This window comes from Miscanthus floridulus, chromosome 1 (genome assembly GCF_019320115.1).
Source record: "Miscanthus floridulus cultivar M001 chromosome 1, ASM1932011v1, whole genome shotgun sequence".
Lineage (NCBI taxonomy): Eukaryota > Viridiplantae > Streptophyta > Magnoliopsida > Poales > Poaceae > Miscanthus > Miscanthus floridulus.
The window spans coordinates 52,257,759-52,329,847 of NC_089580.1; the positions used below are offsets into that span (position 1 = coordinate 52,257,759).

The 72,089-nt window shown below is 42.4% G+C and overlaps 2 protein-coding genes, 1 long non-coding RNA gene and 2 pseudogenes across 5 annotated transcripts in view; 1 reads left to right on the forward strand and 4 right to left on the reverse strand.

The window, feature by feature from the left end:
• Positions 1 to 18,570: 18,570 nt before the first annotated feature.
• On the reverse strand, positions 18,571 to 22,933 carry LOC136483750 (probable potassium transporter 16). The gene is made up of 9 exons (XM_066480910.1): positions 22,446 to 22,933; positions 22,063 to 22,314; positions 21,912 to 21,962; positions 21,175 to 21,435; positions 20,549 to 20,601; positions 20,286 to 20,403; positions 19,942 to 20,196; positions 19,003 to 19,793; positions 18,571 to 18,883 (listed from the first exon to the last, which is right to left on the reverse strand). The coding sequence occupies exons 1-9, from the start codon at positions 22,819 to 22,821 to the stop codon at positions 18,629 to 18,631; spliced, it is 2,412 nt and encodes an 803-aa protein (XP_066337007.1). The 5' UTR covers positions 22,822 to 22,933; the 3' UTR covers positions 18,571 to 18,628.
• A 9,721-nt stretch (positions 22,934 to 32,654) lies between these two features.
• LOC136456709 (uncharacterized) lies at positions 32,655 to 33,911 on the forward strand (annotated as a pseudogene).
• Positions 33,912 to 35,498: 1,587 nt separating this feature from the next.
• LOC136456719 (protein FAR1-RELATED SEQUENCE 5-like) lies at positions 35,499 to 38,999 on the reverse strand (annotated as a pseudogene).
• A 1,492-nt stretch (positions 39,000 to 40,491) lies between these two features.
• Positions 40,492 to 44,979, reverse strand: LOC136483755 (probable potassium transporter 16). 2 transcript variants are annotated; one of them, XM_066480925.1, is made up of 10 exons: positions 44,625 to 44,979; positions 44,203 to 44,425; positions 43,737 to 43,988; positions 43,526 to 43,576; positions 42,772 to 43,032; positions 42,633 to 42,685; positions 42,263 to 42,386; positions 41,911 to 42,165; positions 40,991 to 41,790; positions 40,492 to 40,873 (listed from the first exon to the last, which is right to left on the reverse strand). In XM_066480925.1, exons 1-10 carry the CDS (start codon positions 44,805 to 44,807, stop codon positions 40,619 to 40,621), a joined length of 2,457 nt encoding a protein of 818 aa, XP_066337022.1. In that variant the 5' UTR covers positions 44,808 to 44,979; the 3' UTR covers positions 40,492 to 40,618. The 2 variants fall into 2 exon arrangements, with proteins under 2 accessions (XP_066337022.1, XP_066337014.1); XM_066480917.1 differs by having other exon boundaries at positions 40,991 to 42,165.
• A 21,165-nt stretch (positions 44,980 to 66,144) lies between these two features.
• The window catches only part of LOC136483767 (uncharacterized), a 12,667-nt gene continuing 6,722 nt past the window's right edge, over positions 66,145 to 72,089 (reverse strand). For both annotated transcript variants that reach the window (XR_010765627.1, XR_010765628.1), the window contains 3 exons: positions 66,768 to 66,875; positions 66,515 to 66,674; positions 66,145 to 66,404 (listed from right to left, as the gene is read on the reverse strand). This is a non-coding gene — a long non-coding RNA (uncharacterized lncRNA). The remainder of the gene's footprint in view (positions 66,405 to 66,514; positions 66,675 to 66,767; positions 66,876 to 72,089) is intronic.

Here is a 72,089-nt window from a genome sequence, read left to right on the forward strand (position 1 = left end):
CTATCATTGTTCCTCCAACTAACCCTTCTTATAGCACTTCCACTTCTACCTCATCTAGTAGTGATGGTCACACTTGTGATACCTCACTAGTGGTTGAGAATGAGAACCTCAAGAAGGAGGTAACTAAGCTCACTCACACCTTGGCTAAGGCTTATGGTGGTGAGGACCGCTTGCTTATGGCCTTGGGTAGCCAAAGAGCTTCTCTCTACAAAGAGGGATTGGGCTATACCCCCAAGAAAGGCAAGGCGGCCTTTGCTCCTCACAAGACAAGTTTTGTGAAGAACAATGGTCGGTTTTGCACTAGTTGCAAGCAAGTTGGTCATAGAGAGCATGAATGCACCAACAAAAGCAAAAATGCTAATGTATCCTCCATTAAGCTTAATTCTTCCTATATGCTTGTTAAGGGTACAAATGGTGTGAAGGCTAAGTTCATTGGCAAACCATGGATGGGCTCAAAGAAGAAAGCCATTTGGGTGCCAAAGAGCTTGGTTACTAACCTTCAAGGACCCAAGCAAGTTTGGGTACCTAAAAAGAATTGATCTTCTTTTGTAGGTCAATTACAAAGCTGGAGGAAGGCATTGGGTTCTTGATAGTGGGTGCACTCAACACATGACCGGTGATGCAAGAATGTTCAACTCAATCAACACCAATGGCAATGATGGTTATGATAGTATCACATTTGGTGATCATGGCAAAGGAAAGGTCAAAGGGCTTGGTAAGATTGCTATATCCAATGACTTGAGCATATCCAATGTGTTGCTAGTAGAGAGCTTGAACTTCAATTTGCTATCCGTGGCTCAATTGTGTGATCTTGGATTCAAATGCATATTTGGAATAGATGATGTAGAGATCATAAGTGTAGATGGCTCTAACTTGATCTTCAAAGGCTTTAGATATGAGAATCTATACTTGGTTGATTTCAATGCTAGTGAAGCTAGATTGTCTACATGCTTGTTCACTAAGTCTAGCATGGGTTGGTTATGGCATAGAAGGCTTGGTCATGTTGGAATGAAACAATTGAATAGATTGATTAAGCATGACTTAGTTAAAGGCTTGAAAGCTGTTGTGTTTGAAAAGGATAAGCTTTGTAGTTCTTGTCAAGCCGGCAAACAAGTTGGAAACACCCATCCTAAGAAAAGCATGATGAGCACTAGTAAAGCATTTGAGTTATTGCACATGGACTTGTTTGGGCCAACACAATACACTAGTATCGGTGGAAATAAATATGGATTTGTGATAGTGGATGACTACACTAGATACACATGGGTATTCTTTCTAGTGGACAAAAGTGATGTGTTTGCAACATTCAAATCATTTGTTAAGGGCATTCACAATGAGTTTGAAACAACCATCAAGAGAGTTAGAAGTGATAATGGTAGTGAGTTCAAGAACACTAGAATTGATGAGTTGTGTGATGAATTTGGAATTAGACATCAATTCTCGGCCAAGTACACACCTCAATCAAATGGCCTTGTTGAGAGAAAGAATAGAACACTCATTGATATGGCAAGGTCTATGCTTAGTGAGTATAAAGTGAGTCAATCTTTTTGGGCCGAAGCTATCAACACGGCTTGCTATTGTAGCAACTGCCTCTATTGTCACCGATTGAAAGAGAAGACACCATATGAGCTCTTGAATGGTAGAAAGCCCAACATTGCATATTTTCGGGTCTTTGGTTACAAATACTATATCTTGAAGAAAGGCACAAGATTGGGCAAGTTTGACAAGAAATGTGATGAAGGATTCCTACTTGGCTATTCCACTACAAGCAAAGCATATAGAGTTTGGAATTTGGATAGTGGTACTCTTGAGGAAGTTCATGATGTTGAATTTGATGAAACCAAGGGTTCACAAGAAGAGAATGAGAACTTGGAAGATGTTAGAGGCATTCAACTTTCAAATGCCATGAAGAACATGGATGTTGGTGAATTGAGGCCTAGACAAGTGAATGATGATGAAGATGATCAAATGCAAGTGCTCTCCAACTCAAATGTGCAAGATGATACAAATCAAGCTAGTGCAAGTAACTCTCATGACATTGATCAAGATCAAGTGGCTAGTACATCATCTCAACCCAATGATCTAGCAAGTGCAAGCAATCAAGTTCCATTACTCCAACCAACAAGTATTGCAAGAGATCATCCTTTGGATACAATCATTGGAGATATCTCAAGAGGTGTACAAACAAGATCAAGATTGGCATCATTTTGTGAACACTTCTCTTTTGTGTCATCCATTGAACCAAAGAAGATAGATGAAGCTTTGAAGGATGTTGATTGGGTGAATGCTATGCATAAAGAATTGAATAACTTCACAAGAAATCAAGTATGGGAATTGGTAGAAAGACCAAAGGGACATAATGTGATTGGAACAAAATGGGTCTTTAGAAATAAGCAAGATCAAGATGGGATAGTTGTAAGGAACAAAGCAAGATTGGTAGCACAAGGCTATACACAAGTTGAAGGTCTTGACTTTGGAGAAACATATGCCCTGGTTGCTAGATTGGAAGCAATTAGAATCTTGCTAGCCTATGCTTGTGCTCACAACATAAAGCTCTATCAAATGGATGTTAAGAGTGCATTTCTCAATGGCTACATCAATGAAGAAGTATATGTTGAGCAACCTCCCGGTTTTGAAGATGATAAGAAGCCCAACCATGTGTACAAGTTGAAGAAAGCATTGTATGGTTTGAAGCAAGCACCTAGAGCATGGTATGAGAGATTAAGAGATTTCCTACTCTCTAAAGGGTTCACCATGGGCAAGGTTGACACCACTCTTTTCATCAAGAAGATTGGAAAAGATATATTTGTGTTGCAAATATATGTTGATGATATCATATTTGGATCAACCAATCAAGAATTTTGTGATGAGTTTGGAAAGATGATGGCTAATGAGTTTGAGATGTCCATGATTGGAGAGTTGAGTTACTTCCTTGGTCTTCAAATCAAGCAATTGAAGAATGGTACATTTGTGAGTCAAGGCAAGTATATCAAGGACATGATCAAGAAGTTTGGAATGATTGATAGCGAAGTCATTAGCAGACCAATGGGAACCAATGGCAACTTGGATAGTGATGCAAGTGGAAACATGGTGGATCAAAAGTTGTATCGGTCTATGATTGGAAGCCTACTCTATGTGACCGCATCAAGGCCAGATGTCATGTTTAGTGTATGCATGTGTGCAAGATTTCAAGCCTCACCAAGAGAAAGTCATTTGAAGGCTACAAAGAGGATATTGAGGTACTTGAAGCATATACAAAATGTTGGTTTGTGGTATCCCAAAGGAGCAAAGTTTGAGCTAGTTGGTTACTCCGACTCGGATTATGCGGGATGCAAGGTTGAAAGGAAGAGCACATCGGGCACATGTCAATTGTTGGGAAGATCACTTGTTTCATGGTCATCAAAGAAGCAAAATAGTGTTGCATTATCAACCGCCAAAGCCGAATACATATCCGCCGGTAGTTGTTGTGCACAAATACTTTGGATGAAGGCCACTTTCAGTGATTTTGGAATCAAGTTCAAGAAAGTGCCATTGCTATGTGACAATGAGAGTGCAATCAAGCTAACCAACAATCCGGTGCAACATGCAAGAACAAAGCACATTGATGTCCGCCATCATTTTATAAGAGATCACCAACAAAAAGGGGACATTTGCATTAAGAGTGTAGGCACCGAAGATCAACTTGCCGATATATTCACCAAGCCATTGGATGAGAAAAGGTTTTGCAAGCTAAGGAATGAGTTGAACATATTGGATTTCTCAAATATGTGTTGATGCACCCCCACTCATATGACATGCCTCTCCTTCGAGCAATCTAAGGTAAAAGTTGATTGGCATAACATACATCCTTGCTAAGGACATGTTTAGTGCATCTAGTCATATTTTCAATCTTAGTAGGATCTTGCATATGGTTCTATCTTATTAGGCTCATTCATGAAAATCAAATGAATTTTGATGTCAATATGGTATCACTATTGCTTCTATGCTTGACTTGATCTAGTGATGGCATATGACATGTTTATGGGCTTGTAAACCTAGTGTTTAATCTAGAAAATGAACTATAAGTGTTTAACTCAACATGGTATAAGATAACCCTTATTTGGAGGTGTGAAGAAGCTTGTCCTTGGATCAAACCGAGTTAAATATCTTTGGGAAATAATCTAAAATTGAACCAAATTTGGGAAAATGACCCTCACCCCATTGATTGACATTGATAATCTTGACCCTACAAGTAATTCTATTTAGAACCTTTATGGTCATTAATGACAAAGGGGGAGAGAAACAAAGATAAAGGGGATAAGGGGGAGAGAAACAAAGGAAAGGGATCAACTAAAATTTTGAGCACACAAGTAGGGGGAGCAAGCTCATGAACTTGTATGGTGCATTTGAACGTGCATTTCATATGTTTGCTTGCATGGCATAAGTTCCATATTTATAATATCCATGCTTGTGTGATGTATGCTAGTTGTAGATTTGAATGATGAAATGCAAACTAGCATGTATAGGATATCTAGTGATTTCACTTCCAAATGTTTCTAAGTGGTATTAAGCTAACCATGGTGCTAAGGATGGTATATTGGTGCACTCCGATTGGTATCACGCTTCAAAGGTCCATCTTTTATACCTTAGCATCATATGGTAGACATTGACTCCTACATTTCCTATCTAAGCATATGTGCAAGCTTCAATCCAAACTCTTAGCACATATGTAGGGGGAGCAATTGCTACCACTTAGGGTTCATGAAACTTGTCCATATCCTTTTACACATAGTAAATATGCTTGGGCAAGCAACATGGATTTAATTGAATTTCAATTCATATCTTTATATAAGGGTTGTCATCAATTACCAAAAAGGGGGAGATTGAAAGCTCTAGTTTGGTTTTGGTGAATTGATGAAACCCTAAGTGCTAACCTAGTTTATCAAGTGATCATGACATAGGTAGCACACTTCAAGTAGAAGAAGCTAATGAAGATCATAACATGACAATGGTGATAGCATGGAGATGATCAAGGGCTTAAACTTGAAGAGAAGAAAGAGAAAAACAAAAAGCTCAAGGCAAAGGTATAACTTGTAGGAGCTATTTTGTTTTGGTGATCAAGACACTTAGAGAGTGTGATCACATTTAGGTTTGATAGCCGTACTATTAAGAGGGGTGAAACTTGTATCGGAATGCGGTTATCAAAGTGCCACTAGATGCTCTAACTTATTGCATATGCATTTAGGATCTAGTGGAGTGCTAACACCCTTGATAATATTTGTGAAAATATGCTAACACATGTGCACAAGGTGGTTGTAGGGTTGAGATGGGATTTAGCGCTTTCGGGAAAATGAAATGTGTATTTTCTATTGCGCCGAATGCAAAATTCTTGGTGATTGGCACATTTGAGCAAGGGTGAAGAAGTTAGAGTTGAAATGGAGTTGGTCAAAATGATGCTGGCGTCGGTCTACTGACCGGACGCTGGGTCACTCAGCGACCGGACGCTGAAAGGCTGCGTCCGGTCGAGCTGTCAGACGGCACAGTAGGCTAGGGTTGAGCACCGGACGCTGGCTGCGTCCGGTCAAGGTGGACCGGACGCGTCCGGTCGAAAAAACATGCCTCGGGAAGCTTACTGGAAACGACCGGACGCTGGGCCTTCAGCGTCCGGTCAGTTTTGACCGGAGCGTCCGGTCAGCGTCATAACCGTTGGGATCTGACAAACAGCGTTTGAAGGAGATGACACGCGGCGTCCATCGGGCGACCGGACGCTGAGGGCCAGCGTCCGGTCAGTTTGACCGGAGCGTCCGGTCAGAACGCGTTTTGCCCAGTGAAGGGGTATAACGGCTCTATTTGATGGGGGCTCTATTTATAGCCCTATGGCCGGCTCAAGGGTAGCCTCTTGCACATTTTCATTGACATAGCAACCTTGTGAGCCTAGCCAAAGCCCTCCCACTCATCTACATCATTGATTCATCATCATAGTGAGATTGGGAGTGATCCAAGTGCATTGCTTGAGTGATTGCATCTAGAGGCACTTAGTGATCGTGTTTCACTGCGGATTTCGCTTGTTACTCTTGGTGGTTGCCGCCACCTAGACGGCTTGGAGCAGCGAGGATCGTCGAGCGGAGGTGGTGATTGTCTCTGGCTCCGATCGTGGTAATTGTGAGGGGTTCTTGACCTTTCCCCGGCGGAGCGCCAAAAGGTACTCTAGTGGATTGCTCGTGGCTTGTGTGATCCTCATCTTGTGTTGGTTGTGCGGCACCCTATTGAGGGTTTGGCGTGTGAAGCCAATTAGCGCGTAAACCTCCAAGTGAGTGAATCGCCACAACGAGGACTAGCTTGCCGGCAAGCAAGTGAACCTCGGTAAAAAATCATTGTCTTCATCATTGATTCCGAGGTGATTGGTCTTCATTGTTATTCATCTTTGTGATTGATTGGTTCTTCATCTACACGGCGGTATAACTATCCTAACCACTCTCTTTACTTTACCGCAAACTAGTTGACAAGCTCTTTAGTGTAGCTAGTTGTGAGAGCTTGCTTGCTTGGTTGGTGTGGCTCTTTAGTTAGTCTTTGAGAGCACACTAACATAGGATAGTGTCTTTGCTATTGTGTGAATAGACACTATCTAAACTAGAATTATGGTAGGTGGCTTGCATTTTAAGTAGGCTAGTGCAACACTCGCTTCGCCTCATAATTATCTAACCATTTGGTTAAGTGTTGTTGTAGAAATTTTTATTAGGCTATTCACCCCCCCTCTAGCCATTAGGACCTTTCAGCGGTGCGGCGGCGCGCCAGCACGACAGCGGTGGTCAGGGTGGCCTCAGGACACGGCTAGGACGTGGCTACGGCGCTGCTCGTCGTAGTTGGGCAGCCATGGCGCAGACCCTACCGCACGAGAAGCATGGAGAGAGAGAGTGGTGGAGGAGAGGAGTGAGGCAAGGACAGTAGTGGCTCGGCCATCTACTTCTTAAGCACGACGTGGGGGCAGGGTGGCCTGGCACAACGTGGTCAGCAGGGGCAACGCGGCGTGTGCGGCCATGGCAGGAAGGTCGCAAGGATAGAGCACGCCGTGGTAGGTGAAATGAATGGCTATGAGCGATGCTGAACGTTGGTTCGTGAACAAGCACCAGATTGAATTCGCAGCGCGTTCTAGTTATAAATAACACTCCCTAACACTTTTGGTTGAATTTTTAAATGGTAAAAAATTTACCAAATTTAACCAACCACTATTTCACGACATAGCACACACTTTATACCAAACAATAGAACCAAAATATCAGGGTGTTATTTAACTATTTTGCATTTTATAAATCGCTAAAAAGTGTACTTTCAACACAACTTCAAATTTTTGCCGATTCATGAAAAGGGCTAATTTTAATTTTTAATTTGATTTTTTGAGCTTCCAAGAACACTAATTAACAACATTTGCTTCCCAAACGTTAATGTTGCATTTCCATCTACAAAACTTGCGCTCTAAATTTTATTTAAGTACTAAATACAAGTTATATTTTATTTTATTTGTAAAAATTACTTCTCGTGCCAAACAATTAAAACTATTTTTCCTATTTTCTTGTTAAGATTTCATTAGCACATTTAAGTAACTAACTTACTATATTTATAGATCTATTTCTCCAGCCATAATCTCTATGCTAAGCGAGCTCGTAACATCAGAGGTGTTACACTCAAAACTCTAAATTGTGAAATAATGCTACTATTTGACTTTTTGTGTGGGATATAGACATATATTAATCTATGCCGTCACTTGTGATACAATTGTACTAGAATATATATCTTTATATGTATCACATGCTATGTGGTGTCTGTTTTGATCTGTGTTGTTACAGTAAGTGCGGTAGTGCCGCACCCAGCTGCAACAGCAAACCATGTTGTGCATAAACTATCATTTGCATCATATTTTACATACCTGACATAGTATGCAGCACCCCACAGGAGCATGGATGTAGGGGGAGCCCCATCACTTTCACTAAAATATAAATCTTGGCTTCTTATGCTAATTTGAGAATTCAATTCTCTATTCACATATTTATAGGGGGAGGCTCTACACCCATGGCTCGAAAGTCTCAGTATTTATTTCATATCTTTTGTAAGCTCTGATTGGGTTATCATCAATCACAAAAAATTGGGAGATTGAAAGAGCAATCAAGCCTTAATTATGGGTTTTAGTGATAATGACAACGCAATTAGAGAACTAATAAGATTTATCGAGATGACAAGCAGGAAATTTATATTCAAGGATGCTATACGAAATGAAGGAGCCTCCAATTATAAATGTAGATGGCTTCAAACTAAAAGAATGTCTAAATTCTTTTATATATTGAATTTGAGTATAGGAAAAGCCATACTATAAAGGGGGCACAATGCTTAAGCTAATATGTACTACTAAGTGCTCAAACAACCACATACATCCTCAAATTCATAGCCAAGACAGTCTACACTTCACTATTACCCTTGCTGTCTTACGTAGTGCAGCACAGCCACACTTGAAGAGCGTCTCGCCCGACCCCATGGTCACGGGCTCCGGTTCGCTCGACCTCTTGGTCGTAGGCTTCGGCTCGCCCGACCCCTTGGTCGTGGGCTCCGGCTCGCCTGAACCCTTGGTCGCAGGCTCCGGCTCGCCCAACCCCAAGGCCACGGGCTCTGTCTCGTCCAACCTTGAGGTTACGGTCTTCGTCTCGCCCGACCCCTTGGGTGCGGTGTCTGTTGTGGGCTGGGGGTATATATACCTTTTTCTTTCCTCTCCAATGGCTATCTATGATTTAAGTGACCATTGGGGGCTAAGGGTATATATACCTTCTCCTTCCTCCTGCAACGGTAATGAGCTCTCTTCTTCCTCACTTCAGCACGTCCAAAACAGAGCAGGAGCTCTCTCTCTCACTCCATTGTTGACCTAAAGCCTCCAAGAAAATCCATTGATTTCCCCATCAATCCTTGTGGGAAAAGGGTCTAAAACTTGATTAGAGAGCAACTCCATTGATTCCTAAATTCTAAAGAGCACTTGGTTCACGTTTTAGCCGACGGTTGTGTTTGTTACTCTTGGAGCTTGGCTCATAGCTGGCTAAAGCGTCGCCTGTGGAGCTTGCCAACTTATGTGGCAGCCCCGGGAGGTTTGTAACCACCTCTTGCAGCAAGTAAAATCACCCCCTCATCTCAAGAGTTCACTCTCTTGACTTGAGAACGAGGTAGGGTCGCAAAACCCTAAGCTTTAGTGGTATACCTCAACAATGTGGACTTAGGCAAGCTTTGGTGGCGAGCTAAACCACAGGATAATCCTTGTGTCATCTTGTGCTTGTGTTGCTACACTTGTGTTGTTGTTATTGTTGAGGTGATTTCTAGAGTTTGAGGCCGATCTACTTGTGTGTGGTGTTTTCATCTCTTTTAGCTATCGATCTGTGATCTACTACCCTGCAGGAAGTTAAGAAATTTACCTGATCTAAATTTTGTTGTGTAGATTTTGAATTATGAACTAATCTCTCCTGCAGGTGCGGTAGTGCCGCTGTTTGGAGCGGCAGTGCCGCGAGTGAATTTGACTTCGGTTTGAGTTGACTAGGAAGGATATCTTTTGATATTTAGGATCAATGCTCCAGAGAGACGGGGATATTGATGAAGATGTTAGCCATAGAATCAAAGCATGGTAGATGAAGTGGCGCCAAGCATCTAGTGTCCTATGTGACAAAAGGGTACCATAGAAGCTAAAAGGTAAGTTTTATAGAACAACGATTAGACCTGCTATGTTGTATGGTGCAGAATGTTGGCCTATGAAAAGACGACATATTCAACAGATAAGTGTCGCAGAAATGCGTATGTTGCGTTGGATTCGCGGTCATACAAGAAGGGATCGAATTTGGAACGATGATATACGTGATAGATTAGGGGTAGCACCAATTGAAGAAAAGCTTATCCAATACCGGTTGAGATGGTTTGGACATGTTCAACGGAGACCTCCAGAGACACCGGTGCGTAGTGGAATCCTAAGCTAGGATAGTAACGTGAAGAGAGACAGAGGAAGACCGAAGTTGACTTAGGTAGAGGCAATAAAAAGAGTCTTGAAAGGATAGAATATACCCAAAGACTTAGCATTAGATATGAGTGTTAGGAAAACAGCTATTCACGTGCTTGAACCTTGATTGCTTCTGTTGGGTTTCAACTCTAGTCTACCCTAATTTGTTTGGGACTTAAAAGCTTTGTTGTTGTTGTTGTTTGAGTTGAATTTTTACAGGCCTATTCACCCCCTCTAGGCGTATCAGAGATCCTACAATTACCATTTACCATGTTGAAACCAAACACCTTAATTAGTTGGAATGATCAGATTTTGAAATATCTTTTTTTTTTCAAGAAGCAACGGACAGAAACTTACCGCACATGTATAGCTATATATAGAATTTTTTTAATTAGATACATTAAGGAGTGTGGTTAAAGTGCTAATATGCCCTATTAAACATGCTCCGGCTGCTTTCATATGAGCTCGTTGTGTATGTAGCGATGGCTACCTTGCATGTCTCAATGCTAATTTCAATAAAAGTGTGCACAATGCCATTTTTCCCACAAATCATGCACACGCTTAATTTAGTTTTTCCGCACTTCCAATTTTTTCTGGGAACTTAAGGCCTTTTTTTTTTATGCATGTGTATCTCCTTCAATCCACATGTATTGAAGTAGATTAAAATGGAACTTAGTTTAATTTCACTTCCATCCACTTCAACACATATGGATTGAGATGAATACATACGCATCCAAACCAAGCCTAAAGTTAGTTGCATTGTATTGTCTGTCATGACCTTGGCCATGGGCCAGTAATGAGTAGTTAGTGGGTTGAGTGTTTTAGGCCTGCGAGCCTATTATGTGTTGGGCTTGGCCCATTAAGTGAACCTATATGTGCACTCCTGTGTTGTCGATTGACAAATTAATTATCCCCTATCTCTACCGTCTTCCTCCTCGCTGCTTGAGATAGCGCTGCCGTGCTCCTCGCCGTGCGTGTTCGCCGGCAAAACCCTCTAGTTATCCAGGACCGTGACATTTGGTACCAGAGCCATCGATCGAGGGAATCGCCGTGCTCATCGAGATCGTGTGGATCTGCGACTAGGTGTCTCGGTATGGCCGGATCTACACTGTCCGTCTCCGCCATCGTCGAGCTAGAGGCGAAGATGCATCGCCTGCTGCAGATGATGGAGGAAGCGAATGCGGGGATGTGCAACACCCTCAAGACCCTCGCATCTTTGACATGGTCATCCACGCCCTCGTTTTCGCCCACTTCACCGGCGTCCTCGACTCCGACTGCTGCGCCGGTAGTTGCGATGCCACCATCCACCCCCGCACGGACTGCAGCGCCTACACCCACCACCACCACCATGCTCGGTGCCATCGACACGCTGGCCGAACCTACCGCTACACCGACTGCTCTGCTTCCAGCGCCCAGATCCGCCACCACCTCGACGCTCCGTGCCATCAACGAGTGCGCGGTCACGTGGTCCTTCAGCAGCAGGCACGCTGCGGTCATCCCCACTGCTCATCCCCGAGCGACCACACCTTCGACCACTTCACCGACCGTGGCCGCCCTCGACGTTCACCGCTGGTCCTCCACACCAATGCACCAACATCCTCTGTCATGACCCCGACATCAACCATCGTGCAGCTGACAATGACAGTCATGCCACTGCCCACACCAGCATCAGCTATCTCAAACACAGAGGACGATGCCATCAACATGCGGATTTCTAGGAGCAGCGTCAACACCATCTCAACCGTGCCGCCATCCTCAGCGACGCACACGCTGGCAAGACAAGTTTCGGCTCTAGCAGTTGGCATGTTTCAGTATGCACACCAGGTGTTAAAAGGTGACATCCACCAGCTGTTATCCCTTTTTAGTTCATGATGGCAAGTGCTATGACTCAGTGTTGCTGTGGCCACCTCCTATGAATCACCGGGTATATTGTCCTGCTTCCTGCGTGTTTGATCGTGGAAAGAGTAGAATGAGACATCTCACAATCATAGGCACCACATATTGGCCATTACTGCAAGCAAGTACCTTAGTTTCTTGGTTGGGAGTTCACTCATTAGCATTGTTGATTGAGTTGAAACCATGGCCTAATTGGCACGGACATCAGGGCAGTCTCATAGTGGCACTTGCCTGGCCACATTCAAGCATAGTGATATGGGTTCAGTTTAGCTGCTCAGTGCGTAAGCTCCTAGTCTGGCCTCTCCATTGCAAGTAATAGTGGGAATGCTGTGCAGATTGTCTTCAGTTAATTGCACGTGCAGGGCAAGTTGATTCTATCAAAATGGAGGCCATTGGGTTGATTTAGTTGCATATTGCTATTACAGTCAGAGAGGTGTATTGTCTGTTTTTCACCTACTACCATCAGATATTGGAGTGGAAGCCCCCATGGATATCTCTGGTATATATCTTAGGTAATACACCCTATATTGCATACAGCCTCTGGATCAAGACACCCACAGTGCCTCAGTTGTTCTGGTGGCCAGTGCTTGCTGAGTTGAAATTTTGTGATGTTCAGAACAAGAAATTTTTGGGGGAGGTAATGGGTCAGTGCTTGTATGTCAGATATCTGTTGAATGTCTCTCAATTTAATTGCAAATGGTTATTGACAGGACTCCAATGGTTTCTGGGCATTTCCAGTATTATAGTCTCAACCACTATAATTGGAGGGCATATATTTTATGGACGGCGTTCAGAGTTCTATGGCCACCTTTGATTCAAACATTTCTGAGTTATGCAATGTGTGATACCGAATGGTGGCATTTTGGCAGCAAGCGATGGATCAGTTTTTGACTTTCTTAGTACTGGCGAGTCAGTTGGTGCATATGGTGGAGCAGAAGGCCTTACCTGGCCTATGGCCACTTGCTCAAGACAGTAACCTGAAGTTTCTCATCACTTCTGTTAGCATACTGCTCATCCATGTTACAGCAAGTGACTGGTTACAGATGTCTCGAAAAGCAGTACAAGCTATCTTGGGTGAAGTTGATCCTTTTGCGGTGTTCGAATTCACTATCAGTCAGAGGATTGTATTGTGTGCCAGGTATATGCACCATGTCACCTTCCTGGAACGGATCATTTGTTACATAATACTGCACAAGATACTCAATTTTGTATGTCCTATAATACGAGATGGTCAGACGGCTCGTGCATCATTACCACACAAAAATCTCATACAACTGGAGGATGGTGGATTATTTCATACTATAGGGCCAATTGAGAAGAAGCACCAATTGCTCAATCCTAATGCACTCCTAGCAGCACATCTGTTTAGTCTCAATGGGCATCTCATTTGGGTTCAGTACAGTAAGGAGGCCATTGTTCTTTCTCAAATTCAGCAGCCTCCTGGGGAAGTTTTCATCGGAAAGATACTTGTACTCAAATCTGCCACTACTATGTTTACAGTACAACTACGCAGTCCAAATGGGGCGATACTCCAGTGCTCATACACAAGGGGTTTGTTGCTCATTGGAACTGTGAGCATTAGGCAACTCATGAGCGTAGTTGGTCACCTACTCTATTCTGGAAGGCCAGTGCTGTTTCCACTTGCCTCATCAATTTTGCTTGCCTGGTGTGATAATGAGGAGTTCGAACATGACAGGATTATTTTGTCCAGTTCTCAAGTGACAATTTCTGGGGGCTGCAACTACATTTGATGGTCTTTGGTTTGACTGATTTTCATGCCAATGTAGCAGACCAATCTTATTTTCTCGGAGCATGGGAAGCTATATATAGTGAGTGGTTTGCTTCTACATTTGTTCTGTCAACAGTTCCTGTCATTCAGTTTCAAGCATCTCCAAGTCAAAACTCGAAAACGAGGGAAGTCATGTCAAAGGCATGATGGGTTCTACCCTGCTGGTGCTTCAATTCTATAATCTAGTGATTGAAGATCCTTGAAGGCTTGGATGAAAAAAGGGTGAACCAATGTCGCACATCTGTTGATTGAAGAATTCATAGCCCGAGGACAAGCTATGGCTTAAGGAGGGAAGAATGTCATGACCTTGGCCATGGGCCAGTAATGAGTAGTTAGTGGGTTGAGTGTTTTGGGCCTGTGAGCCTATTATGTGTTGGGCTTGGCCCATTAAGTGAACCTATATGTGCACTCCTGTGTTGTCGATTGAAGGCATCAAATATGAGCAAATCAATTATCCCCTATCTCTACCGTCTTCCTCCTCGTTGCTTGAGACAGCACCGCCATGCTCCTCACCGTGCGTGTTCGCCGGCAAAACCCTCTAGTTATCCCGGATCATGACATTGTCATTGGAAAAAATTCAACCCGCGCCCCCGCACACCGACATAACTGTCACGACGTAAGTGACCACGGATGGTTGACCCCACCACGGACGGTTGACCCACCAAACTGACCATGACCAGGCGAGACCAGCTACATACACTACGGGAATCAGGAGGTTTGCCGAGTGCCAGGGGCACTCGGCAAAGCCTAAAAAACCCTTGGTAAAAGGTTTGCCGAGTGTCGACACTCGGCAAACGACACTCGGCGAATTTTAGTCGGCAAACAGACTTTGCCGAGTGTTTTTTGTCGGGCACTCGGCAAAGACTTCGTCGAGTGCCGAAAAAACACTCGGCAAAGATTTACACTCGGCAAAATAAAAATGCGAAAAACCAAAAAATAATAGCAAAAAAAACCCGAATTTTTTTTTCGGTGGAGGCCACCACCAACCAGCGCGCGCCCGCCTCCATTGAAGTCGCTGCATTTTTTTGCACAAAATCCACAGCTAACGCGGCCGGTGGGATTCGAACTCACGACCTCTCCCTAGCGTCTTTGCTGCTCTACCACTACACTACACTGTCACTTGTGTCTAGATTCGTTATTTATCCTCATATATTATACTAAACCGAGAGTAAATTGCTTGTTTGAGGCCCTAAACGAATTCAAATCAAAAAGTGGTCAACTATAAAGTTTCATAACTTTTCGAGATCTACAATTTTCATTTAGGAAGCTTTTCCATCCGAGGTCATTTGAAAAATTCAAATTTCAAATTTTAGAGATTCAAACGTAGTTTTGCATGATAAGATGATTTCAAATCAAAAAGTTGTCAACTACATAGTTTCATAACTTTTGAAGATCTATAATTTTCATTTAGGAAGTTTTTCCATCCGAGGTCTTTTGAAAAATTCAAATTTTAAAATTTTCAAATTCAAACATCGTTTTTGCATGACAAAATGATTTCAAATCAAAATGTTGCCAACTACAAAATTTCATAACTTCTCAAGATCTACAAAGTTTATTTTGGTCATTTGTTCATCCGACATAGTGGTAGTAACATTGTTCACAAATTATATATAATCTCTTCTACTTTCATGAAACTAATATGAGAGATGTAGATTTTATGAACAACGTTATTGTTGCTTTGTCAAATGAAGAAATGACCAAAATAAACTTTGTAGATCTTGAGAAGTTATACAACTTTGTAGTTGAAAAGTTTTTCATTTGAATTCATTTAGGGCCTCAAAAATTGATTCGAAAAACTGATTTACCGAGGGCCAAAAAAAATACACACGACAAAATGCCTCTTTGCCGAGTGCCAAAACAAAGGCACTCGGCAAACTCGATCTTTGCCGAGTGCCAGAAAAATGGCACTCGACAAACTCAGAGTAAATTGCTTGTTTGAGGCCCTAAATGAATTCAAATCAAAAAGTGGTCAACTACAAAGTTTCATAACTTTTCGAGATCTACAATTTTCATTTAGGAAGTTTTTCCATCCGAGGTCGTTTGAAAAATTCGAATTTCAAATTTGAGATTCAAACGTAGTTTTGCATAAGATGATTTCAAATCAAAAAATTGTCAACTATATAGTTTCATAACTTTTGGAGATCTACAATTTTCATTTAGTAAGTTTTTCCATCCGAGGTCTTTTGAAAAATTTAAATTTTAAAATTTTCAAATTCAAACGCCGTTTTTGCATGACAAGATGATTTCAAATCAAAATGTTGCCAACTACAAAATTTCATAACTTCTCAAGATCTACAATGTTTATTTTGTTCATTTGTTCATCCGACATAGTGATACTAACATTGTTCACAAATCTTATATATCTCTCTTCTACTTTCATGAAACTAATATGAGAGATATAGATTTTATGAACAATGTTATTGTCGTTTTGTCAAATGAAGAAATGACCAAAATAAACTTTGTAGATCTCGAGAAGTTATACAACTTTGTAGTTGAAAAGTTTTTCATTTGAATTCATTTATGGCCTCAAAAATTGATTCGAAAAACTGATTTGCCGAGGGCCAAAAAAAAATGCACACGGCAAAATGCCTCTTTGCCGAGTGCCAAAACAAAGGCACTCGGCAAACCATCTTTGCCGAGTGCCAGAAAAAAGGCACTCGGCAAAGACGAATTTTGCCGTGTGTCGAAAAAAAACACTCGGCAAAATACATCTTTGCCGAGTGCCAGAAAAAAGGCACTCGGCAAAGACAAATTTTGTCGAGTGTTTTTTTTGCCGAGTGTATTTTATTTGGCACTCGGCAAAGACCGTCTTTGCCGAGTGCCCGATAAAATACACTCGGCAAAGCCTCCGGTACTCGGCAATGTGCCGGTTTCCGGTAGTGATATATGTGGTAAAGCCAGACAAGTAAAAGGAAGCTTTAGGAATAGGGTTTTGGCCTCCTTGTAATCTACTTTCAGTCCCGTGGAAAGAGATAATGTATGATATAGTGAGTTTAACAATGGCCTGGATCTCCTTCGGTAATATTAATTAGGAATGTATCATCTACACATTATTTTATTAGGAAGTCATTTTCCTAGATGAGACAATTGGATAATTGGAGGCAAGGGAGGACACAAAAGTCCATGCCTAGATCCTTTATTGATAACACTTTGAGAGAGAGAGAGAGGATCCTTTTGCCTCACTCCTCTCTTGAAAATTGAAAGATTTCCTTGTAACTCCAATATTATGAGCCAAGGAAGTTTGAATATTTGACAAAATGTTTTCCACCCATTTAAACCACAGCTATCATGAAAGGCCATCACTACTACAACAATGATTTCTGGAGACCCTAATAACTAGTTTACAGGGTGCGGTCGTATTTTGCCAATCGTGCCTAGAGATACGCTAGGACCAAGCTCCTACACCGTCCTTGAAAATTGATTTGGGCGGCTCACATAAGAAAGCAGCCCCTAGAAATAGCCCCAACATATATCTTCTTCCATCTATGATTGCTCCATTCCAACCGGACCACCTCTATTATTGAGCTCACTTAACAAAACCTATGCAAAATAAGTAATCCATCTAGATGTGAACTAAAGTTTTGCAAAGTGTGTTGTTGACTCTACCGCAAAAGATTTATGTAACCTAGGTTGTAATCCTATCAATTAGTCTAAAAGGCTAAACTAGAAAATATAGTAAAGCAGAGGCTTAATTGAGATAGTCCCAACACTTTAAACTAGACATTTTTTTTTTGGAAAAGTGATGTAGATTCTGTGCACTCACTGGAAATTCTGGTTGGGTCATCAAAGAAATCCAGTGCCTCTCCAAAGACTAGCCATTAGAAATTGAATGTTGTCGATCGTTGGCTCACCCTTTCTCCGTTGCTTTTTTTTCGGTGCATCACCAAACTTCTTCGGTGAGCACGCTGTGCTCTCGGCTTTCTTCTAAGCATCACTGGACTAGCCATTCCTCCGGTGGTTATTCCGGTGCCCTATTTTCCTCTCTGAATACTATCTGTTGAAGACCCTATTCTCTAGTGCTTCAATCTCTTCAGTCACCAGACTTCTTTGGTGAGACGTTGAACTTATATGCAGAACAGTATCACCCTTGACGCTTTCTCCGGTGCTTTGTGGTGGGCATCACCATACTTTTCTGGTAGGACAATAGGCCTAGCTTGTTTTCTTTCGCCTTTCTCGTGCATCTTCAACTGGGCTTGTTCTTCATGGTGTCTTGGATTTCTTGAAAGTCTTCTAGATCTTCTAAATAGCTCTTAATGTCTTGCTTGAGGTGTTGATCACTCCGATCTCCACGCTTCCTAAGTCCAAGCCAACCTTGCATCCATTTGAATTTAACCTTGTATACTAGCAAACATCATTTGTCCAAATGGTCATGTTGTTACTCAAACACCAAAGTTACATAATGGCCCGTGAGAGGTGCCCTTACACTCTGGTGGCTTATGGCAGGCCCAGTGTTAATGGCGGCATTTGTAATGATGATTGTGTTTACTGAGCACCAGTTGACTCATTTTCCAGTAGCGGTTCTTGGCCGTGGGCCCTAAACTACATTGCAGTGGCGCCTTCTTTTTGTACTTCTTAAAAGTTACTTGGTGTCGATGGACACCATTTCTATAATAGTTATTGATGATAGATAAATCCAAGTGAAACTCTTCCATATTGGGAGGATTAAATATTTTCTTGATTTCAACTAGTGACTGTTGAGAGATCATTACTACTATCTTTGTTTCTTGTTGTTTTTGTTTGTATTATGTAAACAAAGGGATAACTATTTGTTGTTGAGATTATGTGCTGTCAACTAGAGATAATAACTATATAGTTGGCTCAAGTCATGACACCATCTATATAGGCACATTGAAGTATATATAGAGTTGTCTCACACATGAATCTGAGCTCTTATTTCTTTAATAATCATTGCTTGGAAGCATAATTACATATACTTAATTTAAGACCTATATCTCATATGTTATCCCAACCTTTAGTAGTTGACCACGTGGAATTGATAGCATCTTCTCACCATTCCTTGAATTTTTCCTTAGGAAGCTATACACATAGTTCACAATTATCTTCTTTAGCAGATTTGAGTGAGGCTTGGCTACCACTTCAGTCTCCCCAAGAATATAAACTACACCATTGTCTACCTCACGTTCGACCATCTTTTGGTCTTCTTCAATCTTTATCATCTCCTCCATATTTAGTTTTCCTGTCTGTTATGAAAATAGGTATATAATTAACACACCGCACACCATTGAACATATGAGACATAGAAATGATATAGTAAGAATAACTTGTAAATGACAAAACAATTCATGTATCAATGAATCACCTGAAGATGTGTTAGGATATTGCTCATACCAACCGGATGCATTGTGAGCTCCGAAAAGGACTGAATCGGCGTAAGCATTTCCTCAGCATAGATGGCATGTCCAGAGGACTTCTCCCTTGAAAAACTGTCAATACGAGCGCTATAATTGCTAATCCTCAATGGGTCACCTAATGCATAGAGGTTGATGTCCCTGATATAGTATTGGAGGTACTCAACTAAGATTTTGACAAATTCAGTGGCCATTTCAAGCGTGTCAAGGTACCCATATCGGGCCACACAACGGAACACCATGAGCTCTTTAGGTTCTACTTGTCGGAACAGGAAACGCTCTGAGACATCGACATGTGGAATTGGCAAATGCTTCACAGTGATGAAGACAATCACTGAATGAATGGTAGGGATTTTCTCTATGAGGTGAGGAAATATTGGTGGTATGCCTTGCACCAGCTCAGTGTAGATGAGCCCAAAACCAGGAACCCTCTTTAGATCCTGACGCTCAAGGATGTCCTTCACCTTATCACGTGATACAGTATGCTCAAGCTCATATTTGTAACGCTTGACATGCACATAGTGCCACACAATCATAATTGTCATAAGAACTGCTGACATGGCTAATGCCAGGTAAGGCCCATGGATGAACTTATATAGAACTGCAACTGTGTAGACCAATTCTGTTGACATGAAGACCATGAAGAAGATGAAAATCCACCAAATGTTTACCTTCCATACAAGGAGCATCACTATTGTCATCAAGAACGTTGTGATGACCATCACAAGGACCACACAAATTTCTGTGCATATATCCACAGTAGAAACAGTGTAAGCAATATGTTTATATGTGTTTACGTCTATCGATATGTGTTTGAATGCTCATTATCATATATTCATTGATGGAGTAATGGAAAAAAACAATAAGGTCTTTTTTTTTAGAATTCTTACCATGTGCTCTTGCAATGAAACCAGTTGTCTTGAAGCTTATTGTCACTACGCAAGCAGATATGCAAAGGAAGATGTTTACTTCAGGGATATACATCTGGCCCCAATAATGCCCCGATGTACGCAGTATCTTGACCCGTGGGAAACAGTTAAGTGCTTGTAAATGTGACATGGTAGCAAAGGCACACGAGATCATAGCTTGACTTCCAATGACTGATGCAATGAGTGCGAGGATGAACGTTGGCCAAAACCAATCGCCTGAATCATACAGGAGCACATTCAATTATTAGTTTTGTGATGAAAAAATATGAAACATACAGATACTTTTCTTTGGTTACATTACATACTTGGAACCGAATTGAAGAAAGCGTTAGATATATCCATGTCCATGTGTTTCCTCAGGTATGCTGCTTGCCCAATATAGGTAAGCAATACTGATGGTAATAAGCCGAAGGTGGAGCTCAGCTGAAAGACAAAACAAGATGTTCATTATTTTACTCATATAATGATATAGGAACAGTTAAGTTAGATTACATAGACTCAACATTATAACAACGCTTCTAGTTTTCCTAAGTTTATTTACACAAAAAAATTGTAAAATTGTCTCTACCTGGATCGATCTGATGCTGAAGTACCCGAGATCAGCAAAAAGAGCTTCTGTGCCTGTCACACAAGTAAAATTCATTCCACCAGTTCAACGAACGGTACATGTTTCACAAATACAAAATATTCTAATTATCATGGATATTAATTTAATTTACAACTATTTTACTACATTTTTTCCATGCCATTTCATGGTGTGTTTGCATATTTAGTTGAACTATTTGATAGCTGATGTAGTTAACAAATCAGTACAAGGAACTAGCTACTCGTTATATAAATTGCGTGCAGTGGCCAGGCATTATGTCTTGTAGAAACATTTAGCCATCTCGAGAAGTAATAGCTTGCTCATGCATGCTGCTTGGTTTAGACAGATTTCTGTGGATCAGTGTCGAGGAAAACTAACCACATGAACCCTATACAAAGAGGCTTTGAGTCTGGTTTTTTTGGTGTAAAAATTGAAGTAAGCGTGTTTCAGCAACAAACACGCAACGAGTGCCATGCCATATATTCAAGAGATTCTTGATATCATTTGGGATTTTGCTCCAAGTATATATTGCAGCGAGAAGTGACAAGATAATCTTTCATTGTTGCTTCTAAAAAACAAAAATTACCACACGTTGCTGGTGTCTATACCTGTGACGCAAAGTAGAATTTCGCCCAATGAGACCCATCCTTTCTTTTTATTCCTCTGAAAATAGTTGACGATATATTTCGGGTTGAAAGCCCTCAAGGTGCCAATATCATACTTGATGACGTTGTAGATCCCAATACCTCCGATGAGGAGAAGCCACACGGTAACGACCGGCGCAAACATGTAGCCAATTTTGTCTGTCCCAAAGCGCTGGACAGAAAAGAGAGCTACCAGGATCCCAACTGTGATCCATACCTCAGCATCTGTTGACAACACCAGGAATTGTATGTAGAGGTTAATAAGCCAATTTGGCAAAGTACGGAGTAGATGATGTCAATATAATATATATAGCGTATTGCTTGTATCGTGACTCAAGATCATGTGAACATATATTTAGATGCATGTTTTTCTTTTATATTATAATTTTATTAGAGTCCGTTTTAGTATATATCGGTACATAACAATAAAGATATACATACTGCAAGTAAAACAGGCTTCTTGTTTAAAGTAAGAACAAGCAGTCTTGTGGACTAGTTTGATTTGGGCCAATTAAACAAGTCAGAGCTTTATTACTTTCGTGGTTAACACTAACCGTGGGTGAAGTAGACACGCTGAAATTGGTGGTGCAAGACCGTACATATGCACATATAGAGGGATGACTATTTGGATCACTTGACTAAGAAAGCAAATTGAGCATTCTATTATGACTTTTTCCTTGTTTTAGTTAGCTATTACGTACCTTTTGTGAGATGAGGTGCTTTCAACTTGAGACCATTGACCGCCGCTAGAACTGATGAACCACATACCACCGAAGCATGCATGCAAACTCATGTTAGGTCATGATGAAAATATACATATAACAGAGAGACAGATGTTATATATGTACGTACCAGAGATTGGAGGGTTTAGCATGCAGTCGCTGATGGCCAGCGCAGTCGCAAGGATGGTAAGGGAGAAAAGCAGAACCTTTGCTGCCTTGCTCGTCTCAAGGAGGTTCTTCATCCACTGAGCCCTCCTTCGCGTCGCTGACGGCTTTGCTTGATTCTTGTATCTTAGCACGAGCTCGTCCTCGTCCTGTTGATTTGGGATCAGGCAGATCTTGGCGTACCGCGAGATCAACGAGTACAGAGCAAACGTTCCACCTGACGAAAATCGAGCAAATAACGTATGTACGTGCACCTTATTAGCTCCGTGTCTATTTTGCAACTCATCTCATGACAAGAAAGATCATGGTGAATTAAATTCAGTAGCTAGGTAGCATCGTCGACCGCACCGTCACCCTCGTCGTTGGCGTAGAGCGCGATGAAGACGATCTTGATCATGGTGAAGAGGATGAAGCTGTAGATGATGATGGACAGTACTCCGAGGACGTCGTCCTCATGCTTGACGCCATACTTGAAGGTGTTGGCGTAGACGTAGAGCGGCGACGTGCCGAGGTCGGCGTACATGATCCCCACGCACTGGAATGCCAGCCGTAGCGTCCGAACCCAGCTCTCCTGCCGTCCATGGTGATGGGCGGCGTGGGCTGGCCTCGTGGCGTCGCGGTACAGCGAGTCCTGCCGTCGCCAGTTCACCGCCGGTAGCTCCAGCTCCAGGTCGCCGCTGTGGGGCACCATCTCCAGGCCACCTCCGGCACCGGCTTGTGCCATCTTTCTGTCGCCGGCGGCTTCCTCTGTAGACTGCAGTAGTCAAGGGTTTGTACGGCGGAAAGGATAACCCACTCCGCACTGCACCGTCCCTCAAGCAGCACCCTGTAGGCTGTAGCTGATTTGTTGGCTTCACAGCTGCTCATGGATGTCGCCTTGGGACGCCTTTTATAGCAACCGCGCGTGCAACTTGTGCTCTCTTTTTTCCTATTTTTGCGGCGTCTTCGTATCGTATCTTGGGAACTTGATAATTTTTCTGACTGATCAAATTTATTGGTTAATTGTTGGAGGAAAGCTAATTATTAATTAATGGTCGCAACATCAATTTTTTATGACGGCTGGTCAAAAGGTTAAGGGCTTAAGGCGTTGTGTGGGTGAGAGAGAGAGAGAGAGAGAGAGAGAGATGGTAATGTACAGCTACGGTACGGTACATAAGGATGTGTGGGAGGACAGCGGGGTACGTTGTGCTTAGGTCTTCGATGTATTTATTTAAGAATGACTTTATTTTCATAAAGTCAATGGTAAGCGGATAGATCTACTGGTCAACCGTAAAAAGAAGTTTCGTTTTGTTCGTTGTTTTCAACACGATGCCATTGCCACATCATCGAGAGTGGTTTTATGTTGATGAAGAAAATCACATCTTCAAATGCATACTTTCAATTCAATTATTTTATATTCGGGTCATATAGCATTAAATGTGTGACATGGGATTGGAGGATTGTTAGATGAAATGAAAATTTTGCTTCCAATGTTAGTGTGGAATAGTTTCCATATCTTACAAAGAGTGTACACCCAATTGCATGTAGCTAGATCAAATCCCTCCCGCTTCTCTCTCATAAGTCTAGTGTCATGTCATTAGTTGCGTATATATCACCTCATTTAGGCTTCGTTCCTTTGTAGCTTGGAATGGCCTGGAATTGTTCCTGGCTTGGAAAAAAAAGGTGTACCCAGTGCAGAGAGCTCCTGCTCTATGCGGGGTCTGGGGAAGGGTGTCAGTGGTAAGCCTTACCCTCGCCTGTGCAATGCGAAGAGACCGCGACTCGAACCTGGGACCTTCCGGTCATAGGCGGTAAGACTCTACTGCTTGCACCAGGCCTGCCCTTCTGTTCCTGGCTTGGAACTGTTCGATAATTTGTACTGGCTTGAAAATGATTCTGACCTAGAATGGCCGGGAACGCCTAACCAAACGGCGTCTTAATGAGAATAAAACCCTCCACTAGATTTGGCATATTATGGAACTTTCTTAAAGTAGCACTTAATCTTTCTATGTTTTTTACATCAATTTTAGTGGCGTTAATTTAAAGAGCTGGTTTTTTAAAAGATGTTTTAAATTTACGAGTGAGGAAACAACTTTGCCCTGACATGCTTTCTATAACAACTTCCTCAATTTCAAATCAGTGCTAGTTTGGGTTGTCCCAAGGGTTAAATCTTTTCTATTTTATTTACAAATTACTTTTTACATGTTAATTTTCTGAAAACAAAAGGAGCATATTTCTAATGAAAATTGAATCGCTTTATTTATAGTAACATACTTTTCCCATGTGTTACAGTTGTAAAAACATTGTAATGTCTATGTTCGCTGTAGCAGCTACTAGTGTTGCCACACTAAGAGCAACGCTAATAATATAACCTGCTGCTGACTGTATGGATCTTTATAGCCCATCTCTCAGCCAACCCATGTAGTAATTAGCTCTTCACTGCTAATATATGACCCACTTGCCTCTCTCATAAAGTTTATTGGTTCTTACATCTAAGCCGGCTGAAAACTTACGGCGCGTTTCTGCTCTCTCTCCTCCACCTCGGCATAACAACTCACTTACACTTATTGTACTTGCTCTAACATGTGAGCGGCTGTTGCCACCGAAAAAATGGCTGCTGAACAGGTCCAATGGTTAAAGCTGTGCTTATTTGATATATCTTTGCTCGGAGCGCATAGTTGTATATAAACTTTCACAGCTTCCATGCATGCTTTACCATAACAAATTTCCGTACTACTAGTAATCTGTAACGTAATCTTGACCCGCAAGGCGCCGACCGTGGAAGAATCGGAACCCAGCAGGAAGCTAGTCGCACGATGCAAGTGCAGTATAGGTGACGACAGATCGATGCTAGTCGCACGATGTTAGTTTTTACCAGGTGGTGATGGCACCTGATCCGTATGAAACCTGCATTGTTCAGAGCTGGTTCAACAAAGGCTGTGTTCGCTGACTGGCTTGCTTTTTTTTTTTTTTAGCTAGAACAGTATTTTTCTCTTGTAAAATACTAGTATAAACAGTATTTTTATCCCCGCGTGGCCGAACACTCTGAAAGTGTACGTTTAGAGCCCATCTTTTCAAAACTACTGTAATTGTCTAGCAAATTTTGTCTTCTTTGGTCAGTGGCTGCCGTACGTACTAGGACTTTTTAGCTGCCCTCATGCGTATTTGCTGGCGTGCTGGTGCCGCGCTCAAGTCTATGGTTTTGCTGGACTGAAACTTTGGTATTCTAGTCGGCGCAATTTGTTCACAAGTACAGGACGTACGAAATCTGAGTTAGTCAAATGTTCTCATCTTATTTTTGCATAATAATATAATAATTTTTCTGTGAACAAATTGTAACTTAGCTATTTAAGTTTATTAATATAGTGAACATCTACTGTTCACCTAGTTTTGAGTCCTCGAGGTGACCGCATTTCTTTGAATTTATTTTATTTAGAATTTAATGCGCCAGTAGTAGACGTCGGCCCCGTTCGCGTGCCCTTAAACCTGGCTTGATCCGCTTCTTTTTTTTTATCTGGAACAGTGTTTTTTCTCTCACAAATTCGTCCAGTATTCCTCCAAACCATCCAAATTCCTCCAGAATTCCTCCAAGCGAACAGGCCCGATATGGTTTATCAGCAGGTCAGACTCTCGGAGCTGGTCATAGGGGTACAGGCGTAGAGCGTGTGCGTGAGTTCGTATTAGTCGATCAGTGTACATACATGTATTATATAAGCGTATGTGTCCGTACTGTGATTAAAAAGTATTATAATTTTTCTAACTTTAACTAAACGCTAATAGTATATTCTATTCGTCCCAAAATTATAAGTCATTCCAACTTTCTTGAGAGTTAAAGCATCTCAAGGTTGACCAACGTCATATAATAAAATAATAATATTTATGATACCAAATAAGTATGATTACATTTTTCATTAATTATATTTTTATAATATAACTATTTGATGTCATAAATCTTTGTAATTCTTTTTATAATTCTTTCCATGTCAATCGACCGTAGCCCTGCTAATGGGTCGGGTTGAAATGGGTATTATGGGGCGGGTTTTGATTTGGGGCTTGTTTGGACGGGGGTAAATGGGTCATGGCATCTCATGGGTTGGGGCGGGTTGGGGGTACTGCAAGAGTGGGTTGGGGCGGGTTGGGACGGGTGGACTTGCACAACAGAACTTACGCCTGTCGTCGGCGGCCTGATCTCCCGCTCCTCCGCTCGCACCGAGCTCCCACCTCGGCGGCTTCTTCTCCGCTCGCGTCGTAGCAGGCCCTCACACCGGGGGCCGACAGCTGCTTGTCCCGGCCGCCTGATCTCCGCTCGCACCGAGCTCCCACCCCGGTGGCTTCTTCTCTGCTCGCGCTGTACGTCGGCAGGCCCTCACGCCATGTGGGCGAGAGGAGCGTAGCGCGGGGCAGAGGCACTCGAAGAGCTCGCCGGTTCCTGGCCGCCGCAGCAGCTGCTGCTCCCGTGTCTTGTTGCTCCACGAGCCGCCGCACGGCCCAGCTCCAGAGGGTGTACGCACGCACGGCCACGGAAGATGTCATCGCCGCACGGCCCAGCTCCCAAGGCCCGTGGCTGTTGAAGCGGATGAGGACACGGGCTACGGGTAGTTGCGGGTTAAGCGGCGGCGGCGGGGTGGGTTGGGTTGGGTTGGGTTGAGGGGTTGATTGTTTGGGAAGGGCTGGGTTAGGAAAGCTCTCTCATAAGCTGCGGGTTGAGACGGGTTTGGGGCGGGTTTAGCCCCGTTAGCAGGGCTGGTCGACCATCTTTGTGCTCCACATGTGCACACCAACACAGCTAAGAGACATGTTGCCCACACACTCACGCTAGGGGTTAGTCTCAAACTAAACCAAAACCGATCATCTTAACAATCACTCAGCACAACTCGATACATAAGGGCGCATATCAACCTTGTGTTCACATGGGCAAAACACATGAGTCGATTGGGATAAGGGAATTTTTACAATGGTTGTCGGAAAATGGACGGCTCATGAGGGCTGATCCGACGGCTAAAAAGATAGACGAACCAAGAGGATAGGTACATAATGCATACTAAATGGTGGGACTATACGCACAAGTGCATACTAAAATTGGTGGGTTGATCCCTTAAAAAAGATGAGATAATTATATTTTTGAAATTGTTTTATGTAATTAAGGGTAGAATAGTAAATTTATAATAGTAAAATAATGTTTGAGTAGTATAGGAATGATTGAAGTAGTATAGTTTGTCACACGTTTATTTCTCAAATTCAACCAAAGCCACTCTCTCGTCTGTCTGTTCTTCCTTCTCACCGAGTATGTGTGCTGCGGCGGCGCCGGCTACCAGGGCGAGGGCAAGGCAGGGCTGCGGCGGCGTCGACTACCAGGGTTAGGGCGAGGGCGGCAAGAGCAAACGATAGCTTCTCACCAGTCCCCGACGAACGGCGGCACCACGTAGATCCAGCGAAGGCGGTGGAGGAGGCGAGATCCGGGCCCGGCGGCGGCGGCTGTCCCAGCTGCCGGGAGGGTGCACGTGTCCACGGCGGTCCGAGGTTGCTCAAATTGGTCGCCACAAAGACGGTGGAGGAGGCGAGATCCGGGACCGGCGGCGTCTGCGCTCCCGTTCGTTGCGCTGGGGTGCGAGGCCTGGCTCAGCCACCGCACGTCAACCACCGACTGCGAGCGGTTCCTAGAGTGGCCCGTGATCGTGCTGGGGGTGCTCCACCTCGTGCTCTCCCTCACGGGCCTCGCGGGGGCGCTTTGTAGTGCCTCGTGCCTCCTCTGGCTCTTCCTCCTCATCCTGGTCCTCTTCGCCTTCACCGTCTTCGCCTTCGTCGTCACCAACCGCGACGCTGGGTGGGTTGTCTCCGGCAGGGGGTACAAGGAGTACCGCCTCGGAGACTACTCCACCTGGTTGTAGAGGAGGGTTGAGGACTTGTAGAACTGGGCCAAGATCTATAGCTACCTCCAGGACGGCAAGGTCTGCCAGAAGCTCGCGCCTAGGAAGGAGACGGTCGCCTAGTTCGTCAACAGCAACCTCTCCCCGATCCAGGTACATACACCGATTCCCTAGTTCTTAAGTTCTCCACGTTCTAAGTATTCCTGGATTGTTGAATTTGTATAGAATTGCTGATTTGGTTCTTGATTTGGTTCTGCATTTCACTTCATGAGCCAAATGTTCACTAAATATAGGAGTTCTGCTAGTTTTGTCTAGCAATCACTGCATTAAACCTATAATTTCTTATTGATCTGAACCTGCAATTTCTTATTGATCTGAGCTTGATTGGCTTGGTCATCTCAAAGTGATGTTAGCCTGTGACGAGTCGAACCCACTTAGTACTTTGAACACATAATGTGTATCGGCAGAGCCTACCCTGCTTATGTGCTCCTTTCTTGGCATTGCGTGCTAGGCAAACGAGAAAAACATTGTGCAAGTTCATTTCATTTCCAAGCTGTGTTATGTGAAGGTTCAGAGCAGATGCCTAGGCGAAAGACTTGTGGTTACGATGAAGGCTCAGAGCAAACGCCTAAAGTTCATGATAGAGAATATGCCATCCTAATTATCTATAGTGACAAATGGCCGCCTTAGCAACAGTTGGCTTTCTGTTATGGTTATAGAAGTTTAAATGTCAAAAAGGTTACGATGAAACGTATCCAAAGTTGCACCTTCTTCCAATCTAATTCCATCACCTTCAGATATTCAGATTCGACCCCTTTTAATCATTCTGTCAGTCGTATGACTAAACTGTTGAATTTTCAGCATGAAAATGCTAGGCTCAGGAAACAGTTGAAATTTCAACACAAGAAAAATACATATCTGATTCAACAACTTTTCATTTCTCGTGTATTTAGACGAACATACAGAAGTACAGAACTACAAGCAGTATATCAAGAAAAAATTTAGAGTGTGTACTGGCGCTAAATTTGGCTTGTAGAAGCTTTTCCTCCTGAACAAATCACCAAACTTGCAGAATATCGACCTCTTCTTCTTGTGCTTCATGGAATCCTCCATGTCAACGTAGTGGCTCTCGTCGACGTGATCGAACTCGTCGTCGAAGTCCTCCATCGCCGCGTCTGCTACAGACTTGAGGTCGGCAATGTTGCTCAGCGACGCGAACACCCGGTCCTTGGGGTTCAGGTTCTCCATCCGCGCCGACTGCGAGAGGCCCGTCTTCAGCTTGCCCGGCTCGCTGATCGAGTACCTCTCCCTACTCGGCGTCTGTGGCTTTGTCTGCCATCCACCGCTGCGACGCCGACTACTATCAAATGCGACTGCCATCTCACTGGGCTACTGTATATGTTTGATAAGAACTATCATGTCCGGTTTTGTAATTATTAGTCTTGTCGATTATCAAATAGCCAAATTAGTAATGGTACGTACCTATATTTATAGTGAACTTACCCATACTGCATTATCAGCTTGTGTACTTTTAGTTATGTCCAATGTTACTGATAATGATTTGATGGATCATCAGTAAAAATAAAGTGATTGTACTATTTTTTTCAGACTATTGAATTAGAGGCTGAAGCTTACCCATTACAAGATGAGCTGACAGCAAAAATTATTTCCATCAACATGGAACGAGTCTAACGTTGATAATTTGGCAAGCTGGTTGCATTGACAAGGAGAGTCCAGAAGGTAAAAGTATGGTCATAATGATGCTTTTGCTTGCTGCGATCCTTTTAAAACTTTTTTTCAATATTCCAATCCATATTTTCACTTAAGGTCAGAGATGAGATAGAGCAGCTGATGGATGACGATGGTGATATGGCTGAAATATATCTCACTGAGAAGATTGAATGATGCTTTTTATTTTTGATAGTAGTATAATAAGTTAGCATGGTTATGTTAGGTGCACGACTTAGCGAGGTTGAATGCTCCTTTTTGTTTGAGAATGACATGTTAAGTTGGCTTGGAAATGTTAGGCACACTACTTAGTGAGTCTGAATGCTCCTTTGGATTTGTGAGTATAGCATGGCAAGTTTCGGTGATATGATGTGATAATGAGCCTAAACTAGCGCTAGTAGCTGAGCCTCAGTTGAGCTGCAGCATTGTGCAAACAAGTTTAATGTTGGCACATACAGAGGCTTTAGGCAAACTCTAGTTGGCTTGCATATTAGATGTCTGCAGGTGGGTGCTTGCCTTCAACTGCAAATACCTTCCATGTTGCTGTAATCATAAGGATTTTCATATTTGTATGTGGATTTTTTTTCCTTTGAACCACTGGATAGAGTGCAGTTGTTATGTGTGTGGTCCTTGATTTATGATGAATCTACATCTGAATGTGATGCATGCCAGCCCCGCAGGCACCTTTTAAGCACCGGATGGAGTGCATTTGTCAACAAGAAGAAGCTTGTCTCAGGGACGCCAGATGCATATCTTTAGAGTACCCAAATAAATAACAATTTATGGAATGACTGAAACTTGTGGGATCATATATTTAGAGTACCCAGAGAAATAACAAATTCGTCAATTTAGGTCAATTGGAGCACTTGTCTCGGGAGTTGAAGCAAAAAGTGATGATGTAGAAGACTATATGGCATTTGCTGATTTAATACTACATTTACAAGACTAGTTTTACTATGATGCCTAGCTGTTGTTATTTCCCTGTTAGTAGTATTGCATGCTTGTATGAGGGACACATTTCGTGTTCAGTTTTTTTCCCCGAAAGAAACAGGAGACGATTAGTTTCTTCTTTAATTATGCATATTTAGTTAATGTCTCAGTGATTGTTTCCTTAATAATATCAGTAAAATTCATAGAAAATGCTATCTACTTGATCTGTTAGAGGTGACATCCAAATTGTTTCATGTCCACTTTATCAGACAACTGCTAGAGAAAAAAATTATCAGACAACTAAACACAATGTAAGTTTGAACTCTTTACTTGCTAGTAGTTTCACATATGAATTGCTGAAGAAAATGTTTGACTAAGTATTTGTGCCTGAACACACATGAATTTAGTTCAGCACATCGTTTAGGTTTGAACACACATCGTTTTAACCATCTGGACAAACTAAAGATCAAATATAGCTTACTAAATAGATAGCACATTAGTTCTAAAAAGGCCTAAAAGGGCTGGTCTGCTGTTTCCCTGGATGCTTGGCCCTTTGAACTCGTTTAGCGATAGATTCGCTACTAAATTCATCTACGACCATAGGAGTATTGATAACTAATTTCGTTGGTGGTCGTCCTCTTTTTCTATTTTGAGCTCATGCTCCTTTTTTAGATCATGTTCCTTTCGTTCCTTTCCCTCCTTTCATTCCTTTCCCTTTTTTCGTGCTGGCCTCAGGGTTTGGAGTTTTAGTCTCTATTATTTGAACATCGCTTGAATTTTCAGCCTGTTCGTGCTGGCGTTGTACATCCAGATTGTTTGCATAGTACTCTTCCTCCTAAGAATCATCAAGAAAAATGTTAGACCCATCATATTTTGTACAGTCTGGTATAAGTTGATGCAACTAGATCATTTTTAATATGAATTAAAAGTTCAGACCGTGATAGGATTTTGGTATGATTGTTATCGTCTCATGTTGCGATCAGAAAGGAGCAACCTCGTGCATATTCTCCGTTTAAATCCTTGCATTTGTGTCTATACAAGTAAAAATAGTGCACTGTCATATAACAATTATTGAATAAGTCTGTAGATATTTGGAATTAACAAGGATTGTAAGACTCACATTTGTGAAATGGTTGGCCATTTTTTCTCCATCCCATGCCAGCATATAAAATATTATGAACGCCCCGCATGAATGACTGCAACGAACATAAGAATTAGTAATTGAAGTAGAACATTAATGTAGAAAAGGGAAAATGAGTACTCGTCTGTTTGTTGCGGTATGTTATGATAAGGAATTCGTTTCTAGATGCGCAAGTTAACCAAGCCATCGTTGCCAAAGAATCAATGCATTCTTGTATGCTTTCCACCTAGTGGATGGTGAGATAGATGTTAAATTTGATCGAAGTGTAATTGTAATTGAATAGGTGGTACATTTTATGTTATACTTACCAATGTCTTCTCTTGGTTTTTATGTCGGGTTGAGGCTAAGGAGTTAAGTAGTTGTACCTCTTTCTTTATAAAATTTAGCACTAGAAGAGCCTAGTAGTTTTTGTTTATATGCATAAGCACAAAAAACTAAAAACAATAATTGCAATAGAGATTACCAGAAATATAGTAAATCATCCTAATTGACAAAACTTTGACAAATAAATACGGATATTATCCTGAATGCAAATGTCAAGTAAAAGTGTCCAAACAAAATCAGTATTACATACCGAATGCCTTCGATCATATTTGTCGGCAATTAACTTCTTAAATGCCAGGCGTTGGTCACCCAGATTATCTGTAGCCAACTTCCAGGCTTGGAAAGTTGTTATGAATGATGCCTCTTCAGTCTCCACGTTGCTGAAATCAACATAGGCATTTATGACCTGCAAAGGGTGGAGTTATTATTACATAATAGGTTTTAAAAAATTATAAATGCAGTTCAAATGTTGTATTTAAAAGTTTAAACAAAATTTGTAAGAATATGACCATGATACAAATATGTTTTCAGGTACCATTTTTTATTTGTTTATGATTTACGAAACTGCTACGTCAAACTTCAGGTACCATGGATCTTACAAACCACCTCAAGGAGTGGGACGGTATGGCTACCAAACTAAAGGCGGACTTCGAGGATATGAAATTGAAGTTATAGCTTGACTGTTCCGGTGCTGACATCAGAACAAAACAAGTGCGACAACAAAATGAGCGGTACATAATTTCTCAGCGAAAACTGCTGGACGAAGGGTCAACCAATGAGCAGAATGGCGTTGCTATGAGAATGGAGGTCGCACTGGGTTGCCTGCTGAAGCAAGCATTACATGATCAGCATGCGGCCTTTGCAGAGAAGATGAAGCAGGAACGCGCCGTCTTAAATCAATCCTTATCAAAGGTCCTTGAAGAAAATGATGCCAACATAAAGAAAGAGCGAGCCAACGTTGACTCCATGATTAAGCAGGCAGGGGAACAAATGGATAAGGAGTTGGATAATGAGCGCTCAAAATTGAAGTCAATGATTCAGTCCTTGATCGAACAAGAGGAGGGCCGGTCCTTGATATAAGAAGAGGAGGTCCGTGCCAACATGAATGTAGAGGTAACTACAGTATGCTAGTATTTCATATTTTGCATTACATAGATAGCCATTTGAACGCCTGGAATCTTTGCACTTTTAGGTACAACATGAAATCTACATACCACGGAAATACATGCACATATTATTGGACAACGAGTGTGGCCCGGTATATGAAATTTTCGTATAGTTTCTGTGTAAGAACTCCGTGCGGCCAAATTGTCCTTATTCGTCTAATCTATACATGCAGGATGTTGTAATGCGATTTATCCTTCACTCAATGAACGAACTTTATTCGGATCTGAAGAAGTACTACGACAGTCGAGAAGAATTAGGTCAATTTACAATACAAAACCAGCCACTACTGTTGAGTTTGTCACGATGTTGGGGGCTTTGAAACCTTTTGGATATAGAGGAGACAGACAGTTGTACTACCTCAATCCTGCTCCTGAGAGTCAGCCATCAACTGGGTTAGTACAGATTGACGGACAAGATAAGGTAAATGAATTGGTGCTTGCTCATAAAAAAGAGGGACTAAAATTTGTCATTTGTACCTAGTGAAAGGATGTAACGACGATTTGCATGGCATGAGTATTGGTTCCTCTCCACAAAAAAAAACTACTTCATAAAACCATATATGTATAACATGAAATGAACTTAATGCAGGACATGTCGGACATGGAAACAGACTACAATGAGGAAGAAGAACAAGGCTACTATGATGAAGAAGAACAAGGTGACAGTCCCATGCCATGAAGAAATGTGTTGTCCATACTCCGAGGAAGAAGAACAAGGCGATAGTTCCTCTGCGCTTTGTCTTTTTAGGTTGCATTATGTTTTGGTTCGAAGCTAGACTCGGTGTGTTACATCTTTTTTTTTAAAGTTAGGTTGGAAGTTTGATTATATATTAATTTAAGATGCATGTGTTAGAACTCTACGTGTGTTACAATCTTGAGGAAGCTAATGAGCTGTGCAATGCTACAGCTTGCTGCTATTCTGTCATGGTTATGTGTTGCTCTGTAGCTGGAAGAATAACGATGAGTGACATTCAAACTACAGTGAATCCAAAGGAGATAGTGCAAAATCGTTTGATGATGATGACGATTAACATCAATCTGATCTATGAATTGTGTGGATTGCGAGTTATATGAGATCTATATACATGTCATTGACCATTGCCTTGATGTAAAACGGGAAAGAACAGTTCACTCTGTGCACACCACGCAGCCTTCTTTACACGGTATTTCTGTGTTGTTTTCAGCTTCTGGAGAGGCTTGCAATGACATTATGGCATACTCCCTAATATTGTCCTGCTGCTGTTATACATGCTGTGTAAGGAGAAAGCTTCGCCAAAAGATGGACATTGCGGTAAATATTTCAGAATGTGTTACTAGTTGATATTAAGTACCGGTGGAACTATGTTCTTCATAACTTCAGATGGATACCATGAGCATCAATTTCCTGTTGCAGCTTGTAAATCGTTGAGAAAAATGCATTATATAGAAGATGACTACATGTCTACATGAAGTACACAACTTAGGTCCACCATCTTCAAAGAAATTCCCATAATAATAAGGCTATCAATTGGTGTCCACAATTCAATTATATAGCGGCGAAAACTTCCTACAAATTTTGGGCTGTCTGGTTGGGTTCCAAAATTTGCTCCCAACCAAAATTTGCCAAGCCAAAATCAGAGCATACTAGAAACTAGAATTTTTGGTTATCAATTGGTTTAGTACCAAAAAAACTGCTACAACAATTTTTATGGCCAAAACCACGGTAAGTTTCTTAAACTTTTTAAAGCTCACAAGAGGGAAAAGGATATGGCTATCATATTTTGGCGATAAAAATATGCCTTGATTTTTTGCATCCATTTTTTGCCCTCATTTTGGTCAGCCCTAATTTTGGCTTGCCATGATTTTTGCTAAGCAGGTTTTTGAACCTGAACCCTACCAAACAAGCTCTTCATTTAGTCAGTCTCTGTCAGTCCTAGGTTACACACCAACAGAGAGGCACATACACATTGGGTACTCAAATTGCAGAAACACTTTTTGAGAGTAATAAACCAAGTGCACCCCCAATGTCAGAGCCAGATCTGAAAACTGATGGCAAAGCACAAACATCAACAATGCTATAGAATTTTAATAGATACTCATTAATGTAAGATAAACTTGTGTAGGCTCATAAGTTGCAACAAGAAGCAATGCCACCACACTAAACCACGCAAGCAAGCTCTAGTTCACCATAGGATACACAAAGACATAACACAGTAATACTTGCTACACCACATCTCAGTTTATACTAGATATAATTGATTATGTAGTTTCCATTCCATTTCATCTTCTATTGGGAGGGGATAGGCTGCATCTCTGGTGCTGGGGCAACGTCAGCCATGGGGTACGAGAACACCTGGGCGAGCCGCTCAGTGGGCACAAGCGGGAGATAGGTGGCCATGGTGTTCCCACGCTTGGCACCATCACGCACCGCTGAATTGTACCTGGCTGAGAGCTGCGCGGACGTGGGGAGTACAGCCCTAGTGACTGAAGGCACCAACGGGAGGCGGTTCAGGGCCACCCAAAACTCAGCTGCATGGCGCTCTGCCACGGGCTCATAACAGGTGTAGAGCTCCCGTGCTTTTAGCTCCGCACGGGCAATGGCTGACTTGGCGAGGCCAATAGCCGTGCCCACCAGGCTGGCCTGACGAACCTCCTTTGTAGCCGAGCGGGCAAGGGTTGGGGCTTCCTTGATCACTGGAGGGACACGGTGGTTAATGTCGACAACAGACTCACCAACCTGCAAGTGGGGGACAGAACATGCAAATCATGAATCCATCAGTGACACACAAATCAGATGTCAAAATAGTGTAAGAAATTGACAAACACAGTGACTTCAATATGCAATGTGTATTAGTACAATATAAGGGGTAATGACTATTGAAACGTCCACACTTGCAAGAAGTGCATGAAAATCCTAGGCACAAGTGACAACTTTACATAGGTAGGCAAATTCAAGGCACTGATGAATGTCCCTGAAACATCAGCTAAAAGTGGACCGCGCTGATTAATCAACTACATCAACAAACTTGTCTAGAGGTTATGTGTGTTAGTAGTGTTTACACCAATTTAGTTTAGTTCCTAATAAAACTGACCAGAAAAGAGTGCTTGTTATCTACAAGCAATAAGCCTCAAATCTTGGCTAAACAAATTTTGTTTGGTTCATCAATCATGCTTGATGCTTCTACCTTGCAAAATCCCAATTTCCTACTCTAGTTGTCAAATTAACCGTACCATGATACCAATGTCTTGAGACTTACAGTTTATGTAACATCAAGAACATGTTTCTAGCAACAGGTCAATTAATATCATCCAAAATAACCTATCCAAACCCTTAACCACAAGGCCAAATTGACAAGATTTCAACTAAAAAATGATACCAATGCCTTAGCAATTAAACCTTTTGAGACTAATAGTATACGTGATAACAAGAACATATTTCTAGCAACAGGTCAATTGATAGCATGTCAATTTGCAAAGATGATGGAAAATCATAAGTTGTTCACTAGCGTACCTATAAACAATAGGCAACAACAAACTCATCATTGGCAAATCATATATCAAGCACATCTTCAGGGAGCTTTAATTCCTACAAATGAAGAGGACAAACATCAGTCATAACTACACATGCCTCGCAGATGGCCTATTTTTAATTTAGATGAACTACCTCTTTTCTCATGGAGCATGTTCGCCGATTGTGACCCTTATCCCTACACAGGCTACATTTGACCTTAGATTTCTTCGTATTTGAAATTGAATTCAAAATTTTCTTTAGGGCCCCTCTTCCAGGCACATGCAAGGGATCTAGCACATTACTGAATGCTACAGAATCAACATCCGGGGCTTGTGGCAGCACCGAACCATACCTCTTGCCTCTGTTATCTCCTTTATTTGGTAGGTTCATAGCAGCTTCATCCTGCAGAATGTGTTTCAGCCACTCATATGATTCAAGTGAACGAGATGCTGCGAAGGCTGCAGCGTGACTGATATTGTGTAGCTCACAGTACCTCTGTAGGCTTTTGGAATAGCCATACATGGTGCTCTTCCTTTTTGGAGAAAATGCACTCTTCGCCCCCATTGTCTACCTTTTCAAAACACAACAGTCTAGAAGCTTGTCTTCATCCAGATCGCCCAATACAAAGAAGATATGTGAGCAGGGGGTTACAATCGATTGTAACTTACCACAAGAATAAGAAATTCCCTTCAGATTGCCTTCATCACAAAATTGACATTTGACATAGTACATCATGTCTCCTTTATCCTTCCTGCCAATAATATACTCACTTATATTATCAACATCTAGAATGTCAATCGAAAAACACTTCTTGGCTGCCTTTATGCTGAACTGCACTGTGACGAAAACTGTTGGAGTGAACGATTTCACGGCTTCTATCTCAATAATTGAAGCATCTAGTTCTGTGCATGCCTCAGATTACAATGCATCAGTGTCCAACTTTGCCTCATTTGTGCGCAGCCCTGAAAGGCAGTGCTCCACGTGCTTTACCATGTCAAGCAGTGTCATTTTACGATCTAGACGCATATGAAGCCTAGAGTTTAGGCTCTCACTCCGCTGGTTGCTCCTCAGTCCTAAGTAGCACTTACCAGCATGATACGAAGCACACTAGATTTCTCTCATATCATACATTTGATACAACCATGACTCCTTATTTGTAACCTTATGTTTGTCCAAAAATTCCTGCCATTTTCTCTCGGTCTCTTCTATGGACCAACAATCATAAAGGAAACTCCTGAATTCATTCTTGACAACATCATCCTTAAGATTACGCACAATGTTCTGCTCAATATGCCATATGCAGAGCCTATGCGATGAATTCGGCCACACCAGCCTGATTGCTCTCTGCATAGCAAGGTCTCCATCAGTGATCACGGAGACCGGATGCTTCTGAATTAAGGCCTCGAAAAATGTACTCAACAACCACACATATGACTCAATATTCTCATGAGAAATAATTCCACATCCAAAAATAAATGTGCTTCGATGGTGATTCACCCCAACAAAAGGAACAAGGGGTAGGTTGTACCGATTAATTTTGTAGGTGCTATCAAATACAACGACATCACCAAATGCTTCATAATCAAGCAGACATTGACTATCACACCATAATAGTCCCTTCAAGTGTCCTTCCCCATCAACCATGTACTTGAAAAAGAAATTAGGATCTCTGTGCTGAAGTTTCGTCAGGTAAATTATGACTGTTTGAGCATCACCGGTAGCAATTGTCTCCACCTTATAGCGATGGCAGAAATTATACAAGTCCCTTGTTGTACACCCAACCTTATCATACCCACCATACTGCATTTCTAAAATATCCATTATCTTGTGTTTGCGGATCCTAGAACTCTCCATCTCCACAATCTTAGCTTTCTGCTCATCGCTGATTCTTCTATGTGAATGTAGCAGACAAGTAAGCTCTACTGGCGCCATCGGATGGTTGTGTTCATCGATGAAATCCTTCACATACCACTGCCCTATGATCTGATCTTGTGCAATCACAAATTTAGCAAGGCATCCAACACGGGTAATATTCCGCGGCTTCCGCTTCTTAATCGCCCTCTTCAGCTGCTTCTCTTCACGGAAACCTTGACGACTGCAAACGAACTTCCGAAGAGTCATCTCATTGTGGCCATTGTCCCACTCACAATAGCTTCTCCTCACACTAAATCCTTTCTCAAAACCGTAGTTGTTATAGAACTGAAATCCTTCTTCTTCATTAGCAAACATCTTCCTAATAATTTCATTGTACTCCAGCAAAGACTCAAGATCCGGCATTTCCTCATGTATCCATACAAGCAGTTTCGGCAGCTAACATTTTCCAGATTGGCATTGTCACATTCTAGGCTGTTCGGTAGTTCATTCTTGCAGCGGCTGCAGCTGCTCTTTCTCTCACAGACTCACTGTGCTCACAGCCAACAACTGCTGCTTTTACAAGCAGCCGTCCAACCCAACAAGATAGAAATTTATTAGTATCTTGGCTTCTACCCTAAAGCAAAACACAACTGAATAAGCAATAGTACTGATTTCGTTTATTTCAGTAGCACAGAAATACAGAAGGTTGATAACATCCCTAATGTAGGAGTTATGTGAGAGCGTACTCTTCAATAATTTATTACAAACACTAGATAACATGGATGAAAGATAACAGGAAAGATATTAAGGATCTTGCTTAATGTGCCCACTTTGACTAGCCATCTATTTTTGTCATTTTTGTAACTGACCATGCTTTTGGTAAAGATGTGTGAAAGTTAGCATCATATCGCTATGCAGTAACACCTAAAGGTACAAGAAATTCCATTACAAAGCTAAAGGTACCAGCCCAGACCATCAAAACCGTGTGAGATCATCTCGGGGACCACTAAAAAAAGCATACACTCTAATGCGCTAGCTAGGTGAGCATCAAGTCTACATTGACAAAATATTGTTATATTAAGTGCCTTGATCATACACCGGAAACAGTGAAAAATAATTATGTGAGTCCATTCTTAATATTTTTTAGCTGTGTTACAATTAGGGAACTGCACAAATGCATTGCTGCGTTCCTGAGTTGAATATATGAGATAAATCAAATGCAAAACAACTGCATAGGAGGGGAACCTTGGCCTTCTGCGATTGGAGCTCGATTGGATCTAGTGGCGAGCGATGTTGACGGAGGGCACGGGACCACCGGCGGGGGCTAAGCACGTCTCCTTGGAAGCTGCGACGACAGTGCGGGCGGGGGCACGGGGTCCCCTACGCGCTAGGCGTGGGCAAAGCGTCCCCAAGGGCCGCACACACCAGGCGGGGGGGGGGGGGGGGGGGGGAAGGGAGGAGCGACAGGCTCGGTGCAAGCGACGAGTGGGGGCGAGGGCAGGCCACCGGCGGCGGCGCCGCATGATGGCGAGGGTGAGGCGGCGGCAAGATGTGTCCTTCCGCTTGTGGGTTAGGGCGCCGTGCGATGGCGAGGGCCGGCCGTCGGCGGCAGCGCCGCGCGATGGCGAGGGCGAGGCGGTGCCGGCTAGGGCTAGTGCGAGGGAGAGGCGGCGGCGGCCCATGTCGCGTCCTTCCGCTGTGGGTTCGGGGGCGATGGGTTGCCGGGGAGGGGGGAGGTGTGCATGGGCTGCTGGGTTGCGGGGGAGGGGGAGACGCAATTACAATACTAACCTTCCACTCTTAAAATTAATTAGAGCTAATAACTTGCTTAGGAACCAAGAGGAACCATGAAGTACCCCCAACCACTGTAAAAGAGCTCTTGGGATAATAGTAGTTAGCTCACATTATGTCTTGGGAAAATTGTCACGTTGAAATATATTGATCTTTCATACAGGCACATTGCGAGCTCTTATATTACAACCGCATATCAACATGAAAGGAAAAGAATCGTTGTAGTCAAATATATATACTCCATGTGCGACCTAGATCTCATATGTTATTCCAACTTTTAGTAGTTGGCCTCTTGGAATGGATAGCATCTTCTCTCCATTCCTTGAGTTTTTCCTTAGGAAGCTATAGACGTAGTTCACAATTATCTTCTTTAACAAGTTTGAACGAGGCTTGGCTACTACTTCACTCTCCCCAATTATATAAACAACACCTTTGTCCACCTCGCGTTGGATGATCTTTTGATCCTCCTCAATCTTCAACATCTCCTCCAGGTTCATTTTCCCTGTCTGTTATCAGAAAAGAGAATATAAGATTAGCACACAAACAAATGAGGAAATAAAATTTTGAAGAATAAGGTTGTTAATTTCTAAAAAAACAAAACACATGCTGTATGAATCTATCACCTGGAAATGTGCCAATCTACTGCTCATGGAGACTGGATGCATTGTGAGCTCCGAGAAGGATTGGGCCGGTGTAAGCATCTCCTCAGCATAGATTGCATGTCCTGAGGGCTTCCTCTCCCAAGAAAAGCTGTCCACCCGAGCACTATGGAAGACAATCTTCAATGGTTCATCACCACCAACTCCATAGAGGTTTAAGTCCCTGACATAGTACTGGAGGTACTCAACTAGAATTTTAACAAAATCACCGGCCGTTTCGAGCGTGTCACGGTACCCATATCTTGCCACACAACGGAACACCATGAAATCCTTGGGCTCCACTTGGCGGAAGAGGAAGCGCTCCGTGACATCGACATGGGGTACTGGCAAATTCTTCACCGTGATGAAGACAATCACCGAGTGGATGCTAGGGATCTTCTCGATGAGGTGAGGGAAAATAGGTGGTATGCCTTGCACCAGTTCAGTGTAGAAAAGCCCTAGGCCTGGAACTCTCTTTAGGTCACTGCGCTCGAGCAGATCTTTTGCCTCGTCTCGTGACACAGTGTGCTCAAGCTCGTACTTGTACCGCTTGACATGCACGTAGTGCCACACAATCATGATGAACATGAGAACAGCCGACATGGCCACTGGCACATACGGTCCATGGGTGAACTTATACAGGACTGCAGCTGTGTAGATGGACTCTGTGGACATGAAGACAGCGAAGAATATGGCTATCCACCAGATGTTTACCTTCCACACGAGGAGCATCACTATTGTCATCATGAGAGTTGTGATCACCATGACAAGGACCACACAGATTTCTGTTTGTACAGGTAGAAACATATATAGTAAGTGATGTGTATGTGTATAAAATGAAGCCATTTCTGTGTGCTGAAAATGTTTAGACTTTTGCTTCAAAAAAAAATGTTTAGACTTGTTACCATGTGCTTTGGCTATGAAACCAGTTGTCCTGAAGCTTATGGTTACAACACAAGCTGCAATGCAGAGGAAGATATTCACTTCAGGGCTGTACAGCTGGCCTGAATAACGCCTTGATGTATGCAGTATCTTAACCCTTGGGAAACAGTTGAGTGCCTGTAAATGAGACATGGTTGCAAAGGCACACGAGACCATAGCCTGGCTTCCAATGACTGATGTGATGAGAGCTAGGACAAAAGTTGGCCAAAACAAAGATGCTGCATCACACAAGACAATATCCATTACATATTCCTTTTTTGGTTGACCGAATAATCAAGAAACTAATAGCAGAAGCTACTATTTGTAGTCACATACTTGGAATCGATTCGAAGAAAACGTTAGGTATGATCTCAGGCCTGTCCATGTGTTTCCTCAGGTACGCCGCTTGCCCAATATATGCGAGCAACACTGAAGGCAATAAGCCGAAGGTGAAGCTTAGCTGGAAGACAAAAACAAGGTTCCTTAAATGGGTATGGTAGAACTTGCATAAGTTTAAGTACTGATCCATTAATTTTCATAGTAGTGATATAGTAAGAGAATTAATGTACACTGCATGCAAAGAAATATATATAATCCCATCCCCAGGAGCATCACACAAGGTCATTTTTATTCTTTTTACTTTAAGAAATGATCAGAACAGCTGTTTCTACTTTTTTATTTACAGTATCTAAATAATCATGTGTACCTGTATAGATCTGATGCTGAAGTATCCCAGATCAGCAAAAAGAGCTTCAGTGCCTGTCAAAGAAGCACAGCAAACCTTTATAAACAAATGTAGCTAGCATGACCAAAACTACAACAAGACATCATAAATGTATACATACCTGTGAAACAAAGAAGAATTTCACCCAATGAGACCCATCCTTTCTTTTTGTTCCTTCGGAAATAGTCAATGATATATTTGGCGTTGAAAGCCTTCAATGTGCTAATGTCGTACTTGACCGTGTTATAGATCCCGATGCCGGAGATGAGGAGAAGCCACACAAAAACCACCGGTGCAAATGTGTAACCAATTTTGTCGGTCCCAAAGCGCTGGACCGAAAAGAAAACCACCAAAATGGCCACTGTGATCCATACCATTGCATCTGTGTTTGTACAAGTAACCATATGTGTCAAACATTAATTAATTAATAACTCTGCATGATGCTGGATATTTTTGGCCTTAATTTTCTGAATATACTATAAGAATTTTTCTTAAGGAAAAACAGAACACGTTATCATGTGGACTAGTTTGATTGACCTATTCAATTAGTCAACTTTCAAGTTAAGTAGTTAGTATCTTGCGGTGCAGTACTATCCGTGAGTTTTCCTTGGGAAATTGGAGACAAAGTGTTGACACCCAAAATTGTCCAAAGTGCATAATGGACTCCGCTACAGAGTATATATCTGTATTTAGAGAGGGGTGACTAATATTTGCCGCAATTAATGACACAATGTCTTGTCTCCTGATTTTCCTTCGCATCTCTTCCAAATACTCCATATAATACTAACATCACTAGACTATATTATATATGCGAGCAAAATATATGCATTCTACAATTATACGTACATAATACGTGGCTTTCAGCATTACTATACCTGTAGTCAGATGAGGTGCTCTCAACTTGAGTCCGTTGACAGCCGCAAGTACTGAACCATTAAAACATGCAAAGAGTGATCATGTCAGACCCATCCAAACGCGCCAGGCGAACAATATTTCACATGAACACAGAGTGATCATGCATGTCATGCATACATGCATGCATCTATCTATTTATGTATGAGCTATGGTACGTACGTACGTACGTACCTGATATCGGAGGGGTTAGCATAGAGTCGCTGATGGCCAGCGCCGTGGCAAGGATGGTGAGGAAGAAGAGTGAGATCTTTGCTGCCTTGCTCGTCTCCAGCAGGTTCTTCATCCACTGGGCTCTCCGAAGCGTCGCCGATGGCATGCTGCGGTGCTTGTACCTTGACACGAGCTCATCTTCTGCCTGCTGGTTTGGGATGAGGCACACCTTGGCGTACCGCGAGATCAGCGAGTAGAGCGCAAACGTGCCACCTGATGGATCGACAGATCAATCAAACGTGTCAATGTCGGCAGTAGTTATTACCACCACAAAGCTATGCAAGTTTTTCTCCTCTGCAGCTAGCTAGCTATTGAACACGTCTAGCTTGATGGTGATACTGCAACTAATGCAGGCTCGATCGAGCGATGACTTGATCAAAGCTGGTGGATCTAATGTCAAAGCCCGTTTGCACTTGCGCGTACGTACCGTCACCGTCATCGTTGGCGTAGAGCGCGATGAAGACAATCTTGATCATGGTGAAGAGGATGAAGCTGTAGATGATGATGGACAACACGCCGAGGACGTCGTCCTCGTGGTGGACGCCCTCCTTGAAGGTGTTGGCGTACACATAGAGCGGCGACGTGCCGAGGTCGGCGTACAGGATGCCGACGCACTGGAACGCCAGCCGTAGCGTCCGAACCCAGCTCTCCTGTACACGCGTAGTCAGTGTACCCATGCAATCATCAGATTATACGTACGTAGGCCGGCAGAACAAGTTGCTGCTCTTATTAATTCCAGGATCTAGCTAGTACGCGATGGAGTATATATGTACCAGCTAAATTGTGTGGTGGTGAAGCAGTGAGCAGCGCGGCAAGCTGATCTGCCATGCTGAAATGCATGGTGCGTACCTGTCCGTGGTGGCCGGCGTGCGCTGGCATGGTGGCGTCGCGGTAGAGCGAGTCCTGGCGCTTCACGTCAAACGGCGGCAGCTCCAGCTCCAGGTCGCGGCCGCTGCTGTAGCTGTAGGGGACGATCTCCATGCTACCACCACCCCGGCCGCCGCCGGCGGCAGCAGCATGCTGATGTGCCATCTTCTTCCCGGCCGCCGGTGTCGTCTTAGCTTCCTCTGCTGCGAAAGAAGAGCCTCCTCCTCCTCCTCCCTCGAAATTATAGGCTGGCGGCAGCCGGCTCGATCGATCACCACCTCACGCTGCGGCTGTGCAGCAGTGCGTGTACAGCATTTGGCTGTTTGCTTCTTCAATATTCCCAGCTGCTCATGTCACTAGCTATGAGGTGCCTTTTATAACCATCCATCCAACCGACCTATCTAGCCATCGTCTAGCATGTGGAGCTCCTTCTCCCAGTTTTCAACGTCGTCGCAGCTTGGGAACTGTTAATAACTATAGAAAAAAAGAGACCTTTTAACCAACCACTTACTTATATAATTGCTGCTGCTGCTACTACCAGTAGTTACGTGCCTTGACAGCCTTGGTAACTACGAGACTGTATATATCTTGCTAGTACGTGCGTACTACCACAAGCACTGTTCACCTAAACGGTTGTTTAGTCCATTTAAACACCGTGTAAACGCTACACGGTGGTGCACCATTTCCGTTTAATCACCCGTTTATCCCGTTTAATGGGACGTTTTGCCCGAATAATGGCTAAACGGTAGGTGACCGACTGTTTACCGTTTAGCGTTTAGGAAAACACTGACCACTAGTAGAGAAATGATCTTTCATCCGCTTCGATTTTGAGCTTTAGTCTCGATATTTTTTTGTGTCCGGGAGTAAAGGAAGAATTAGTCCCGGTTGGAGCTACCAACAGGGACTAAAGGCCCCCTGTCCTGGCATGCTTTCGCAGCAGGCCACCTTTAGTTCCGGTTGGTGTTACCAACCCGGACTAAAGGTCCTTCGACCTTTAGTCCCGGTTGGTAACACCAACCCGGACTAAAGGGTGGCCTTTTAGTCCCGGTTGGTGTCACCAACCCGGATTAAAGGTCTCCCACCCGGGACTAAAGATACCCCACAGGTCAATTCAAAAGGAGAGTGTCCAGGACCCTGTTACATGTGGTGTACAGCTGAATTTGTAAGGAGTTTATGTGCGAGGAAAGAGGTCCTGAGTTCGAATCTCTCATATCGCAAGAGAGGTCTTTCTACGACCCGGGACTAAAGGTCGGGACCCGAATTCGTAGTCCCGGTTAGGAAACCGGAACTAAAGCCAGTTTCCAACTGAGACTACAACCCATTTCTCTACTAGTGTACTAATCTTCATCTGTCCTAGCTGGTTCCATTTCCATGAGAGGTTACTTAGTCTGTCTGCTGAGCCTTGCAGTGGTCGTCAACCTTGACTCGATCCACGCTGATCAATCTAAAACGGGTACGCGGAAGTCGCGGCTGCGCTGCCAATGACGGCGCCTGAGGCGACGTACGTGGCGTGTCTACGTCTCTACGATGGGGGCGGACTGACCGAGTGATACAAAATGGAAGGGTCGTCGTGTCTGTGATCCTCTCGGCCCATTCCAAGCAAGCAATTATATACATACATATATATATCCATCGTTGTCAATACAGCTCTGATCTGACGTTTCATATATACAGCAGGTTCGTTTGTTGGTTTCAGCCAGGGCTTATCAGTCAGCCAATAGTATTTTTCTCTCACAACAAACCAGCACCAGCCGGGCTTATCAGCCCAAAAACTAACCAGCGAACAGGCTGATAGACTACGACGCGTGATCAGAGTTCAACAAACTGTAAAAAAAAGTATAATAATCTAGTGTTTTGGGAGATACTACTAGTATCTTTGGGCCCCGTACCTGGACTTTTGGCTAATATAATACCACTTGTATTGGCTGCTACATGCATGCATGCGTACGCAATGTCTGTCGACCAAGATTAATTCAATCTGTATGTCACCACGATTTCAGATCGATAAGACGTGTTGGATCTCAACTGTATTGTATTCCATCCTTCTAGCCATATATATACGCGATCATGGTTACGTTCAACAAACTGCAAGTTATCTAGTGTTTTGGGAGATGTTATCTGTGGTTGCCGTACGTGAACTTCCGGCTACTTGGCTGCATGCTTGCATGCGTATGCTATATATTACTATGTGCACGTTCTGTTAACCAAGATTTGTGTCAGATAAAAGGTGGTTTTTTTATAACCGTCAGATGAAAATTAAATAACGGAATCCTTGTCTACCAAGCATCATATAGTTTTTTTAAACCACACAAACACAGAAAAGTGTGAGAGAGATCCTTTTATATAAGCTAGATATATGCCCATGCATTGCAATAGGGTCATAATTTTTTTTGAATTGAACTTCAGTGATTGGACGCGGACGAACGTTCTCCCGGGACTTCCTATCGAACGAAGACACGTGGATCTGGTCTTCGTATCGGAACCAGATAGGATGCGGATGTGTGAGCGCTGAGTGGAGTGTGATTCGTATCAGACATGACATGTAAGCAGGGATCAAGATTTGGTATCACTGAGTAGATGATGACTTTGGAGCTGTTTTGTGCTAAGCAGGGTAAAATGAAACATCTCCACCCGAAGAACCCCTAAAAATGTGCCCTCCGAAGGGATGGTGGATAGATGAAGCTAAAAAGGCTAGCTTCTCCTAGCTCCATCTCGCACCATGGGCCCTAGCATGCGTTGGTGTTATAGATTTGTTGCTTCTGGTAGGGACCCAGGCATGACACGGGGAGGGCATGGCCAAAGGGCTAGAGCGTGGGCATGACTGCCAAGGCGCTCGCGCGAGCCGCCGGGCGTGGGCGCAGGGGCAGTGAGGGTGTGGCCGCTGGGCTTGCACGAACCGTCGTGGAAGAAGAAGATCGGGGAAGAAGATCGTGAATTGAAGGACTGAGTGGATAAAGAAGAAAAAATAGAGAGGAGGAAAAAGATAAGGCCATTAAGATGTTCTTTTCAATTTTTCTATCATAAGAATTTGTTATGTCAAAGATTCATGAAAACAGCTTTAGCTCTACTAGTAGAGCAGCTTATAGAGCTGAAGCATAAAAACAATTTAATAACTAATGAAGTAGAGCTGCACCAAACAGGGCCATAATCTTTATGGGTTAGATAGCACGTGATCCCTGCCTCTCCAGCCAAACCGGGGCCATAAACTTTCGGGCCAGAGCTCTGACGATTGCATTGCTTTCTACAGCTTAGATGCAATTTTCTAGACGTGCAATTTTCTTTGCAGGTAATACTGTTAGATAGATTAGATGCCGAGCTTTTTCAAAACGTGGCCTCCTGTTCCTGAAAGTGACGACAAATATATAGCTTATATTGTCAAATGATTCGTTAAACGAGGGGAAACGCAGCACACACAAGGACAAAGCGCAGCAAACAAGCCATGGCATCCTACCCGTCAATTAATTTACAGAAAATGATGTGTCCTGCGGCAAAAGTTTCAAGGAAATTTTCAGAACCCAGAACGGTTCTTCCGGCAGTTACGACCTGGTCTAGTCACTTCTTGCACCAAATGAACACCACATATTAGTATTTTTCTTTGCTGAACTTTCTCCGTGACCGAGTAAGGTTGTGATTGCAATGTTTTTGTTTTGTGTGTCCATGAGAAATGGTGTGTATATATGCTTAACAAATTTCATGTGTTCATATATATAATGATATACACACCTTAGGAATAAGGTTCTGATTAAAATGTTTTTTTTTGTGTGTCCATGAGAAATGGTGTGTATATATTCTTAACAAATTTCATATGTGTTCATATATAATGATACCACACCTTAGGAAGACACGCATTTAAAAATCTAACAGATTCTCTAGAAATACTCAGTTGGAAATTCAAAATGTGACTATACATACGTCCGTATGAATCATTCTGGAAGTATGTCCATGCATTCAAATGCAGAGAAGTTAGCGGGAATATTAGTCTACATTTCTCTGTCGTCACGACTACCATTCAATGACGAAGTATTCCTAAAATGTGAAAATCATGAAAAAAGCTTAGTGGATGATGAAGTATATGCTTTGCAAATTTGATGCGTCTAATTCATTTGCTAGGCGTGCATTGTATGCATCGCATGGGTGATGAGTCATCCAAGCAACTGGTCAACACCCCGTATGTGGACTTGTGGAAGCCATCACTAGATAGTCAGTACTGCTTTGTATTTGTTTTAGCATATATTCATGGCTACAATTAGCCTGAGCCAGGAGAGCAGTATATATGCAGGAAGTACAGGCAGCAGCCAGTCTTTGTAACCAAAAACATTTGTGCCAATCAGAAGATATAACTGATGAGGCGATTTAAGTGAAAAATCAGGAGTAATCACTCAGGAAACTTGATATGTAAAATGTCCTTAATTATCAAATTGATATTTAAAAGCAATTGATGCGTCAATCCCCTAAGACTTGTTCAAGAATCTGAGTTGCCATGTTGATAACTAAATGCTATGTGGTTCACATCCAACAGGAAGTCTCCGCTTTTGAAAAGTAGGTAGGACTTCCTTCAGGGACAAAAGTTCAATATATAGAACAGTCTGATGTTTTCTTTGAAATATGAGAGTTGACTCGCAGAGTCAATGTGAATACGGACGTTTGGATCGGCATGCGCTTCAGCATACCATATGGGCTAGTTCTCTAGGTGCCTAGTAGGGCAAAGAAAGGAAATTCTTCCAAGTCGTTGTATCTTTCCAGTTGAGCATAATCCAGTGCTATATATCACGTCGTAGGCTGCGCTGCCATTACTAGTGCCGTGCGCTCGTCCTAAAATGGTGGTAAGCAGGAAGAGTCACAAACAATTGTAGAATAAAATTTAAAACAATAACAAAAAACCAGTGTATCATGGAGAGAAAATTTAAATCTGAAATCGATCAGCTGTGTATAAAAACTTTAAAATATGCATATTGGAAAAGATGGAATATAAAAATAAAAAATATATAAATTTAGAAAGCATCAAAGTTAAATTACTCTTTTATAGCTTCTATCGCTACGACACAAAAGGATTTCTATTTTTATGGCCAGTTTTCAAAACCGTTATTATGCCGCCTATCATAGAAATTAGGTATTTTCTACTATTTTTGAAAAATTGATTTGTGGGCCGATTTTGTGAAGTCAACCGTAGCTGAAAATCAATTTTTTTAGTTGCATAACTTAGTCAAACGCCTCTAAAAATGGTATTTAGAATTTTAAAAATCATAAAAATAAGAAAAAAAATATCGTCATGTGCTCAAGAGCTACCACACTATCGACAAGGAATCAAACTTGGAACCAATTGCCTTACATTCACTCTCTTCTGCCACCACACCACATGATATGATGATAGTGTTTTGTATTAATATCTATGAATCTTGTATAGAATATTTTGGCTTCAAAACGATTTTAAATGGAAAAAGTTTCAACTACAATGTTTTAGATCTCGTTGAAGACTACAACATTGATACTAGTAGGGATGTGAACATACATGGCGAACAACTTTCGTCACAATAGAAGCGCCATTCGTCATAAATAACCTTTTTGTGATGAATTACTAACGAAATTCGGTTTGTAAAAAATGAAGCATCATATTTGTTGCACTGTGACGAACCCGAGCTATTAGTCCTGAAAGTGGCTTGATTCATGATGAAAAATGTCTATCATAAAAATGTCTTTGTATGCCTCGCATTGCCCATGTGGTAGCAGCCATGGAGGCGTAACGTGGCCAGTGCGATTGGAGATGGGTTGGTTGTATATAGGCTTGGCATGTGACACTACAGGTGCCATTTGGTTCGTAACCGTGGCAAGCATCGCGATTGTTCGTCGAAAGTCGATTTGTGGGTCTCCGATGACTTGGACACTCAAAACACGGAAGGGAAATGTAAGAAAAAAGGACCCTGGCCCATTTACTTTGGATTTTGGTGTTTGATGACCAACATAACCAAATTGGACTAATGAATTTGCAAGTGATTGTTTTGTAGTTCAATAGGGTGCAAGACGTGACTTGGACGAAGGCGACATGATGATCCCATGATCAACACCATAAGCAAGACCCTAGAAGCACAAGAGAAGACCCAAGATATCAAGCAAAGTCTAAGCATGAAGGTAGGAACCAAGCCGGATGCAAGATCACGAAGAAACGAGCTTCACAGAGGTGACCGGACGCGGCGCTTATAGCGACCGGACGCGTCTGATCAGTTGATCAGCAACACCAGGCGTCGGCATTTGTGACCGGACGCTGAGCGAAGCAGTGATCGGACGCACCGGTGATACTGTTCATCATGACGGTAATGTTTTCAGCGTGACCGGACGCAGCAGCACTAGATGACTGGGCGCACAAAGTGCAGCGTCGGATCATTTCTAGAGAGGTTCTAGAGCGGTGCCAGCGTGACCGGATGCGTCCGATCAACAGTGACTAGACTCAGCCTGCATCCAATCAATGCGCGCGCTCCAATGATCGGGACGACCGGACGCGTCCGGTCAGGACGAAAGCCGTGTTCGGTCAGTAGTAGAAAAGTGAGTTTCGTCCCCAACGGCTAATTTCTCAGTGGGGCTTATAAATAGACCCCTCCAACTGGCCATTTGAGTAGTGTGGATCTAAGGAAATATACCAAGGGTGTTGATACACTATTTTAGTGATCTCCACTTGCATAGTGCTTAGTGATTCATTAGGTGATTATCGTAGATGCTTTGCGAAGTGCTTAGGTTGATTAGACCACCGCTTATGCACTTGCTCTAGGTTTAGACCTAGTGTTTAGTGAGGTTTGCATACCTCTTACCACTCAGTGCTTGTGCGCACCATTGTTGTACATCGGAGGGGCTTGTAGTCTTGTGAGATCACACCAACCGCGCTTGTGGTGTGACCGCCACCGTGTACCAAAGGGCACAAGGCTCACGGCGGTTTGGCCACAAGCTTGATAGTGAAGACGATGGGGAGCGGTTCGGGAGAGGCTTGCCGGAAGGCACACCGGAGACCCACTTACGCATGGGGAAGGCCCAGAGCTATCCACAGAGTTTCCCGACCGGGAGCTTGGCCCTTGCGAGGGATTCCTTGCGAGGGGCTCCAACGAGGACTAGGGAGAAGCTTGCGCTCTTCTCGATACCTCGGTAAAAATACCAGAGTCATCAACGGAAGTTTGCATATCTCTACCCTACTCTTTAGCTTTTGCATTTACATTGTTTGCATAACTCCTTCTGTGGTAGAGATAGCAACACACTAGCAAAACTGTAGTTGCACATTTAGATCATTTATCTTTTGCATAGGTTTTGCTAAGGGTAGAAAAAGAGGCCATAGTTTAGAGTTAGAGTTTTAAGTTACCTAATTCACCCCCTCCCCCTCTTAGGCGTCACGGTCCCCCTTTCAATTGGTATCAGAGCCAGGTTGGCTCAATTTGGACCTTTGGCTTCAGCGCCGTTGAGCCGATGCTTTTTAGAGTGGTTGGGATGGATGCCTCTAGGCCTCCGCACTTTGACGGCACTAACTTCTCCTACTATAAAGTTAGAATGGCTTGTCATCTTGAGGCGGTAGATTTGGGTGTTTGGAGAGTCACTCGTGATGGGATGAAAAAATTAAGAATCCTGATAAACCTACAAAGAGTGAAGAAAAAGAAATTCATTTCAATGCTAGAGCTAAAAATTACTTGTTTGAATCTTTTAGCATGGATGTGTTTAACCAAGTGTTCACTTTAAATACGGCACATGAAATTTGGTTAAAACTCTAGGAGCTCCATGACGGCACAACTAATGTCTGTGATTAAAAACATTATCTAGCTAAACAAAATTATGATTCCTTTACATTGAATGATGATGAGCTTTTTCGTGATGTGTATTCTCGTTTGAATCTAATTATCAATGAGCTCCATTCAATAGGATTAACAAAGCTAGATGATGCAGACATCATGAGGAAGATCATCTCCGTGCTACCATAAAAGAAATATGCAAGCATCATCACCATCCTTCACAACATGGAGGACTTGACCACCATGACCCCGGCCATAGTCATTAGCAAGATAGTGGCATTTGAAATGTCACGCAAGATGGGTCAAGAAGAAGTCTCTTCATCAAGCAAAGGCAAAGCTCTCACATGTGGTGAGAAAAGGAAGATGAAGAGCAAGCAAGTTGCGACAAGCTCAAGCTCAAGCTCCTCAAGTGAAGAAGAAGATGATGATGATGATGACGAAGAATTAAGTGATGATGATCAATCTTCCTCCTCCACCTCTGACCTTGATGAAGAATCAAACTTATCAACAAGGTGGAGAAAATGATCCAAAGACTCAATGTCAGGGGTGTGCCCATCCAAATTCAAGATTTCATCTTCACCAATCAAAGAAATGAGCAAAGAAAGAAATGATGCTATGGACGCGGCGAGTTGGGGCACTTTGTGGAAGTTTGTCCAAACAAGCCCACACCTAAGACAAAGAAGAAGGCGTGCAAGGACAAAGCCCTCACATCAATAAGGTCATGGGATGATTCGTCAAGTGAAGAAGAAGACCATCACAAGAGGCGAGGGTACAAGCACTCATCATCAAGCACCTCATGTGTGTGCCTTATGGCATGAGGTAACAAAAAGCCTATCCCTAGTGATAGTGACAATGATAGTAATAGTGATAATGAGCTACCTTCTTATGATGAAATTGTGCAAGAAAATCTTAACTTTTCTAAAGTTTGCACTAGTCAACAAAAGAAGCTTGAAAAATTAAAAGAAAAACTAGATAGCTCACAACAAGCTTATGCTACATTGCTTGAACAATATGAAACTTTTGCCAATCTTAATATGGAGCTATCTACTAAAATTGAGCAACTTGAGGCTAGTGCAAACACAAATAATTGCACAATCAATGATGAGCAACTTGTAAAGAAAAATAAAAATTAAAAGAAAAGTTAGCTAGCTCACAAGATGCCTATAAAAGTTTGCTTGCTAAAATAGAAACCATGTGCAAACATTGTGATGAGCTAACTAATAAAGTTGCTAATTTTGAAGCTATCAGTACAACCCCCACCGAGGCACCTAAAAAGAATGGTTCAATTTTTAACATGCCTAAAAAGGATGCTTCTACTTCCTACAGTGATTTATGTTTAGACTCATCCTTATGCAACCAAGTTTGTGTTGAGAAAGTTGTTGTAGATACATGCACACAAGAGGTTATAATGGAAAATGAGTAACTCAAGCAAGAAGTGGCTCACCTTACCAAGGACTTGACTCAAGTAAGAGGCAAAATGAAGCAGGCCCAACTTCATCAAGATAACACCGTCAAGGGAGTGAAGAAGCTTGATGAAGGACAAACCGTGGTTTGCAACGTATGCCACAAGGAAGGTCACAAGTCCTATGACTGCAAGGTGAAGAATGGGGGAGGAGCTAAGAAGAAAGAGAAAAACAAAAAGCAAACAAGCAAGCTCTCCAACACCTACACCAACAAGGTGGACAAAAAGGCCTCCACACCTTATCTCTCTTGAAGAAGAAAAATGACAAGGTGGTGGCCATCAAGGTGAACAAGCAAGCCAACAATGGGGTCAAACGCTTTTGGGTGCCAAAGGAAATCATTTTCAACATGAATAGAACGAAGAAGGTTTGGATCCCGAAAGGGAAGTGAGAAGTCCAATGGACTTCGGGGAATTTGGAGACTTGGTATAGTTTTGGGTCATGTCAATTGCCAAGTGGGTTAGTGAATACTATGAACCCAAATTCCCCTTCCCATATTAGGAAACTAGATTTAATTTCTTGCAATTTTAATTAGCATCTAGTTCATTTTTATGCCTAGGTTTGCATTTGCTTGCTTAATCTTTTGTCTTGCATACACTAGGTATATCTTAGGGTAGGCTTGCTCGGTTTCATTCTTAACTCTTGGAGCAAACCTACATGGTTTAAATTGTTTTAGGAGCACGGCACATAGCTTGTTTTACAATTGTTCATCCAATATGTGCTAAAGTCTAAATTGTAGATAATTTCCTCCGAATATCAGTTTCAAAAATGATTCTCATATTCGTGTAATATCATATCTTTCAAGTGGTAATTTTGATTCTAAAATCAATGTGCATGTCTCCTACAAGTATTCCATACTTGTGTGCATAAATTTAGGGGGAGGTTACTCTACAAGTTGGATGCTTTGAGACTAACACCTTTTCAAGCTTATCATGTGTGTAGTAGTCTCATAGCAAGGAAAATGGAGTCCCCGTAGTTAAGCATCATACTTCAAATATCCACCACCTATTGCAAGTGGTATAAATCAAATTGGTTTCCACATGTGGTATTTCTAAACCGATATCATCATGTTGATTTCACTTTGGTATTTATATGCTTTCTTCATGCATTATATAGATTAAACTTTCTTGAGCATTAATTTGCCAATTATGCGTAAACTTCATTCTCCATCATATGTATGCATATATTTAGGGGGAGCTTAGTTTATGTAATGTGAAAGTCAAATTTTATGACCTATTCCACTCACATACAAAGGATCGCAAAGTTTGACCCTCCCTTGTGCTACTAATGTCTTTCTTTTCGGTGTTTGATTCCAAAGGGGGAGAATTTATAGGAACAAAAGCAAGCCCAATCATAATAATTTACAAGTGGTAATGGTCCGAGAAAGGGAGGATAGTGGATTATGGAGTTAGGGGGAGGCTTAAATCCATAATGCCACATGAGGACATTTGCAAGGATAAGATAAGTTTCTAAAGATGTTTACATATGATATCTTTTAGCTTTACAATTGGTATCTTCAATTGATATCTTTTAGCATCATATACCTTGTTGTTTGCATTGCATCCTAGCAAGTAAATAGTTTTTATATTCAAAAATTTTTATTATTTGCTTGCTTTGGTCGTGTTGTCATTAATCACTTAAAAAGGGGGAGATTGTAAGGAAAATAGACCATATGCTCATTTACTTTGGATTTTGGTGTTTGATGACGAACACAACCAAATTGGTGAAATAAATTTGTAAGTGATTGTTTTGTAGTTCAATAGGGTGCAAGACGTGACTTGGACGAAGGCAACATGATGATCCCACGATCAACACCATAAGCAAGACCCTAGAAGCACAAGAGAAGACCCAAGATATCAAGTAAAGTCCAAGCACGAAAATAGGAATCAAGCCGGATGTAAGATCATGAAGAAACGAGCTTCATAGAGAAGACCGGACACCACGCTTATAGCGACCCGACACATCTAATCAGTTGATCAGCAACACCAGGCGTCGACAGTTGTGACCGGATGCTGAGCAGCAGTGACCGGACGCACCGATGACACTGTTCATCTTCCCGGCAATATTTTCAGCATGACCGGACGTAGCGGCACTGGCCGACCGGACGCACGAACTGCAGCGTCCGATAGTTTCTAGAGAGGTTTCAGAGCGGCGCCAGCGTGACCAGACACGTCCGATTGATAGTGACTAGACTCAGCCCTGCGTCCGATCAATGCGCGCGCTCCAATGGTAGGGATGACCGAACGCATCCGGTCAGGACGAAAGCAGCGTCCGGTCAGTAGCAGAAAAGTGGGTTTTATCCCCAACGACTACTTTCTGTGACACCCTAAATATTGGATTTTTGAAAATAGGTTTAAAATGATTATTTCTGAATTTTGTGCTCATGAAATATAGGAAAATAAATTTTTTTATTAAATTAAAATTCATTATAAGGTTTAGCAACATATTTGTGCATACATGCCCTTGCATTTGATTTATTTGGTTGAGTGGTTTTGATTGTAAATTTAAAATGGTTGAAATTGCTTTTGCAAATGAAATAAAAAATGGCTTTGAAAGAAAGAAAAAAATTGAAAATAAAATATTTTAAAAAGGTGTAAAATTTATTTTTAGGGAACTTACCAAAATTTCTCAATTTTATTAAAAGTGCATTTCAAATCATATTCGAATTTGATTTGGTTTGCATTTGGATTTGAATTTGGAAACCAAATGGAAAAGGATTTGGAAAAAAAAACCTCTCTCCTCCCTTCTCTCCCTTTCGGCCTTCATGGCACAACATTCCATTTCTTTTCCCTTCCCGGGCCACTGTTTCTTCTTCTCATTTTCCCCCGCGTGGGCCGAGCCGGCCCAAGTGATCCCTCCCGCGCAGCCAACAGGCCAGCCCGCACTCGCATTCCTCCACGGGCTGCTTCCCTCTCCTATTGGGCCGCCCCATTTTCACCTCGCGGCCCGCATCAATGAGCCAGCCCAAGGATAGCAGCCGCGCGTCCCCTCCCTCTCACTTACACCATCAGGTGGGCCCCGTCTGTCAGACTTTTCTCTTACCTTCCATTGCCGCGCCGGACTCCACCACCGTCGCCATGGAGGCCGTGCCCGCGCTGCTCCCGGCTCCTCCCCTACCGTGCGCACCATGCCGCTCCGCCCCATATAAGCCACCCGCACCCCGCCGCCCTTGCCTAACCCGATAGCGAGCCGCTGCATCGCCCGACCACCGCAGCCGCACGCCGTACCCTAGCGTCGCCGAGTCACCGTCGCCCGCCGAGCGAAGCACCATCGTCATCCGCTCCGCATCGTCATACTTGGCCTTGGTGAGTCTGTCGTCGCCCTCTCCTTCTTCCCATGTCTTCGGTTTGTTCTGCCATGTACCGTAGGCTCCTCCCCAAGAACGCCACCATGCCCGTCCATGGCGCCACCGTAGATAGCTCGCTGCCGTGCCGCATAGGGCCACCTTGATGCCCTCATCAGGTTCGACATCTCCTCCTCTTGCTCCCTGTCCTCTTCCCGTGTCTCATGGGGCTCGGATTTGCCCAAACCGAGCTCGCCGCAACGCTTCTCGTCGCCATCAATGGTGGGCCACCACACCGTCCCTGTTTCCTGCCGGCCGGCTATCCTCTATCCCTCCCTCCTCTAATCCCCGCCGTTCGTTCTTAAATCAAGAGTCCAGATCAACCAATACCCCTTCGCCGATCAACATTGCAAAAGAGCCCCTCGGGTTTTCTATTTTCGAACCCACCGTCCGAAATGTTTTCCCAGACTTCGTTTTCTTCTTTTGAAAGCGTATTTTGTTTCGGTTAAGTCTAAAATACGTTTTCACCTATTTACAGATTTGCCACTAATTTTGTTTTAGCCATAACTTCTCCGTTTTAACTCCAATTTGATCTGTTCAACTTGCGTTAGGTTCATAATTTCATAATCTACATGTTCATGCTACTGTTAAGTATGTTTTAACCTTTTAAAATTTGAGGTTAGATTTAATCCATTATTTTAAAAAAGGAAATCTTGTTTATTTTATATCTTCTGTGTTTTAGCTTCGAATTGACCCGTTCAAGTTGTGCTAGATTTGTCGCAATGAGATCTATGCATTAGCAACAGTGTTTATCATGTCACTATCTCTAAAATTTCATGGTTTAAATCATATCTTGATTAACAATTATGAAATTAGATTTATAAATAAAATATGATTAATTCTATTTTTATCTTCTAAATTCGAATATGAATTTTGACTTAATACAACTTAGGTATTTCTCTGAAACATCTTATACATCCTTTTATATACATAAAATTAATAAAGCTCTTGGTTCACTTTTATAAAGCAAATCTTTCGGTAGATGTATCTTTTCAACCGTAGCTCCATTTAGCGTGCTTTTCACATCTGTGTGTTTGTAGCGAGACGTAGATTCGTTTTACAAACTTTTCATCTTGATTTTATGTTTGGTGTACTATTCTAATTTAGATCTATTGTTTGCTTCATATATGATTGTATGGATGCTTGTGTGGTGCTTTATGATTTCATCCAGTCGGTGAGATATACGTGGTGATCAAGAAGAAGAAGGAGAAGAACGTTGAAGATTAAAGCTTATCGAAGGATCAGTGTTTAAGGCAAGTATAGCATGGGACCATCCTTGTTACCTATTCACCTTTAATCACTTAATTCATATTGCATGTGTCTACCTTGTTGTCAATAAGGATATCCTAGATATTTGATATCTTGTACCTTGACTCCTATGGGGTATTGCATTGGATAGCTTTGCTAGTGCTCAACTATAACCATGATCTTGTAACTTGACTAATGTAATATGCAATAAACATAAAAAGATGCTTTTTAGCAACATGGAACAAGGGGGCTAGAGCATTTGGTTGTTTTATGGTGCTCTAGATTCCTCTCCCTAAGGACTTATCTGTAAGTGATTTATCTGAGACTTACAGTACAGCTGTGAGGGCTATATGGCTCTAGCTTTAGCTTAGTATGAGGACCTATTCTAGCTTATTAGTGGTTACCTTTATTGGCGTAAGAATGGCTTGCCAAATCAGGTATAGAGCGGCCTCTGTCCCCTTGTGTATAGGCTACGTGTCATTGTGCCATCGAGAAGGGGGGCTCTACATCTGTTTGCCGAGTGAATCTAATGGCCCTAACTTGTTAGATGAACCTTTGAAAGGCTTCATAGTGAACCCTGCCGACCTTCCTTGGTAGTGGGTCAAGAGGCTGATCACCTCGGGCGAAAGGGTAAATCATGACTCACAGTGAAAGTGTACAACCTCTGTAGAGTGTAAAATTGATATATCAGCCGTGCTCACGGTCACGAGCGGCCTTGGAACATTTACAAAATAGATGATCACTAATGGTTAATGATGATGAACACTAATGATATGGATGATGAAGATGCTCACTAATTGTTACTGTTTATGTATTCATTAATCATGTTTACCTGATCACTAATGGTTACCTGATCATGTTTACTTGTTGCTACTCAATTGCTAAAATTTTGACAATTAAAAGCTAATCGTAGTTAAACCCAATGTTATCCTAAACGCTAAACGGTAAACAGTCGGTCACCTACCGTTTAGCCCATTATTTGGGCAAAATGGGTGTTTAAACAGGAAAAACGGCCGTTTAAATGGTCAAAACAACCGATTAAACGAAAACGGTGTACCACCATGTAGCTTTTAAATAGTGTGTAAATGGGCTAAATGGCCATTTAGGCGAACAGTGGTTAAACCAGTGTCAGCCTTTTGAGCCTCATGAACCCCATGTTATATTTGTTGACTACGACATGTACTTACGCTTGCTTTACCTTTCAATTATTTGGAAAAATCCTAGATGGGTACCAGAGTGCTAGAGTTTGGAGGAATTAGGCTTGTGATCAACCAGTCAGTTGTCCCTATGGATTTGGAGTCTTCACTTGAAGATCGGAGTTATCTTTCTGCTATCTATACTCTGAGGTTATATTCTTTATACTAATATGTTCTATAGTTAAGCATTGTCTATTGATATTACCCTTATTTATAGCTATATGTGAGATTTGACTTCCTGGACTCACATATGGTGCGTATCTGGTTTTGTTCTTAAAACTGGGTGCTACACTTTCTCAGTGGGGTTTATAAATAGACCCCCCCAACAGGCCATTTGAGTAGTGTGGAGCTGAGAAAACATACCAAGGGTGTTGATACACCATTTTAGTGATCTCCAATTGCATAGTGCTTAGTGATTCATTAGGTGATTAGTGTAGGTACTTTGCGAAGTGCTTAGGTTGATTAGACCACCGCTTATGCACTTGCTCCAGGTTTAGGCCTAGTGTTTGGTGAGGTTTGCATACATCTTACCACTCGGTGCTTGCGCGCACCATTGTTGTACATCGGAGGGGCTTGTAGTGTTGCGAGATCACACCAACCGCGTTTGTGGTGTAGCCGCCACCGTGTACCGAAGGGAACAAGGCCCGCGGCGGTTTAGCCGGAAGCTTGATAGTGAAGACGGTGGGGAGTGGTCCAGGAGAGGCTTGCCGAAAGGCACACCTTAGACCCACTTGTGCATGGGGAAGGCCCAGACCTATCCATGGAGTTACCCGACCAAGAGCTTGGCTCTTGCGAGAGATTCCTTGTGAGGGGCTCCAACGAGGACTTAGGGGAAGCTTGCGTGCTTCTCGATACCTCGATAAAAATACCAGAGTCATCGATAGAGGTTTGCATATCTCTAACTTACTCTTTAGCTTCCGCATTTACATTATTTACATAACTCCTTTTGCGGTAGAGATAGCAACACACTAGCAAAACCTTAGTTGCATATTTAGATAGTTTATCTTTTGCATAGGGTTTGCTAAGGGTAGAAAAAGAGTCCATAGTTTAGAGTTAGAGTTTTAAGTTGCCTAATTCACCCCCTCCTCTCTTAGGCGTCATGGTCCCCCTTTTAGGAAACAACTCAATTTATCATAGTTTGGACTTCTGAGCCCAACGTCCAACAGTATAGTAATCTTTGTGTTAGGAATGCCTAATCGATGGGTTACAATGGTGGAGATTGAGAGAGATTGGTAGAGGATTGCTCGGTGATATCCTAGAGTCCATCTGTCTTCTTCCTCCGAATGAGCAAGAATTCGGTCTCCTCTAACTAAGTTGGGTTCGCTCCCCTTCTATAGGAGGTCGTGCCTCCCCTTATATTCGAAGGAGGGCATGGTGTACAAGTCAGTTTAGCCCTAGTTTATGGTCTATGCACCAAGTGCATTAGTCCTCTGTCATGATGTTGATGGACATAGCCTTGTCGCGTAGGGAGGAGCTGATAGTGCCACAACCGCCTCCTGTCGTCCCTGCCACCATTCTGGCGCTTGACCGTCAGGGGCTGCCTACCGTGGCGTGGCCTCCCTTGGTTGAGCCTTGGCTTCTTGAGGCTTCCTTGGCTAGCAAGGAGCCCCCACCTAGAGGGACTGCCGAGTGGGCCCTAGAGCCCTTCGCCTCTAGAGTTCGTGAAATCCGTTGTCCAATTGTGTCACGCCGGTTGCGTGACCATGCTGAGAGAGTGGCCAACAGGGCCTCACACCTATTGAATGGGTAGATGGCGTAGCACCTACATACCTATTCGGATCTAGGTGCCTGGCCAGTTCTCGTGTCGGGCCCTGACCTATGGCTCGGTGCGTCCGAGTGCTGGCCCCGGTGTGCGCTGGGTGGAAATCAAGCTCGGGCTACCATCACTTGGTTGTCTGGGGCCACGACGAGCCACGAACGGTGGCTGCAGGCATGCTCGGGCTCGCCCTAACTCCTTTCGGAGGGTGTGCACGAGCGTAGCGGATGGGTATAGCCCCTGAGCCTCGAGCGGTCCATGGTCCGTCAGTTGGCTTCCTCTTCCCCGAGGAGTTGGCATACCCCTATGTAGTTGGACTCTTGTTTGGAGCCTCTGAGCCCTTTGTGGCCTTCTATGTCAAGTCCATGTTGGCGATGAGGGGCTGAACCCGATCTTTTTTTACTGGATCAATCGTGGTGCACCGAATCCTAGCGGTCTTGGATCAAATGCCCTTCTAAGGGTGCCTGAGCCTTTAGGCATGCACGCGGCTTCTAAGCCGGGCGATGCTACTGTCGTGCATTGTGTGGAAAGGCCCATTGCAAGGGCCTGGCTGACCCATCGAGGGTCGCTAGCTCTAGGCCCGCGTGGGGTGCCTTGTTTACCTTGGCCTACCATGGGTCGAGCGATAGGGTGTTGGGGCCCTGGCTCGGTATCAATCCGTCGCTCGGCGTCCCACGCCCGCACGAGGGCTCACTGATAGGCCTCCTTGGCTTGGGCCACGCTTTGCGGTGGCTAGATGCATTCTATGCCCCGGGTTTAGATGGCCCTCGTTGGGCCCATCTCTTGGTGCTCCCTGCTCTTGTCCTTACCCTGCTTGGCAGTGATCATGGGACGCCCGCTGATCGGGCCCCAAAATTCCTGGCGGAGGGGATGGCACAGCCCCCGAGACCATCATGGGGCCCTTTGTTAGCGGGCAGGATGGTTTCTCCACGCGCCCTTCCTGCTGACGCCTAATGTAGTCTTTTGATATTCCTCAGTCATCATTGCACCAGCAGGTCGAGTTAACGCGTGTGGAGCCCCTCCTCTGCAAGGGGCGAACCACGGCGCCACATGGCGATGATCCAAGGGCCGAGTGGCCGCAGTGTGCGCCCTTCTCCAAGGGGATCCTGATGAAGGGTGGGGCACTTCACCTATGGTCTCTTGCTGCCGCGTGGGTGTGTTGCCCTGAGAAAATTTTGTAATTCAATGCTCCCTCCATACCAAACTATAAGACAATTTGCTTTTTTCGAGATACATAGCTTTTGCTATAAACTTAGGCCCGTCTCAATGTGGTTTCATGATAGTTGAGCATTAAATAAACTGATGTGGCATAGTATTGATGAACATAGATAGGATAAAAGTTGGATGGGATAAAATGAGTTTCGTGAGGATGAAACTTGTACTCTGTTTGCAACGCATGGAAGTCTTATAAATAGTGAGATGAAACTCCCACAGAGACTATTCTTAGGTATACACTATTTTTAGATATAGTAAAAGCAATGTATCTAGAAAAGTTAAAATAGTGTAGCTTGACAACGGTGATGGCAGATGGACATCTATAGCTAATGTTTTCTCACCAATTTAAGTCAGCACAAAGATCTCGGTTTAATTGAGCTTGCATACAGCACCACTCATTACAAATGCAAGTCAACCAGTGACGACTTCAATTGTTATGACTTACATATATCATTATCAGGCATTCTATCATTTTAATCAACTGTTTTTGTGGACCTCTCCAACCGTTGCAATCAAGTGATGCAAGCCCGGCAAGGCGGCAACAAATTTTTCACATTTTCATCGCCAAATGAGTTCACACTGTATGATAATACCCGGTGAAATGGAAATCGCACCAACTATAGATAGAGGGCGGCCTTTTATTTGCATATTCTTGTGGTCTTTATTTCACCGAATGGTTCGTTTCTCTATCCATCTTTTTCTTCAAAAATATCAGCACCAGTCAATTCTTTCATTGAATAATATGGTGAGTAGACTGCCTTCATATTTTATCTAGAAATGGAATCGAGGTTTCCTAATTGCACTTTGTTTCTAAAATTTCGGCCTCTGTCGACTTCTCAAATGTCTTGTCCATTTATTACTCCTATTGGATTGGATCTGTATCTCACTTCTGATCATACATCACAACTATTTATTGGATTTGCTTACCTGTGTCTGCACAGTACACTGTACACTTGGCACGGCTAGCTAGTTGCTGCCGGTGGCTCTCAATGCAAGGCAGATCCGTGTGCAACTACCTATGTGCTTCTGTGATTGTCACGCGAGAAACGTGTCGTGCCTCTACCTGTTTCCAAGAACTTTGCAAAGCTGCTGCCCGCCAGATGAGCAGCCGGTGATGGCAACCGTATGGTAGTGTGCCTCTTCAATGCATCCACGTGTAGAGAAGCAAGCAGCACTGGCGGCGGCGGCTTATACATACATATCTGACCAGGCGACGTTGTGGACAGGTAACAACGAATAGGACGTGCCGATCAAGCTTCCAGTCATCGAGTTCTCACGTAAAGCTGAAAATTGCATGCAGCAACACCGGTCAAAGTGACAACCAGTTTCCTGGTCGAAGGAACATTTTTTTAGTTGTTACTACATCAACCAGCGTACTCGTCAACCGTACATGGAGCCATGCATTTCAGCTTTGGTGATCACGGTTTCCTTTTCCTCACCTCCCGTTGTTCAACCAATCCCACATATGCGACTACTATCGAGTGGCATGTCAAAGTGGACTAACATTATTCATTACTCAATCAGTTTTGAATTATAGATTCTTTTCACTTTATCAAATTCCTCGCAAAAAAAAAACTTCATCGAACGGACTAACAGTTTAAATTGGAGGGAAAGCAAAGAGAAGTTTATCCATTATTAAATTTCGTGGTTTTCTATTTTGTTACTCCATCTATACTTAAAAATAAAACATTTTATTGCCTTTCTTGATATATCATTTTTATTGTAGATATCTAGAAAAGTGTATATCTGAGTACTAGGGGTGGAGCTAGGGGGTTTTATCGAGGCCCTATAAAATGTGACAAATCCTATGCAAATTTATTGCCAGATAGTGGATTTAGGTGATGACTTGTGGACCTGACCCGAACTAGCTAGTCGTGTCAAGTGTATTTGTTGTCTGGGGCGGAGCTAGCGGAGGCAGCCCGTATTCACCATCGCTCTTGTGGATCAACGAGGAGAGTGAGGTTGAGGGAGATCGGGAGTAGAGAGAGGGATAGAGAGGGAGAGGGAGCAGGAATGGGATATCACCCAAGCCCGGGACAAGGAGGGAGTGTGGATCCTGGAGCCCGTGTGCATCGCATACGCCACTAGAGAAGCAGCATATGCCGGTGGAGAGGCTGCTTGAGCGGAGAGCCTGGAGCCTAGGTCTCAGATCCACTATTCCCTAGTGTGTGGAGAGAGGTCACGCGCCAGTGGAGATGCAGGAAGCTCATGTGCATGTGCTGCGTACGCTAGTAGAGAGGCCGTGTGCGCTGTTGGATGTGACGGTCGGAGGAGAAGATCTCCATGTGGGAGAGAGAGAGAGAGAGAGAGAGAGAGAGAGAGAGAGAGAGAGAGAGAGAGAGAGGAGCAACTACGATTGTTGAGAGTAGGAGGTGAGGGGAGGAGGAGATCTCCATGGGAGGGAGAGAGAGAGGAACAACAGTAGCTGTTGAGAGTGTGAGGCGAGGGGTGAAGGAGGAGATCTGGTGATGTTGTTAGGGACTTATTAGAGTTACGTTTTAGTGGCCCGGTGGGCTCGAGGTATTTACTGAGGCAGGTCTCTTAGGAGGTCCGCCTTTTAAAATAGGCTCTGTTTTTAGAGGCGGGACTCTTAAGAGACCCCCTATGTTAATTGATTTTCAGAGGTAGTGGTAAGTTTGTTGTCTTCATAAATGGAATGAATGCCTCCAAAAATAGCTCCTCATTTTTTGAGACTACAATATTTTTTACCTGCCTTTGTAAATAATAATAGTTGTCTCCTAAAATAATTTTTGTAGTAGTGACCCTCCATCTAATGAATTCTCTCATCAAGAAATTTGGCTCAATTTCAGGAAGCACTTGAGGTCTGGCCTCAACCATGGTTTTAATGTTTCCACACCAATATAATTCCTATCACTATCACTTTAATGAAAATATATTGGCACAGTTGAAGCTTTAGGGTGTGCTAAAATAATGAGTTGGATCCCAATCCTCGTAACTTAGTAAATATTTGAGTAAAGAGGCCTAAGAAGAAGATATAAACACTACTACAACACAGGGATATAGTAATACCAACTTATGTTACTATAGGCTGGAAAAAGTGTTACTAGCTCTCTTAGTAACACATTTTTTTTTGTGTTCCAATTAGCCATGTTACTATAGACTGATCTATTGTAACACGGAATATGTGTTCTTTTATATATAGAAAAGTGTTACTACATTGTAACACATTTATATATCTATTGGAACATTTGTCTAGTGTTACAGTGATTCTCTGTTGTAACACTTTTTTAGCTATAGTAACACTTCCATAATGTGATGAAGTACATAGTTTGTAACACATATCTATTGTAAGATTGTCTAGTGTTACAATGATTTTCTTTTGTAATATTTTTTTAGTGTTATAGTAACACTTCCACATTGTAGTAGAGTATATAGCGTGGAATGGAGTAACCCATGTTTTACCTATTGTAACACATTCAACTTTTTAAATAAAATATTTATATTACCCTTACATGTGGGCTACACATTGCAGAATCACACAATTATGACACATTATAGAATCTCATGGGCAGCAAATTTCAATAATCATAGCAAGATCCACAAATTATTTCAAGATTTCAACGTAATACTTGTTCAAATCAAGTGACAGTATAGGTACATAACGATGTGGCTCTAGCTTGAAAGCAACTACATATAGTTTTGAAGAGTACAAGCCCATACTACTAGAAATGAAAGTGTGATATCTAGTGTTCTTAAATTCCATTGCTTCTTCATCCATTTTTGCACACATCAATATAAGAATTCAGCCATTAATCATTTCAACCTGCAAAGTGAAAGTTATAACATTAAATATTATTCTATCTATGTTAGTTGATGTAAACTTAAAAGCTAGTACGAACATAGAAATGTCAAAGTCCGAACAATTGTTACCACCTTTGGCAAGGGCATCACCAATGTTATTGTACCCAGGATGATTGATATCCACTTTGTAGAATTGATTTTGTCTCAACTCCACCAAAACATGTTTTTGGATTAGTGCTCAAAAGACCTTATTTGGATATTTGGTAGTCATGAGTACCACTGTGGACCGAACCTATATTAATTTGACATATCACTTAGCGACCAGCAAACATTATTTGTTTATCAAGATAATGTAGTAAAGATAAGTGATATTTTGTTCACCTACCTTCATTGGAGGAGGTTGCTCATGCTTTGGACTCTTGTGGCATGTAGTCTCGTCATGAGCTACCTCTTATTGTGCAATGGTAGTCTCTCCAAGCACTCCATGATGATCCTTACATATAAAACAATATAAAACAAACATTTTACTATAATAAATATGAAAATATGGTTCTTACATTTTGTACCTTTATTATTCTACCTCTATAGAATTCCTTGGTGTAACACCCCAAAATTTGCCACTTTTGAAAATAGAGTTAAAATAATTTATTTGTGAATTATTGTGCACATGAAAATATACGAAAATAAAAAATTTCATTAATTTAAAATTTATCATAAGGTAGAAACGTGTTTGTTGCACTCAAGTCAGTCGCACCTCGTGTTTCTATGTGCAAAATGTGTGTTTTTTATACGTTTAGGAGACGAATATCTATCTCTAGGATTTTCCAGCTTCTTTCTGGAATTTAATTCCTACCTCCTTCACCTTAATCTTTATGTTCCAAGTTCCCAACAATATTTTTATGAGCTCCAAATACTTTATTTGGGTTCATCATGTTCCAAATTGTCTCTGAGAATTTTCCCCAAATTTTCAGAGGTCTCGGAGTATTTTTCGTGGCTTAAATATTAATTCTGGACTTTTCTAGAATTATTTTATCCATAAAATTAATTAATTTCGGAAATAATAAATCTCTCATTTTTCCCAACGCTCAAAGCCCATGTGCAATAATCCTAATAAATCCTAAAGGCCCATGCATTTATTTACTAATGGGTTTTAATGATTATTTAGGCCTATTAGTTAATGTGGAGGGGGTAACATCAATTAATACCATATCGCTAGTTGACGTGGATGTGGGGAGTTTTTCTTCCTATATATATCAACCAACCCCTTGGGCAAAGCACACCAAAACTACCGTATGGGGAGCCCTTATTTGTTTGCTTTAGTGATGGATGAGGTCACAAGGGACATACAAGGGGACATCCCTTGATGTATGCTTTTCGCGGACGATGTAGTGCTAGTTGATAAAAGCTGGACAGAAGTGAATCAGAAACTGGAGTTATGGCGGGAGACTTTGGAGTCCAAAGGTTTTAGACTTAGTAGAACTAAAACTGAGTATATGAGATGTGACTTCGGCACTACTACTCGGGAGGAGGAAGATGTTAGTTTGGAAGGTCAAGTAGTGCCTAGGAAGGATACCTTTCGATATTTAGGATCAATGCTACAGAGGGACGGGGATATTGATGAAGATGTTAGCCATAGAATCAAAGCAGGGTGGATAAAGTGGCGGCAAGCGTCTGGTGTCCTATGTGACAAAAGGGTACCACAGAAGCTAAAAGGCAAGTTTTATAGGACGGCGATTAGACCTGCTATGTTGTATGGTGCAGAATGTTGGCCTACGAAAAGACGACATATTCAACAGCTAAGTGTCGCGGAAATGCGTATGTTGCGTTGGATTTGCGGTCATACAAGAAGGGATCGAGTTTGGAACGATGATATACGTGAGAGATTAGGGGTAGCGCCAATTGAAGAAAAGCTTGTCCAACACCGGTTGAGATGGTTTGGACATGTGCAACGGAGACCTCCAGATACACCGGTGCGTAGTGGAATCCTAAGTCAGGATAGTAACGTGAAGAGAGGCAGAGGAAGACCGAAGTTGACTTGGGTAGAGGCAATAAAAGGAGACTTGAAAGGATGGAATATACCCAAAGACTTAGCCTTAGATAGGAGTGCTTGGAAGACAGCTATTCACGTGCCTTAACCTTGATTGCTTCTGTTGGGTTTCAACTCTAGCCTACCCCAACTTGTTTGGGACTTAAAGGCTTTGTTGTTGTTGTTGTCGTCGTCCTCTTCCCTCGTCGTCGTCGCCGCCGCAAGCCACTACCATCACAAGGTACCTCTCTTCGTTCTCTACATCTTAGCATCATTGTTTGTATCAATCAACCACCGTATGACTATTTCCCCTTCGTTTTCTTTTTTCGGCTGTGTGCCACATAAGCCCCTTCTGCTAGCCATATATATATCAGGTTGAGCCATCCAATCTAAGATCTATGGCCCAGATTAAAACATACCCCTTTGTTGTTCTTTTTGCTAAAGAGCCCGTGTATATTTTGGCAAATTAACCCGCAGTCCATGACGTATTCCTACAATACGTTGTCTTCTTTCGAAAAGCGTAGTTTTTCGATTTAGATCCAAAATACGTTTTCACTTATTTACAGATTTGCCACTGATTTTACTGATTTTGTTTTACCCATAACTTCTCCATTTTAACTCCGATTTGACCCGTTCAACTTGCGTTAGGTTCATAATTTCATAATCTACATGTTAATACTACTGTTAAGTAGGTTTTCAACTTTTAAAATTCATGGCTAGATTTAATCTATTATTTTATTAAAGGAAATCTTGTTTATTTCATATCTTCTGCGTTTTAATTCCGTTTTAGTCCATTCAAGTTGTGTTAGATTCATAGCAACAAGATCTACGCGTTAGTAACGATGTTTATCATGTCACTAATACTGAAATTTCATGGTTTAAATCATATCTTAAATAACAATTATGCAACTGTGTTTTGTAAATAAAATATGATTTGTTTTACTTTAGTTTTATAATTTGAATCTAAATTTGACTTAATTCCATATATTGTATCTATAAAATATCTTATATATGTTATTATATAATTAAAACACAAGAAGCTAATAGTTTTATGAGCAGATCTTCTAGTAGATGTATCTTTTTCACCATAGCTCTTATTAGAGTCCTTTTTGCGTCTGTGTGTTCGTAGCGAGACATAGATTCGTTTTACAAACTTTTCATCTTGATTTTATGTTTGGTGTATTATTCTAATTTAGATCTATTGTTTGCTTCGTGTATGATTGTATGGATGTTTGTGTGGTGCTTTATGATTACGTCTAGTCGGTGAGATATACGTGATGATCAAGAAGAAGAAGAAGATGAACGTTAAAGAATAATGCTTACCGAAGGATCGGTGTTTAAGATAAGTATAGCATGGGACCATCCTTGTTGTCCTATTCATCTTTAATCACTTAATCCATACTGCATGTGTCTACCTTGACTACCACTAAGGATTTCCTAATACTTTGTTACCTTGTACCTTGATACCTATGGGGCATTACATTAGGTAGTATGATGCTAGTGCTCAACTACAACCATGATCTTGTAACTTGACTAATGGAATATGCAATAAACATTAAAAGATGCTTTTTAGCAACATGGAACAAGGGGGCCAGAGCATTGGGTTATTTTATGGTGCTCTAGATTCCTCTCCCTAAGGACTTATCTATAAGTGATCATTCAGGAATTACAGTACAGCTATGAGGGCTATATGGCTCTAGCTTTTGCTTAGTATGAGGATATTTTCTAGCTTGTTAGAGGTTACCTTTATGGCACAAGAGGGGTGTGTTCCGGGTTGGATATAGTGCGGCCTCTATCCGTGAGTGTATAGGTTGCGCGTCATTGTGCCTGTCGGAAGGGGAGCCCTACATTCGTAGGCCATAGAAACCTAGCGGCCCTAACTTGTTAGACAAACCTTTGAAAGGCTTCATAGTGAACCCTGCCGACCTTCTTTGGTAGTGGGTCAAGAGGTTGGCCTCCTTAGACGAAAGGGTAAATCACAACTCACAGTGAAAGTGTACAACCTCTGCACAGTGTAAAACGGGTATATCAGTCGTGCTCATGGTCACGAGCGGCCTTGAACCCTTACGGAATAGAGGATGGACATAGATGATACTGATGATGAAGATGCTCACTAATGATTACTGTTTATGCTATTCATTATTCATGTTTACCTGATCATGTGTTTATGGGCTTGTGGATAAACTTGTTGCCACCCAATTGCTAAAAGATGACTCATTAAAAGCTAATCGCAGTTAACCAGTGTCAGCCTTTTGAGCCTCATGAACCCCATGTTATATTTGTTGAGTATGACATGTACTTACGCTTTCTTATTTTTAATTATTTAGATAAAAATCTCGGATGGGTACCAGATTGCAAGAGGTTTGGAGGAATTAGGCTTGTGATCAACCAGTCAGTTTGTCCCTGTGGATTGGTGTCTTCGCCTAAAGATTGGAGTTGTCTTTCCACTGTCTATACTCTAAGGTTATATTCTTTATACTAATACGCTATGTATTTAAGCATTGTCTTTTGATATTACCCTTGTTTGTAGCTATATGTGAGATTTGACTTCCTGGGTTCACATATGGTGTGTATCTGATTTTGTTCCTAAAAATCGGGTGCTACAAAGTGGTATCAGAGCAATACTGACTATAGGACATGAGCCTAGTAGAAACTGGTCGTTCTAAGGTTTATAAGTTGCTACAAAAACCCTTGCTCTATGAACCTTGATATTTTTTTTCTCTACTATATCTCTACCCTTGCTATTCATCTCTACCTTGGTGCTTATTTTGAAGTCTTTGTTCTCATCTTCACTCCTTGATTTGATATGCTTTTAGAACTGTCCATCATCATCTTCTTGCATAATCTAAAGATGGGTCTTAGGATTGTTACCCTTAGTATAATGAGGACGATAGTATCACAAGTTGAGTCAATGATTGAGTGTGCACCTTTATTGCTTTGTTGAACTGTCATTATGCTTATGATTGTTTTGGATTTTTGTAATGATTGCAATGATCTTATTGGGTGTCCCCATAATTTCATTTAGTTTATAGGCCTAAGGCATAAGGATCAATGAAATAAATAGTTGGGCTATGGTTTTCTTTTGTTCTCCCTATCATGTCCTTTTAGAGCAGTCTGCACTCTTCGGCTTATATCTAATAATCCTGGATGACCCAAAATCATGAGAAAATTTTGGACAATAGTAGACTTCAATATCTTTCTTTGAGCGCAAGAATCAGCCTGATAGCTATTTTGGTTACGGAGATACAAAAATCCCAAGGCAATGCATCTGTGCTGTTTGGAATCTAGAGTAGTCTCTGTTGTGTACTATTTTCGACCAAGAAAACTAAGGAATTTGGAAAAGTGTTCTATAAGGAAGTTGTGGAGAATTTTATAAGATTTCCAATGGTATAAGATACAACTTCATTGGATTAACAAAATGGAAGTTACAGCTGTTTTACTGCGCTGCTGTTTTTCATCTCGCGAGGAATTTCAGGTTTTTTGTTCTTGCCCATACACAGGAGTATCATTGGGATGACAGAACATCTTGATATTAGTTAACTCATCTAGAAGGAGGTGCAAGATATACTTTGGTGCCCCCTAGTTTATCTTCTCTTAAGGGGGTAGCCAAGTTGAAGAATTTACAAGATGAAGTATCTTACATTTTAGTTTACGCAGCGGAAGCGTGGTGGTACTCAAAGA

Excerpts from the sequence above, each read along its gene's own strand:
- LOC136483750 (XM_066480910.1), bottom strand. The coding sequence starts at position 22,821 with ATGGCACAAGCCGGTGCCGGAGGTGGCCTGGAGATGGTGCCCCACAGC. Across the intron at positions 20,404-20,548 it reads TCAGCATCAGATCGATCCAG|CTGAGCTCCACCTTCGGCTT; the intron begins GTAGAGACAATT and ends TTTGTCTTTCAG. Across the intron at positions 18,884-19,002 it reads ATATCCTAACACATCTTCAG|ACAGGAAAACTAAATATGGA; the intron begins GTGATTCATTGA and ends TTTTCATAACAG.
- LOC136483755 (XM_066480917.1), bottom strand. The coding sequence starts at position 44,807 with ATGGCACATCAGCATGCTGCTGCCGCCGGCGGCGGCCGGGGTGGTGGT. Across the intron at positions 44,426-44,624 it reads ACGCCGGCCACCACGGACAG|GAGAGCTGGGTTCGGACGCT; the intron begins GTACGCACCATG and ends ACGCGTGTACAG. Across the intron at positions 42,166-42,262 it reads TTTCTTCGAATCGATTCCAA|CATCTTTGTTTTGGCCAACT; the intron begins GTATGTGACTAC and ends TGTGTGATGCAG.